General features: G+C 42.4%; 1 protein-coding gene and 1 long non-coding RNA gene across 4 annotated transcripts; one reads left to right on the top strand and one right to left on the bottom strand.

Moving 5' to 3' along the window:
- Positions 1–1,721: 1,721 nt before the first annotated feature.
- On the bottom strand, positions 1,722–7,067 carry LOC129511603 (uncharacterized). The gene is made up of 3 exons (XR_008664867.1): positions 6,823–7,067; positions 6,220–6,342; positions 1,722–4,742 (listed from the first exon to the last, which is right to left on the bottom strand). It is a non-coding gene; the product is annotated as an uncharacterized LOC129511603 (long non-coding RNA).
- Positions 7,068–7,251: 184 nt separating this feature from the next.
- FAM161A (FAM161 centrosomal protein A) lies at positions 7,252–32,803 on the top strand. 3 transcript variants are annotated; one of them, XM_055329273.1, is made up of 7 exons: positions 7,252–7,505; positions 19,281–19,513; positions 21,045–22,211; positions 22,571–22,738; positions 24,580–24,679; positions 31,626–31,780; positions 32,227–32,803. In XM_055329273.1, exons 1-7 carry the CDS (start codon positions 7,320–7,322, stop codon positions 32,363–32,365), a joined length of 2,148 nt encoding a protein of 715 aa, XP_055185248.1. In that variant the 5' UTR covers positions 7,252–7,319; the 3' UTR covers positions 32,366–32,803. The 3 variants fall into 3 exon arrangements, 2 of the variants coding, with proteins under 2 accessions (XP_055185248.1, XP_055185249.1); XR_008664959.1 differs by lacking the exon at positions 24,580–24,679 and having other exon boundaries at positions 32,227–32,362; XM_055329274.1 differs by lacking the exon at positions 22,571–22,738.
- The last annotated feature ends 28,145 nt before the right edge of the window (positions 32,804–60,948 follow it).

Here is a 60,948-nt window from a genome sequence, read left to right as displayed (position 1 = left end):
GGTCACTCCCAGGATTAGATCAAAAAACACCGTAGCTTCTGTCTTGGACACTCTGGTTTTTGCTCTCTCCTGAATTATTTGATCTTGAGAGGAACAAGCTGCTATGAAATGGAGAAGCTTTATGGAGACAGGCCTTCAGCCGACAGCCAGCAAGGAATTAAGGCCTGTCAACAATCACATGAGTGAGCTTGGAAGCAGATTCTCCAATCTCTCAGTTGAGCTTGAAATGACTGTGTTCCTAACCAACAACCTGACTTACCCTTTAAGAAATCCTGAGCCTGAACCATTCAGCTAAGCTATCCCAAATTTCTGACCCTTAGGAACTAGATGAGGTAATAATGTTTTATTGTTTTAGGGAAGTATTTTACATAACATTACATAGATAATTAACAGAGTGGGCATCTTGGTTTCACCCATCTTTTCACCAATAAGTATGATTGTTATTTTTTGTTTGTTTGCTAGATGTCCTTTATCGAGTTAAGGAATTTTCCTTTTGTTCCCAGTTTCTTAAGAGATTTGTTTTAAACATGTATGGATGTCAAATTTTTTGGTTTTTTTTTTTTTTTTAAGATTTTACTTATTCATGAGAGACACAAGAGAGAGAGAGAGGCACAGACACAGGCAGAGGGAGAAGCAGGCTCCATGCAGGGAGTCTGATGTGGGACACGATCCCGGGTCTCCAGGATCACACCCTGGGCTGAAGGCGGTGCTAAACTGCTGAGCCACCTGGGCTGCCCAATTTTTTGGTATTTATTTATTTATTTTATTTATTTATTATTTATTTATTCATGAAAGACACACAGAGAGAGAAGCAGAGACACAGTCAGAGGGAGAAACAGGCTCCATGCCGGGAGCCGGATGTGGGACACGATCCCAGGACTCCAGGATCACACCCCGGGCAGAAGGCAGGCGCCAAACCGCTGAGCCACCCAGGGATCCCCCAATTTTTTGGTATTTATTTGAGATTATTTTATGACTTTTCTGCTTATATTAGTCTTTTCAAAGAATTTTGGCTCTGTTGATTTTCTCTAATGCATATTTGCCTTACACTGCTTTAGTTTTACATGCTTATTATTTCTACTTTCCTTTGAATTTTTTTTTTTAAATTCATGAGAGACAGAGGGGTACAGAGACACAAGCAGAGGGAGAAGCAGGCTCCATGCAGGGAGCCCCATGCGGGATTTGATCCTGGAACTCCCAGATTATGCCCTGACCCAAAGGCAGATGCTCAACCACTGAGCCACCCAGGCGTCTCTTATTTCTGCTTTCTTTGGGTATTTCCATACTTCTACTTTTTTTCTTCTTAAGTTGGATTATTAGTTCACTAATTTTGAGCCTTTTTTTTTTTTGAGCCTTTCTTTTCTAACATAAGCATTTAAGATTAGTTTCCTAGAACACTGCTTTAGCAACATCCTACACAAAACACTTTAATGAAGTTTATTACTTTTATAATTTTAAGTGTACAATTCAGTGTTTTTAGCATATTCACAGCTATCACCATTAATTCCAGAACATTTTTAAAAAAGATTTTATTTATTTATTCATGAGAGACACAGAGAGAAAGAGAGGAAGAGACACAGGCGTAGGGTGAAGCAGGCTCCATGCAGGAAGCCCGATGTGGGACTCTATCCCGGGACTCCAGGATCACACCCTGGGCCGAAGGCACATGCTAAACCGCTGAGCCACCCAGGGATCCCCCAGAACACTTTCATCACCCCAAACAAAAGCCCCGTTCCCTCTAGTAGTCACTCCCTATTTCCCCTCTCCCCAGTCCCGGGAAACCACTAACCTTTCTGTCTCTGTGGACTTGCCTATCCTGGACATTTCATATAAGTGGAATCAGACTGCGTGTGGCCATTTCTTTCACTCAGCATAAGGTTTTCATGGTTCATCAACCTTGTAGCATGTATCAGAAGTTCATCCCCTGTTTTTAGTGTAAATTCATGACCCTCTGCCCCTGTATTAATACCTTGGAATTTCAATTTAGCATTTATTACAACAAATGTTATAGTCTAAAGTTAAAACACATTTTTGCAATTTCAATATCAAATTGCATACAGACCAAATAAACTTTACATAATAACAAGCAAGACATTTCCATCCATGACTGGGACATGTGAGCCTTCATATTGATCTCAGCCCCCCACAGATGCTTTTTAAGTCATGAAGGTTATCCTCAGCTTCATTTTCCATCTCCTTCTTAGTCTTTGGCTCAGCCCTGGTTCTTCTTGTGCTGATATGGCTATAGGAACAGCAACTGTGGCAGGAGTTAAAAACAGCTGTAGCAGCTGCAGCCACAGCCTCTTCCTTCTTATATTTCTTTTTTTGGGGCCCTGTTTTGCTTCTTTTATACTTTTGTCTTTTCTTTTCTCTTTTCTTTTTTCTTTTCTTTTCTTTCTCTTTCTTTCTTTCTTTTCTTTCTTTCTATCTTTCTCTTTCTACGTCCTTCTTTGGGGTTCCTTGCAGTAATGGGTTTGGTGGCAGGCTTTCAGTCTTTTTGATCAGTGACATGGGTAACCTGTTTATAGAGGGTGACTGAGACTGGACAGGGGATGGAGGTGCTTGGGGGGTTTAGCTACTGGCTCAGGAGACTCTGAGGTCTGTGGAGCCGGAGGCCACTGGGAGATCGAATGCTCTTTCTAGGTGGATAGGCTCAGGGAAGACTCTTTCCCATGCTTTGATAGCAATGCAGGTGAAGTCTGTTGCCGACTTCTTTGGAGGGTGAAGAATGAAAGACCCTGTGCTTTGGGTGGAGATGGTGATGCCCTTGTTTAGGAGGTGGAGAAGAAACACACATCTCATCTGTTTTGGAGGAGACCGTCTTGAGAATATTGAGCACTGATGTGGGGTAGGAGAAGGGGGCTCTTCCCTCGGTAGCATCATGGAAGACCTTGGAAGACCAGTGTCTTGAAGAGTGAGGAGGAAAACGGCATCCTCTACTGGAGATGAGGAGGGAATCCACCTACCACAAGGGAATCCTCTTCCTGGCCCTTTGGCTTTCATGGTGAGAAAGAGGCCTGAGAATCCACACCATTTCTCAAATGGGACCCCTTGAGTCGCTCATCATCATCTAAAAGGAGGATCCAGAGTCAGATGAAGACTGCTGTTTTGTCATCTGGTTTGGTGTCTCTGCTGCACAGAATCTGTGGCAACCATTTTGCCACCTTTATGTTCTTTGGATTCAGAGAATTCTTTTCCAGGTTTTGGGGCTGGCGAGAGGGGCTCTTTTCTCATTACCTTTATATTGTGTCCCTTTACCTGAAGGTCTCCTTAGAAATACAGAAACATGAGCTTGTCGGTACAGCTTGGCTGCTGGGAGGTTGGGAAATGAATTTCTGGTGTTGCTGGAGATGTTGGTGCCTTCTCCTCAGAGGGCATGTGAAGGACATAACCTACAAGTTTTTTTGAGGGAGCCAGATGTTTTTTTGTGATTGGCAACCAGACAAAGCAGACAATGAGCTATTTCTAGACAAGGATGCTGATGAGTACTTTTTTCTGTCTCTCTTCTAAGCCTTGATGGAGTTCAAGGAGATAGCCACCTCCCTAGGCATGGCTTGCTGCTAGGTGAGCCAACCAGGTCAAGAATGAGGAGAATAGTGTCTTGGTCAAATCTCTTTTTCTTTTTTTTCCCCCCGAAAAGGTTCATAGGCTCTGGTACAGGTTCAGGTTGGGGAATTTTCAGGATGTCACTGAAGTGGCGACTTGTACTGAAGGTTCTTTTTAGTTTTCTTGAAGATTCTGGGAATGCTGGTTTTTCTTTTTCTGAAGCTGGGGAAGGACTCTGGCTCATGGTTCTGATGGGGAAATTGAACATAACTGTGCTTTCTCTCTCTCCTTACTGGGCAGGATTATCTTCTAGGGAAAAGAGACGAATTGGAGTCTTCTTGGGCTTCAGGAAGACTCTCTCCTTTCTCTCTCTCTCTGCTGCTTTTTCTTTCTTTCTGCTCTTTTTCTTTGTTTTCACCTTGCTTTTTCATAAATGCCAATTTTTCTTTTCATTCTGCCTCTGCTTTATTTCTTCTTCGGGTCTGGGAAAGCAGAAAGTATTCCAGTGATGTCTCATAGGAGGAGCCAAAGTTCTCCCATAAACTAACTTTCCAGCACTTTTTTTTTCCATTCAAAAACCCAGTCAGGTTGATTCTCATAATATTGGAGTCTGGAGTCTCCAAATATACCCAAAAGAGTTGGGTCAGAGGCACAATGGGACGCTTACTCTGCTGTAACCTAATAAGGTGATGGTACTATTTACTTAAATTCAAGGAGTAACTTCTATTTTGGTTCAGTCAAACCAAAATATGTAAACTCAGTCACAACATCCTCTTCAAACCCAAGAATTTCTCTTGTTTTGTTATCCAAGGCTTTGTAACCTCCAGATTTGTTTTGCTCATATCTGCATTCTGTACATTTCAGCTATTTCAGTAGCTTCTGTTGGTTGCTGAAGCAATGATCTTATTTTGCAGTTGTTCTATAGAAGAATCCCAGGGTCATGTTGTTCTAACATCACTTCTTTACTCCAAGTGCCAGAGCTCTTTTTTTTTACCTGGCTGAGGCTGTCTCAGAGTTACATTGCAGTTTCAACCTCCTCCAACACAATTATTCTACTTTCCCTCTCTTTTCTAAGATGTTAGACTATATCTTGGCCTGGAGACTTCCTACTCCTCCCTTTATCTTTCACAGGAATTTCTCCCAGTAAATCTCTTGCACTTCCAACTCCTTGGTGTCTGCTTCTTGAAAAACTCAAACTGACAGAAAAAATAAAAAAGAAGAAGAGAAAAAAGGAAACAACCCAAGTAACCATCAACAGGTATATGGATAAACTTTAAAAAGTAAAAAAGTGGGGTGCCTGGCTGGCTCAGTTGGTAGAGTGTGTAACTCTTTATCTTGGGCTGTGGGTTCAAGCCTCACAGTGGGGGGTAGAGATTAAAAATAAAAATCTTTAAGAAAAAAGTGAAAAAAGACAATGTTAATAGTGCAGATTAAATTTAAGAGTATCCCTTGTCCGTAACTCTTACATTATAAAGAACACATACACATACAAAAAATTAAAAATGAAGAAAATTCTTCCAGTATTGGAAAGCTATTATCTTTCAGCAAAGAATACTATTCAGCACTTTAAAATGAACAGACTGCTCATATACACAACATGGATGAATTAAAAATAAAAACCAAAAGAAACTAATATTCTGAGCAAAAAACCTGAAAGCAAAAGGAGTACATACTACATGATTCCATTTATGTGAAGTTCTAGAACAGTCAAAGGGATGGAATGGGGGATAGGCTCGGAAGGGCAAAAGAGATCTTTCTGGAATAATGGAAATGTCCTGTATCTTTCTTTGCTATTTCAAATTTTTATTTAAATTCTAGTTAACACATAGTGTAATATTGGTTTCAGGAATAGAATTTAGTGATTCATCAGTTACATATAACACCCAGTGCTCATCATAACAAGGGCCTTCCTTAATCCCCATCACCTATTTAGTCCATCCTCCACCCATCTCCTTCCATCAACCCTCAGTTTGTTCTCTATAGTTAAGAGTCTCTTATGGTTTGCTTCCCTCTGTCTCTCTTTTTTTCTTTCCCATATATTCATCTCTTTTGTTTCTTAAATTCCACAAATGAGGGAAATCATATGGTATTTGTCTTTCTCTGTAAATGTTCTATATCTTAGTAGTGGTATGATCTCATGAGTGTATGTATTTGTCAAAATTCAACTATGCATTCAAGATGTTTAATTCACTGTGTATGTTACCTCTCAATACAAAAGTACAGAAACCATTCTTCTTATGATGATGTAAGATTTGTCATTTTGCTCTTATAGATCTGTCCATTTCTGCCCTATATACTTTGCAGCTATATCATTAGGTATCTGCAAATTTAGAATATTGTTGGCAAATAAAAACTTTTCTGCTCTTCTACATACACACATGACTGGTCCTCCGTACTTATTCCCTCTATTCTGTTCTAATCTTCCACTTGCAGTGCTTCAGCATGTAGGTCTGTCTTGCTGTTTTGGGGTCAGGCCCCAAGAGGGGCACGTGTGGCCACAGAACCATCTGCATGTGAATGACTAGAAGTCCCTATATTTATGGCATCCATATACCTCATAAGCTTCTGCTCAGAATCCAGCCAGTATCCGTTCCAGTATGCAAAGCAAGTCTCAGCCAAAACAAAGAACAGCCTGAAGGAGGTGGGGAAATGGAGGATTTTGCAGATACTCACACTCCAGCTCCATATGCAAGAAACACTTGGTAAGAAGAGTTCAGAGGTGCCTGGCTGGCTCAGTCAGTAGAGTTTGACTCTTGATCTCAGAGTCCTGGTTCAAGCTCCATGATGGATGTAAAGCTTGATTAGAAAAGAAAAAATGATTAAAAAAAAGAAAATGAGCTCAGACCTCAGAGATAAGTTCTAGGCAGCACATGCACATGCAGCACATGCTGCAGCTTAGGGCTCCTGGGCACGACGAGGCTGAAGGATAGGGAGGAGAGGGTGATGGCAGCCTCAGCCTGAGGCAGCAGGGACTTAGGTAGCAGGTGGCTGAGGCTGCACCGCAGTCCCATGGGACAGGGGGAAGCCGCCTCTTGAAACGCCCAAATCTTGAGTGGGGAGCTGCTGAGGGGTGAGGTGGAGGTGGGATGTGTCTGCGGCTACTGTGCCAAGTTGGTGGGCCCTTGCAGCAAACGCCCGCTTCGTGCACCTGCAATTTCAATCACTGGTGGGTGGGCCAGGCTCCACCTAACTCTGGGCTTTGATTGGTCAAACCAAGAAAAAAAAAAAAAAGAAGAAGAAAGACAGGTAGCTCTCAGGTCAATCAGCAGAACGTACCTCTGCTCCCCCTTCTCGGGCTCCGGGGGAGCCGTGTCAGGTAACAGGTGCGAACCACGCGGCCGCTCTGAGGTCGCCGCGCGACAGCATCGCCTGCTTTCCGCCGCCGCCTTCACTACCGTGTTATTTCAGTGAATGAAAACGCGCTATTGTCTTTTTTCTACAAAGCGAGTCGTTTCGCCGGTACGAGGCGAGCAGTGCGCACTTGGGCGGCGAGGCGCGAGGCTGGCGCACAGGCGCCCCTTCCCGCCCGCCAACCCTCTAAGCCAGCGAAGGCTCAGCCTCGCGCCGCGCCTCCCGGAAGCGCCCGCCCCGGGTTTCCCGCCGCCGGAAGGGCGGAAAGGGCGTCCGGAGGCCTTTTGGCCCCTCGCGGGCCCTGTAGCGTCCCTGGTTACGGCGCCCTTGGTAACCGCCCGCCCCCAGCCGGGAGCCGCGGGTGGCGGGAGTCCGCGCCCGCTCCCCGGCCCCGGGCGAGCGCGGGCCTCGGCGGCGCGGCCATGGCAGCCTCGCAGCGAGCGGCGACCCCGGCGGCCGCCCGCCTCCAGTCCCCGGGAGATTCCAGCCCCGGAGCGCAGGCCGCCCAGTCCCAACGCGAACACCCCTCGGAGGCTGCGACGGCGGCGGCCGCGGCCTTGAAGGACGAGGAAGACGGAAAGGAGGCGGCGCCGCGGGCGCTGGCGCGGGTAATGCAGGGCGGACGCGGGCCGCGGCGGGGTGTGCGCCGGGTGCTGGCTGGCGGGCGGTTCGGGTCCCGCTGGGTGCGCCGCGGCCTCGCGGCCGGGAGGCGCCCTGCCCAGCCCCCCACCCCCAGTGGGCCTGGTCCCGCACCTTCTCTGCACCCCCACGGTAGGTACTCAGAACCCGGGCCCTGGATTGGAAGATCTTTTAATTTTCCACAAAGAGATCGTTGCAAAAAAAAAAAAAATAAATTTCTTGGAGAGCCTCCATTTCTAGAGAGCATCAAGTACAGAGCTTTACTTCTTTTGCTCCAGCATCTGTCGCACTTGCAAAAGCAGTTACTGCTTTTTCTTTTCAACTTGCGGAGAACTGATGTACCCCGTAGTGCATGACCCATAAAACTCAGGCGAATCAGCTGTGCTGTCAGCTGTGTTTTGTTGTCCCTCTAAAGTCTTGGTTATTGGTGCATTTTTTTAAAAAATTTTATTATTATTTTTTTTTATTGGTGCATCTTCACAGAGTACAGGAGAGGCGGTGTTTAAACCCATTCAAGAGTTCAGGGGGGCACATCATACACAGATGAACGTTAAGCATCCAGAGAAACAAATGAGTGAGGTTCCAGTTTCCTAAACGACTCTTCAGGGTGAGAAAGCCCTTGATGGATCAATGTTCAGTGTCAAATGTGTGGTGAGCACCTGCCCATCAGGTAGAGGGCTGAGTTTGCCATCTACTCTGTTCCCTTAAAAGATGGGACCATTGAATTTTAACTAGTCATGTGCAGATATAAACCTTACCCCCAGTTAAAGATTCTTAATACCGTTTGTCCAGAGCATCTCAGATACAAACCATCATGGTCTATGGCTAATAAAATCACTGGTATTTTGGAATTCTAACCTAAACACTAAACACTAAAATTCTATCCTAAACACTAAAAGTGTTTAAGGAGAAAATCTGTAGCAACACCTTCTATGGTCAGTACTTCACCAGCGGACAAACTACCCGAGGTCATCCAGAGTAAGGTACATTGAGACCCTGAACATGAACCAAGGTCAGAGTCCTGGGAACAGTTTCATTCATGATAAAGCTTCCCCACAAAGCAAATCTCAGAACCAACAAAGGAGGCAAAGTGATAGAGGAAAAAGATTTGAGTGGAGGAAGCGGATTGGGAATCCTGGACAGGATCCGTTCTCTGCCATTTGCGAGGTGATACTAAGATGTAACTTTCTTCAATCTCAGTTTCCTTGTATGTAAAAGAACTCTAATAAATGTGTCTCTTACTGGGATATTAGGAGAACCAAAGGAGAAAACGTGTGCATTATCTAAAGAACACTTTATATAAATTCATAATAATAATAATAACTGCCAATGAGACTGTCATTTGAACAACTGCCCCAAAGATTAAATTCTCAAAAAAAAAAAAAAAAAAGATTAAATTCTCCTTTGGCTTACTGTGCTGGAGGAGTCAGTCATTTCTGTAGTAGCAGGTATACTTCCAGACTGCCCTGCTAAACTGAATCTGTATCAGAAATTTAGTGCCTTAGGAGAGATCAATTCATCCAACAAGCTAGTTTCAAAGGGACAGATTACTACCAAACAAACAGAAAAGGGAGCTAAGTCTTATGAGTTTGATACACTTGGAGGATCCAAAAGCAAATCTGGATAAGCTGCCACAGTAGACCTGATAGCCAGAGGGCACCGGTTGGAGAAAGGAACCCTGAAAAGGCAGGAAAGGGTGCAGGAGCCAAGCTTGTCTTCACAGTTCATCTTGAGTCTCTACCTTGATTTTTTTTAAAGATTAATTTGTCTCAACTTTATCATCTACAAAATGTAGTAAACTCATGGATACTATAAGTACCACACAAGACTGATTAGAGCGGCGTTTGGGTGGCAAGGTTGGTTAAGTGTCTGATTCTTCATCTCAGGATTGTGCGTTCAAGCCATGCATTGGGCTCCATACCTAGCCTTTAAAAAAAAAAAAAAAAAAAAAAAAGGCTGGTTAGAGAACCACTAGGCTCCTTTCACTCCTTTGGTTTGCCAAAGTGAACCCCCTCCAACTCCCACACACACACCTTGAAGAACCCTGAGCCCATATTGAGCTCTGAGGTATGTTCCTTGAATCTAGCCTCCATTGGAGATAGCACTTCATAGGCCTTGCTTTGTGGTTGATGATGGCATGGGTAAAGCAATATTCTTGAATTCACAGTTAAAGTCTCCCTGAATTTCCTAATGGGGTAACAAATATCAAAGAGTTATTAAGCACTAGTCACTGAATAGTCATTTGTGAGTGAAGCAGACAGATCCCATCGTCACAAAGCTTCCAGTCTGGTGGGGAAGTTAGACATACAAAATGAATAGTCAAATGATTATAAGATGAGAAGTGCTGGGAAAGAAATGAATAGGCTTCTGTGATTAAAAAAAGTAGTCAGGAACCTACTTAAATGAGTAAACAATTAAGTCGATGCCTGGTAGATAAGAAAAAGCAGCCATTTGAAGACTAGGGGTAGAAAAAACATTCCAGGCCGAGGGAACAGCAGAGGCAGAGGCCCTAAGATAGGAAGAGAAAGAGTTTTGTGTGATTAAGGATCTGATGAGAGAGAAGGGCAGGGAAGGAGACAAGGTTGGAGAGATGAACTGGGCCGGATTATTCAGGGCCTTTTAGACCAAGATAAGGAGTTTAGTGTTTATGGTCAGTACAGGTACTGCAGAAGGTCCTTGAAGACTTTAGAAGATCTGACATGTTTCTATTTACATTTTTAAAAGACGACTGATGGCTCTGTGGGGAATGATTAGAGGCTTTGACAAAGCAAAAATAAGGAAATTGGTTAGGAGCTGTTGTGGTCAAGGGCAGGCAGTGGTTTGGTTTTAGTCTAGGAGAAGTGGCAAGAAGTGGACAGATTTCTTTAGAATGGATAGGACTTACTGTTAGATTGGATGTGAAGGCCAAGGAAGAGGAAGAAATCAAGAATGTTCATTTCCATTTTCTGGCTTAACCAGTTGCATGAAAAGTAATGCCATTTACTGAATTGGGGATAACTTAGGGAAGAATGGGTTTACAGACTGGGTGGGAATTAGGGTTTCCGTTTTTTTGTTGTTTGTTTGAAGATTGATTGATTGATTGATTTTAGAGAAAGAGCATGAATGGGAGGGGCAGAGGGAGAGGGAGAAAGAATCTCCAGCAGACTCCTCCCTGAGCATGGAGCCAAAGCAGAGCTTGATCTCACGACCTTGAAGTCACAACCTTGAGGTCAGGACCTGAACTGAAACGAGTTAGATGCTTAGCTGACTATACCACCCAGGTGCCCCAGGGTTTCAGTTTTGAATATGGTAAATTTGAGATGCCTATAAAACTACCAATTGGAAATATGTAGGAAGCAGTAGGGTCTATGAAACCATAGTCCTGTGCGATCTAGACTATAGACTTCTTTCTAGGAATTTTCAGCAACTTTTTAAAAAAGATTTTATTTATTTATTCATGACAGAGTGAGAGAGAGGCAGAGACACAAGCAGAGGAAGAAACCGGAGCAGGGAGCCTGACGTGGGATTGGATCCCGGGTCTCCAGGATCACACTCCAGGCTGAAGGTGGCGCTAAACTGCTGGGCCACCGTGGCTGCCCAATTTTCAGCATTTTCAAGACAATGGGAATGAATGAAGTCACTTAGGGAGAGGATGTGGAGAAAGAAGCGAAGGGGCCTAGTATAGAATTCTGAAGAACCTAGCATTTAAGGGGTGTCTGGCTGGCTCCATAGGTGGAGCACAGGACTCTTGATCTCAGGATCCTGAGTTCAGGCACTACATTGGGCATGAAGCCCACATATATATATATATGTATTTTTTAGGTGGGCTTCATGCCATGTATATATATACATATATACACATGTATACATATGCCTGGTGCCTGGGTGACTCAGTTGGTAGAGATAGAGATAAAGAGATAGAGAGTTTGACTCTTGGTTTCCTCTCAGGTCATGATCTCAGAGTCAACCTCTCCCCTGCTGCTCCAGCTCTACACTCAGCCGGGAGTCTGGTTGAGATTCTCTCCCTCTCCCTCTGCCCCTCCCATGTTCCCCTGACTAAAATAAATCTTTAAAAAATTTAAAACCTAGTGTTTAATAGTCAAGTAGAGAAAAAAGGAGCAAAAGAAATTAAGGACCAGCTACAGTGGTTACCAGAAAGTGGGCAAGTTTCCCATTCATTGGCTTTAGTGATGAGGAAAGGGTTAAATGGTGCTAAGAGAGGGATATTTCATCTTTTTTTTTTAATTTTTTTTTTTAATTTTTGTTTTTTTATTTATTTATGATAGTCACACACACAGAGAGAGAGGCAGAGACACAGGCAGAGGGAGAAGCAGGCTCCATGCACCGGGAGCCCGATGTGGGATTCGATCCCGGGTCTCCAGGATCGCGCCCTGGGTCAAAGGCAGGCGCCAAACCGCTGCGCCACCCAGGGATCCCGGATATTTCATCTTTGAAACAGGAGGGAAGGAGAAAAGGAGCACAAAAGTGGGCAGTTTTGTAGATGGGAAGATAGCGAACTTCCCTCTGAAGATTTCTGTTTTCTTAAAGAAATAGAAGAGTTAGGGATGCCTGGGTGGCTCTGAAGATTTCTGTTTTCTTAAAGAAATAGAAGAGTTAGGGATGCCTGGGTGGCTCAGTGGTTGAGCATCTGCCTTTTTGGCTCAGGGCGTGATCGCAGAGTCCTGGGATCGAGTCCCACATCGGGCTCCCTGCATGCATGAGGTCTCTGCCTCTCTCTCTCTGTGTCTCTCATGAATAAATAAATAAAATATTAAAAAAAAAGAAATAGAAGAGTTATAGGCAGTTGGGGGATGAGTGTGGGAGCAGGTAAATGAGCAAAGGAAAGGTAAGAAGTATTGCTGGGGGAATGTGAGAGCCACCTTCCAGAAGGAATAAGGGAGGTGCTAGGCAGACCAAGTATCCATTGGAAATTGTTCAGTTTTTTGGGGGGTGTGGCAAGTTCCTTTTTTTTTTTTTCCCAAGACTTATTGATTTATTTGAGAGAGAGAGTGAAGGGAGAGGCAGAGGGAGGGAGAGAATCTGAATCTGAAGCCAGCTCTGCACTGAGTTAGGAGTCTGGCACAGGACTCGAATCCATGACCTGAGGTCATGACCAGACCCGAAATCAAGAGACAGATGCTCAATCAACTGAGCCACCCAGGCACCCCAGAAATTGTTCAATTTTAAATTTAGTATTAATATTCACAAATATTATTTTTATTTATTTTTAAGTTAAATTAAATTAATTTATTTTTAAGTAGGCTCCACACCCAGTGTGGAGCCCAACACAGGTCTTGAACTTAACCTTGAAATCAAGACCAGAGCTGAGACCAAGGGCCGGATGCTTAACCAACTGAGCCCCCAGGCACCCCTCTTTTTTATGTTTTTAAGTTACATTTTAATTGTGAAAATAATATATGAATATATTCTCTTTTTAAATTTTCAAGTGTTACAAGGGCACCTGGCTGGCTCAGTCATTGGGGCATGTGACTCTTGATCTCGGGGTTGTGAGTTCGAGCCTCATGTTGGGTGTAGAGATTACTTAAAAATAAAATCTTAAAAACCTTCAAATGCTACAAATAAGGCATAGGACCTTTTAGAACTCTCCCTGCAAAAAAAAATCTGACACCCCGCCTCTACCCCCCCACACCATTGGTAGCCACTGTTTTGAAAATGATATATAGTCTTCTGGACTTTTTCCTGTTTCCTGTGTATATAATATGTTAATATATGGTCACATTAAAAATGTGTGTGTGTGTGTGTATATATATATATATATATACACACAAATACACATATTGTTCTGCAGCTTGCATCTTCTCTTTTATTGGGGGTTTACCCATGTTAGTATATGTAAATTTGCCTTTTTCGTTAGAAATCCTTTCAATGCAAAAAAATTTTTAAATAAAAATTCCAGAACTTCAGATGATACTAGATAGACTATAACACAAATAATTATGAGTCCTGGTTACTAATGAATCAGCATGTGCCAGAGGGAGTCATTATCTAAATGGGTCAAGCCAGTCTAGGGGAAGATTATCCTCTAATCTGGTGGCTACATATACAACATTCCATAGAGAGCTGAACGATTAAAGGGAGAGAGTACTGTGTTAAGTTCTTAGGATATAATGTCTTTGACCTAGGTTATTTGATTTACTAAATATTTTCCTTTGTGAGGAGACAAAAATGGCATTAGAATTGGAGGCTGCTTATTAACCATTCACCTGTTTCAGATAAAACACTGTGAGATCAGTTTATCTGAAAAATTTAAAGTATTAAGCTGAAATGGAATGGATACTTTGCAAAAGTCAGTGCCTAAGTTAGAAGCTACTCATCCTTCTATAACTTTTTCAAACACTTTTCCCAGGTCCAAATAAATTTTAGCCTTTTTGTGAAAATGACTGTTATAAGGCCTCCTTTTAAGGGATGTTCTAAAAGAATGAATGAAGAATGCATGTGTGCTTTTACCAAAAACAGTTCTTGGAATGTCCTCCTGGTTTTAATTGTAGTTTTTGGAAAATAAGCCCTTAATACCTAAACATAGCTCTTTAGGGCAGCCGGTTTTTCTTCAAATGATTCAGTCCTCTTTGAGGGAATACCTGTCTTCTTCCCTCTATGGAAACTTAGTATTTTTTTAAGCTTATACTCATTCATCCAACAAATATTTCTTGAGTATCTGCCATTGGTAGGGGCAGGCACATAATACACAAATAAATAAAGTCATGTAGGATGTCAGTTGGGGTGAGTACTTATGAAAAAAATAAAACAGAGGGGCACCTGGGTGGCTCAGTAGGGAGTGTCTGCCTTCGGCTCAGGTTATGATCCCAGGGTTCCGGGATCAAACCCCACATCAGGCTCCCTGCTCAGCGAGGAGTCCGCTTCTCCCTCTCCCTCTGCCCCCCCCCATGTGTGTGCACATTCTCTCTCTCTTAAATAAATAAAATCTTTTAGGGATCCCTGGGTGGCGCAGCGGTTTGGCGCCTGCCTTTGGCCCAGGGCGCGATCCTGGAGACCCGGGATTGAATCCCACGTCGGGCTTCCGGTGCATGGAGCCTGCTTCTCCCTCTGCCTGTGTCTCTGCCTCTCTCTCTCTCTGTGACTATCATAAATAAATAAATAAATAAATAAATAAATAAATAAATAAATATAAAAAAAATAAAAAAAAATAAAATCTTTTAAAAGATAAAGAACTGACTTTAAAAGGAAAAAAGACCAGAAAAAGGAGACTGACAATGAGTGGGGAGGGACGTTGTAATTTCAAATACAGTAGACAGTGAAGTCTTTGTTGAGAAGATGGCATTTCATTAAGACCTGAAGGAGTGAGCAAATTGGCCATGCCGATATCTAGAGGAACAGCATCCCAGGGAGAGGGAACAGCAAGTGAGGTCCTGAGGTGATTTTGCTGATGCTGTGAGCATTGGAAAAACTGCAAACTGGAATCAACTACTGCTACTAGGATGAACTACTGTTGCTGCCCAGGGGAAGAACCGGTGTCGGGGAGGCTCAAGCAGATGGAGAACTAACAGAAAGGAATACAGTCCCTTCCTCCTCCAGCCTTGCAGTTTCCCTCTAATCTTACTTTTGGCAAATATAGTGGGGAGCAGCTGGCAAAGCAGAAACCCTCTTTGGAGTCCCATCCCCAGCATCACAGAGCAGGGTATAGAAGGGAGGTGTGGGAGCCACAAGACAATAGCATACACCTGGCACCTACCTTATGTGTCATAAAATTAATGTTCAGAAGGTAAATGCCCATGTCACATGGCTAAGGAGTGCAGAACCTAGGCTCAAATGAGAATTCGGACCCCACGCCTGTAATCCTTCTCCCAAGGCATGACAGCGCTCCAAACTGAAAAGGTATTTAACTTCCATACGAGTGCTTCTTATTGAAGGGTTATGAGGGAACTGAAACCAGGTGACCAGCCAGTGGTTGGGAGCCAGTAGTTAGATGAGAAATGGACAACCGCTCCTCAAAATTGCTCTATGTCTTTTACTCTGCTCTTAGCCTTCAACTTTGTGCACCTTGCTCCCCACTCTACTGTCCGCCCTTGCTGCTTTTACTCATGTCATTTAAACACATCTGGAAGTTTGTCCGGAGTACCCTTTGCCTTTTTCCCCTACACTCTCTTTGACCCTCCAGATTCTTCCATTCTTTGACTCATCTCGGACATTACCTCCTCCAGGCAGCCTTCCTTTATCTTCCAAACTCAAACCAAGCTAAAGCTCCTTTGGTTTGAATACTCTTATCACTTGGTCTTTGTATCTGTCGTGACCACTTTCTCTTTCATATCAGTCCTCCTCTCCCTGCTTATTAAATGTTGGTGTTTGCCAGCATTTCCATCCTCAGGTTCTCGTCTCTCATTGTTCCCCTCTCCCTGGGCAACCCTATCCACATCCAAAGCTGCACCTGTCACTTCTGTGTGCCCTGGTACCTGCCATATCTCCCTCTCCAGCCCAGCCTTATTAGCAGCTCTCCAGATATATTTACCTCCCAGAGTTCTGACCACCTGGCTGCCTGACTAATCCCTGAAATTTAGTGTGTCTAAGACAGAGATTAGTTTCCTTTCCCTAAAACACTCTTTTCTGCTGTATCCCCTGTATCGATGAATGGCAGCACCACCATCTACCTAGACAGCACTCCAGACAGAAATCTTTTTACTTTCTTGCCCACAGCCAGACCATTGTCGAGTTGATACTTCAGCTTCCTAAATCTCTGAAGACAGCCTCCTTTCTTTTGTCCCTGGTGCTGCCCCCTTCATTTTGCCCTTCATATCTCTAACTCGGGCCTTTGCTGTAGCCCATTAACTACTGTCAGCCTTGCCTTCCTTCACTCCCTCCTACTCGCTACAAGAAGACTCCTTCTGAGCATTAATATGTCACTCCTCTGGTCACATTCTCCAAGGCTCCTGTTGGCTATGGCCTGGCCACCTGGGCTCTTGGTGGCTCCTGACTTACCTTTTTCACCTTGTTTCCCACCCTCATCTGGGCTCCTTATACCCTGCTCCCCACTGCCACTCAGACTACCTCCCTCTGAGCACATAATGCCTGTTCATTCCACTTGTGGCTAAAAAACCCCCCTGCCCTTGGGAGGAGTGTGGTGTGCCTTTGGAGCACAAGGGATTTGAAATTGAGTACCAGCTCTGCTACTTACTAGCTGTGCAACTGCAGGTGGGTCACCTGCCTCCTTTGAGCCTCAGTTTCCTTGAGATCATACTACCTGCAAGTTGCATTGTCAGGAGGTAACATCATGATGAATGTTCTAGCACTGTGCCTCAGATGTCTCTGTTTTTCCCTGCTCCCTTGATTTGGCACACTCTGTCCTCACCCATCCTTATGCCTTCAGTCTGGCTCACCTCTACAAATTCTACCTTTTTTTTTTTCCTTCCTAGTCAGTTAGGCATTCTTTCTATGAGTTCTCATGGTGTCTTATATCATGACATATATGGTCACTCGTCTGTCTCCCTCTTCAGAACAGCTGGGAGCAGTTTGTGGACAGGAGTCAGGAGTTCCGTCTCATTTAAAGCCCGCTACTGAGTTATATACCTGTTCTAAACTAGCTGGAAGCTTCTAGAAGGTGGAATTTTTATCTAATCTGTATCAGGAGTCAGCTGAATGCTGGGCGTCTCTAAATATTTAATGAATGAAGAAGTTAACAAAGCTCTTATCTAAGAACTAAGCTCCATGACTAAAAAAGTAATGATGAGGAACACGTACAGAAACCACAGAAGACATCAGAAAATTCTCTGACTTGAGTTGTAGGACATACATAAATTTCCTTTGAGACATAAATTTGTTAAGACATAAATTTCCGCATACCAGTTCTTTTGAGGAAAACTTGTTTTCTCCTTCTTCTTCTTTTTTTGTTTTTAGATTTTATGTATTTATTTTAGAGAGAGAAATTAAGGGCACAAGCAGGGGAGAGGGAGAAGCAGGCTGGGCAGGGATAGAGGCCTTGATGTGGAACTCGATCCCAGGACCCTGGGATCATGACCTAAGCTGAAGGCAGACACTTAACCGACTGAGGCACCCCATTTCACTTTTTTTAAGTTACCTCAAGTGGTACAACACTGGCGTCTTATACACTGGTTTTAGTCCCTTAAAAAAAAAACAGGGGATCCCTGGGTGGCGCAGCGGTTTAGAGCCTGCCTTTGGCCCAGGGCGCGATCCTGGAGACCCGGGATCGAATCCCACGTCGGGCTCCCGGTGCATGGAGCCTGCTTCTCCCTCTGCCTGTGTCTCTGCCTCTCTTTCTCTCTCTCTCTCTCTCTCTCTCTCTGTGTGTGTGACTATCATAAATAAATTAAAAAAAAAAAAACATACCTATAACTATTTGTATACAATTGATGTTCTGAATTTTCCTGTTGGGAGAAAGGTACTCAATTTTATTTCCTAGAGTCTTATCAGATTGTTATATATCTATAATTTTCTATGGCAAATATGCTTTTTTCATTTTAAGTCTTTCAGGCCCTAAGTTAAATTTAAAACCATGGTCAGCAGCCTTTTATGCATACCATCATAAATAACTTCAACTGTTTCTCAACTGAGAAAATATTTATAAATTTTTATTTATGGAGAAAATGCAATTTTACCACGTTAGCTGCTTCAGTTAAAGAACTTTGAGGGACACCTGGGTAGCTCAGTGGTGGGGCGCCTCCCTTCAGCCCAAGGTATTGATCCTGGAGTCCTGGGATCGAGTCCTGCATCAGGCTTCCTGTGGGGAGTCTGCTTCTCCCCCTGCCTGTGTCTCTGCCTCTCTCTCTCTCTCTCTGTGTCTCTCATGAATAAATAAATAAAATTAAAAAAAAAAAAACAACTGTGAAAGGAATGGGGGAGGAGGATAGTCAGACCCTTCTAGGGATGACCTATATATAGCATAGCTGCACTCTGTGGTTATTATACTGTGCTACTCTTGTTCTCTTGTCACTCCCAAAGTCTGTCACCCATGGGAGCTATTGCTCTTATTGCCCCAGAAGTGGCTGTTCTGATGGTCCCTCCTACCCCCCTTCACTCCCTCCTATTCCCTCCTGAGGCATCTCCTTGGTGAACCAATGAGAAATTGTTCCCTCCCTTCTCCTGTCCCCATTCTCCCATTTCCCTGACTTCTTTTTCTCCCTGTCTTCTCTCCAAGGGCACGCCCTTGGGGCCCACGCTGCAGAAGGCCTGCTAGGGCTGGATATTGCGCTGTGTTTGGTTGGTTTGCAGCAGGAAGAATGTTTTTCTTCATCTCAGTTAAAACTTACAACTCAGAAAGAGGCTCTTTATAAAGGGTGGTTTGGTTCTATCCTGTTACGGGTTAGTATATGATCTGGGAATTTAACTATTCTTTATAAAATGAATTAAATCGCATTTATTTCCTGATGTCTCTCTCTCTCATTCTTTTTTTTTTTTTTTTTTTTTTTTAGTATTCGTTTATTTTAGCAAAAGGGGGAGGGGCAAAGGGAGAGAAAATTGCAAGCATGCTCCCTGCTGAGCAGAGAGCCTGGCTTAGGCTGCTCTCATGACCCCAGGATCATAACTGAAATGGAAATCAAGAGTTGGATTCAACTGACTGAGCCACCCAGGTGCCCCATCTCTCATTCCTAATAAAATATCATTAAGGGAAAATGTACATAGTCCACAAGTAACTTATAATCCATTATATGTAGGTACCCACAAGTAACATAATCTAATTAAGCATGCACTTTAAGAAGCAGCATTGGGAATTGGTGTCAGTTTAATTTGTCTTCAGTTCTAAACACCATTTAACAGATTTTTTTTCCTCCTACCAGGCTGATTTTAACACCAATATTTCTGAGGTAGATGAACAAACACAAATAAGTGATGAGGACTTTGTGGACTTTTCTGATATTTGCCACTCTAATGAAGAGTATTTTAGGAAACTAGAAGAGCTGAAAGCTGCCCACTTGGAAACTATGGCAAAGTTAGAGAAAATGTACCAGAATAAATTAAATTTAAAAGTTCAGCCAGTGATCATCAGAGAAGCTTCTAGTGTCTCTTCCAGGTAAGTTTGTACATAACATTATTTGTGGGCTGTAAAATAAAATGTATACTTAAATATGCAGAACAGACGTATTTCAGAATGTTTTCTCTCAACTATCCTTTTGTACTTTTAATGATATACAGAGGTTGGATTTTATTTAAAATGTGTAATGGGGGCAGCCCGGGTGGCTCAGCGGTTTAGCGCTGCCTTTGGCCCAGGGCGTGATCCTGGAGACCTGGGATCGAGTCCCACGTCGGGCTCCCTGCATGGAGCCTGCTTCTCCCTCTGTCTCTGCCTCTCTCTCTCTCTCTCTCTCTCTATCTATCTATCTATCTATCTGTGTCTCTCATGAATAAATAAATAAAATCTTTAAAAAAAAATGTGTAATGGCTTATCCACCAATGGCTTCTTCTTGTTTTTAGGGTCATTTAGTCGTTTTTTCTCTGACCTGCCACTCATAGAACTGTAGATATGTGTCAAAATATTTAGCCTGGGCCATTTTTATTTATTTTTATTTTTTAAAGATTTTAAGTAATCTCTACACCGAATATGGGGCTTGAACTTACAGCCTGGAGTTCAGGAGTTGCATGTTCTAATGACTGAGCCAGCCAGGCTGGGCCATTTTTAAGTGAAAATATTAAAATTTAATTTTAAAAGTCCTTTACATTATGTGGATTAACATGAACTCAGGGGTACCTGGGTGGTACCTGGGTCAGTTAAGCATCTGACTCTTGATTTCAACGCAGCTCTTGATCTCAGAATTGTGAGTTCAAGCCCCATGTTGGGCGCCATGCTAAGTTTAAGAAACAAAAAAACATGAACTCATTAAAAATATAAAGTATAGATACAGCTCTCTCGAGAGCACCCACCATTGTATCTCAAGGTGTACTTTTTGCTTTATTTTAAAAGATTTTATTTAATTATTCATGACAGACATAGAGAGGCAGAGACATAGGCAGAGAAGCAGGCTCCATGCCGGGAGCCCGATGTGGGACTCGATCTCAGGACTCCAAGAGGAGTAGCTGTACAGATGCAGGAAGCAAGGAGTGGGCGTCTAGGCAACAGACCACATGTGCAGAGGCATGGTAGTATGAGAGATCATGGTATATGTGAGGAGCTTCATGTGATTGGATATGACTTAAGATTAGTAACTGGAGGGCGAGAGAGGTGAAACAGGAAAGGTGGCCAGGGGCTAGTCTTAAAGGGGCTTTATGATCTAGACTTGACTCTGTTACAATGGCAAATCATAGAAGAGTTTCAAGAGGGGGAATGACATGACTAGATGTATGTTTTAAGATGATGACTCTGAGAAATATGTGGAGAATTTAATAGACATTAGCCACAAGGAGCCACTGCTGTCTCGGTTCCCCTGTAAAATGAGGGAGTTAAATTAGAGGATCTCTTAGCTCTATTCTAAATAAAAGTGATAATTATAAGCTTTATGTATCCAGCTCCTGCCTTCTAACTGATAATACCTTGATCTTATAATTCTTAATTTTTATATTTGGTCACATGCAACTGAGAGAGTAACTTAATTATTATTCTTATTTAGGTCTGAATCAGAAAAGAACTCTTATCACCCTATATCATTAATGACATCTTCAGAGCCTGATTTAGGGCCGTCTTCCTCCTTGATTATGTCTTCCTCTGAAGACGAGTTGCCCAACTTAGAAAAAGAGTATCCTGAGAAAAAGAGGATGGTGATGAGCTACGCAAAAGAGCTCATCAACAACATGTGGACAAACTTTTCTGTTGAAGATTATATTCGGTGTGAAGATGCTTACTTCCCAGCCGTTGAAAAAACAAAGAAGAAACCAAGAGAATGGGCGCCAAAGATTACAGTTCCTGAGCCTTTTCAGATGATGATTAGGGAACAGAGGAAGAAAGAAGAGAACATGAAATCAAAATCAGATATTGAAATGGTACACCAGCTGCTCAAAAAGCAAGAAGAAGAATCAGAGTGTAAGAAAAAATTCCGAGCCACTCCAGTTCCTGCATTTGTCTTTTTCCCCCTTTATCATGAACTAGTCAAGCAAAATGAAGACCGCAGAAAGCGTTTGAAGGAAAAGAACAAAGAAGCTCTTCTGGCCTCACAAAAGCCATTTAAGTTCATTGCAAGAGAGGAACAGAAGCAAGCAATCCGGGAAAAGAAGCTGAGAGACTTGTTTAAGTCTAAAAAGAAAACAAACCGATTTAAGGCCAGACCTGTGCCTCGATCTACTTATGGCTCAGCTACCAAAGAGAAGTTAAAAGAAGAGGAGCTCTATAGAGACATTATGACGCAGCTGAAAGCCCAAGAGCTCTTGCAGAATCCACCCCCTTTGCCTTCTAGGTCAGGTCACAAAAGTTGTGCTCCAAGGAAGCTCAAGTGTCCTGAGCAGCCTGAAAGGCTGAAGTGTACACACAAGTTTAGATGCCAGATTGCTGATTTTGAAAAGCTTCCTGAGGGATACCAGAAACACCTCTCAGAACAGAAGTGTTCAAAACTCCCAGCCTCCCATAAACCACCCAATCTTCACTCAGCCTCCACTGCATCCACTAAAAGAGAGAAAATTTTGGCAGACATTGCAACAAATGAGGAACATTTAAAAGAAACACGGCCTTTTCTGTCTCCAAGAAACAAGTCACCAGGAAGAAGTGCAAGTGCAAAGCCTGTGCCTTGTAACTGCCCCCCTCCAATGCCCACAGTATCTTCCAGAGGGAGAGAACAAGCCACAAGGTAAACGACTAGAATATAGCACTAGCTGACTCACGGTTGCTAAAACAGTGTTTGTAGCCATATTGATTTTATGTCAGTCAATTTGAAAATATGAAGAAGTTATATTTGGTAACATATTTTTGGTAGATAATATAGAGCATTTTGCCAGAGGATGTTCTTCTAAGAAATGAGTATATTTTCCATTTCCAATCTTTGGGATAGAAAAGGTTAGTCAGCCTGTTGATTTCCAATTTCACAAGTCAAAGCCTTCTCAAAAGGTTGCCTTTAGTTTCAACGCTTGAATTTTCCTGTGTTAAATCTTTGCTGAACAACATTCTTACTGGCTTAAAGTGAATTAAGCCTTAGTTTGTTGCCCTCAGGAGATCACTTGAGGAAAAGAAAATGTTGGAAGAAGAGAGAAATCGGATCCTAACTAAACAGAAGCAAAGAATGAAAGAATTGCAGAAACTCCTGACAATCCGGGCTAAAGCTTATGACTCCCATCAAAGTTTAGCTCAGATGTCTAAATCCAGAGTCAAATCTCTCAGGTATCCTAAAAGAATTTAGTAGTTTAGTTTCTGGATTCAAGTTGCTATCAATTACTTACACTCAATGTGCACACACACACACACTCAAACTCACTCACCTCACCTCATGGTGAGGACCCTGAAGCCATGTTGCTGAGCAGAAATGTTTTATATCGTGGCCATAGTTAATAGTTGTAATCTTATGTCGGTATCTAACCTTTTTTTTACTCTATATTATTTTTAAGTAGACTCCATGCCCACTGTGGGACCGAACATGACATGATCTGAGACCAAGTGTCCTATGCTCTACTGATTGCGCCAGCCAGGCGCCCCTTCTTTATGCTACTTTTGGTTGCACTGTAACGATATTGAGAAAAATCTTTTTAAGTTTTGTATTTTAATTCCAGTATAGTTAACACTGAAAAATCTTGACTCATACAGTAAAGCTCTCGTTTAATAGCTTGCTGTGTAATCTCAGAATATTGTTCAATAAATAGGTCTGTTGAAGAGCTTTGTTCTAAGGTGCATGAAATTTGAGGTCACAAATTAACACATTGATGTTAATTAACATCAGTTATGTGATATGTCAATTAACACGTGTGTAAGTGTTTAGTGGTATGTGTTGCAATTCTTGGAGTTTTGATATAATAAATAAAATATAAATAAATAAAAATATTTGCAGAACCCCTTCACAGAACACTGGAATTCTGCAATACAAAGTTTGAAAACCAGTGTTCCAGAGGAACATTTTTATGTAAAAAATGTTCATGTTTAGGGCAGCCCTGGTGGCGCAGCGGTTTAGCGCCGCCTGCAGCCCAGGGCGTGATCCTGGGGACCCTGGATCAAGTCCCACATCAGGCTCTCTGTATGATGCCTGCTTCTCCCTCTGCCTGTGTCTCTGCCTCTCTCTCTCTGTCTCTATGAATAAATAAATAAATAAAAAAAATCTTTAAAAAAAAAATGTTCATGTTTAAGTAGGAAAATATCTCCCCCAAAGCTGGATAAGTAATATGATTTATTAATTTTTAATCTGATTTATAAGTACCCCCAATCTATATATTGGTTTTTACTTATTATTGGTATTCCTTTTTAAATATATATTATTTATAACAATTATATTTCTTTATAATGTATATTATGTTTATATTCCATATAATGTATATCAGTGTAATTCGATACAGGGAACTTAATTTGATAAACTTGAGCAGAATTTTTTAGAAAAATACTGTCCACCCCAAGAAAGTAAACTGGATTTTTCCTAATACCAATTTTGTGTATAAATTAATCATAAGTATCATTCTGTAGTATAATTCTTTTCTCTAATCCATGTAATCTTATTATCTTGGTAGAGTTAGTATGTTTTACATGTTATTTTATATAGAATATCATATTTTATTCATTATAGGATTTTTCCCAAATAGTAAGTACATTTACTGTGAACTTAGTATTTTGGTTCCTTTTTCTCTATATGTTCTATTCCCTTACTCCTCATTTTCCCCTGACCTGCTCTCATTTAATTAACTTTGCCACCCACCTATAGAAGATCTTGTTTAGGGGAAAAAGAAAAAAGCAAGATCTTGTTTTTCAGAAGAAATTCCTTAAGGAGAAGATATCTAATTTGGACTAAGTTTTCTTGGTTTTCTGCACTTAAAATTGAGTTAAGAGGGCCTTTATTCATCTCTTCAGGCCAGTTTAAAGCATTTTATTCTGCATTTCATAAAAATTTACCAGTCTAGGAAAGGTATTGTGGTAAATTGTAAGCCATGCTCATAATTTAATTTCTGATTTGTCATGTAAGCTAAATGTTGTATGTGCAAATTATTATTTCTTTTTAAAATTCCCTTCCTTTTATTTGATTTTAGAAAGAGTGAAAAGGAAAGGATGAGAGAATACCAACAAGAACTAGAAGAAAGAGAAGAAAAATTAAAAAACAGGCCGCTACTGTTTGAAAGAGTTGCTCAGGTTGTGTTTGTTGGAATTTAAGAGCTACAATCAGCTTTTTTTTTTTTTAATATATCTCTAACGCCTAACTTACAGTCCATTTTTCTTATATGTTCTATAATTTATTGAGACATATTATTGTTTCTGTGACAGCTTCATCAAATCAGTCAAGTAAGTTTTTGCTTAAATCTGAGCATCAAATCTTGTTGAGGAGGCATGTTAGCTTGATAAAGAACACACTGCTACTGCAGGCATATTCAAAATAATAGTTTCACAACCTGTTCTTCATGGCTGATCTTTTTTTTTTTTAGTACCAATTTAGCCATTTATTAAGGCAAATCTTCATGATACTACTTGGAAGTCTGAAGAATTAAAAAATGAAACAAAATGCTAATTGGAATCAGATCTATTTCTGCCAGGTTTTGTTTTGTTTTTCAGTTTCATTGAGATATATGACTTAGAGCACTGTGTAAATTTAAGATGTACAGCATGTGACTTGACATAGATGTTTGGTGAAATAGTAACTACTGTAAATTTAGTTAATAATCCTCATCTCATATAGTTAACCAAACTTTTAGGATTTACTCTCTTAGCAGTTTTCAAATATGCCATACAGTGGTGTTAACTACAGTCATCATGTTGTACGTTACATTCCCAGTACTTATTTTTCTTATACTTAGAGGTTTATAGCTTTGACCGTCTTCATCCAATTCCCCTGGTAACCACAAATGTGATCTATTTTTCTATGACTTTGTTTTGTTTTTGTTTTTAGATTTTACATGTAAGTGAGATCATACAGTATTTGTCTTCCTCTGTCTGACTTATTTCACTAAGCATAAAGGCCTCAAAGCCTTTAAGAGCTACAATCTTGTTGCGTATTGTTGCATATGGCAGGATTTCCTTTTTTATGGCTGAATAGTATTCTGTTGAATATACACCATTCTGAAAATAGTATTCTGAAAATATACACCATTTTCATGGCAGGATTTCCTTTTTTATGGCTGAATAGTATTCTGTTGAATATACACCATTCTGAAAATAGTATTCTGAAAATATACACCATTTTCTTTTGATGGACACTTAAGTTGTTTCCATGCCTTGGCCATTGTAAATAATGCTGCAATGAATGTGGGTGCAGATAGCACTTCAACATAGTGATTATTTTTCCTTTAGATAAATACACAGAAGTTGGATGTTGCTGTATTGTATTGTATTTCTGTTTTAAATTTTTTGAGGAACCTCCATACTGTTTTTCAGGGTGGCTGTACTAATTTACATTCCTACCAACAGTGCACAAGGACTCCCTTTTCTCCATATCCTCACCAGCATTTGTTATCTCTTGTCTTTTTTATATTAGCCATTCTAGCAAGTGTGAGGTGATACCTCATTGTGGTTTTGATTTGCATATCCCTGATGATTAGTGATGTTGAGCACCTTTTCATGTACCTGTTGGCCATTTGAATATTTTCTTTGGAAAAATATCAGTTCAGATCCTTTAAATTGGATTATTTGGCTTTTTGCTAGGACTTTTATGAGTTCTTTATATATTTTGCATACTAACCCCTTATCAGACATATCATTTGCAAATATTTTCTTCATCCAGTAGGTTCCCTTTTCATTTTGTTGATCAGTTGTTTTGTTTTTTTTTTTAAGATGTTATTTATTTATTCATAGAGACACAGAGAGAGAGAGGCAGAGACACAGGCAGAGGGAGAAGCAGGCTCCATACAGAGAGCCTGACGTGGGACTTGATCCAGGGTCTCCAGGATCACGCCCCGGGCTGCAGGCAGCGCTAAACCACTGAGCCACTGGGGCTGCCCTGTTGATCAGTTTTTTTAAGTGAGTCTATAATTTTCATTCTTATCTACAATTACCAAAATGACTTTCTTTTCATTGGAAAAATAATTTGGTCCTATGGACAGTGAGTTCTGATTTTACTATATTTTTTTTGTTTTTTTTTTTTAATTTATTTATTTATCCATGTGCAACACAGAGAGAGACAGAGACACAGGCAGAGGGAGAAGCAGGCTCCATGCAGGGAGCCCAATGTGGGACTCGATCCCATGTCTCCAGGATCACGCCCCAGGCTGCAGGCGGCGCCAGACCGCTGCGCCACCGGGGCTGCCCAGATTTTACTATATTTATACTCAGTTTTACAGTCTCCCCCTAAGAGGTATCTGTCCATTTCACATCATCTTCTCCTTTGTACTCACAAAGGAGGTGTTCTTATGGGTGACATAGCTTAACGATCGACAGACTCACTGGAGGTTACAGGTGCTGTATTGTAACCTTGTAAAAGCTGTTGCATTTGGAGCTTCCTGCCAGCATTATAGGACTGCCCTTCTTAATGAAACACTGAGGACAGGGGCACGTATTATAGGTGAATTTACATTTATAATCTCTCAAAGTTATGGGACCCGACCCGTTTACTTACAGATTTGGAAATTTATATAATGCTTTTCATTTTAAGGAGTGGGTTTCCTTTTTTAATTTCTTAGTTTCAATTTTAAAGGGAAAAATCATCATAAACTGTTCTGAATTACCTAGCAGAAAGTGATTGACTTTTAGCTCAAAGTAGTTATTTCCAGCTCCCGACTGCTTGTCTGGTAGTTATATCTACACAGATTTCCCATAGACATCTTACATCCATCTTGCCTCAAACTAGATCTTCCTCTTTGATTTCCTACTTTTGTTGGGCCACAGTTTTGGAGACTGGTAACCACTTTTCCTTCCTCTTTCACTTGCCACTGAGAGACCTGACAAATTTTCTTCCTAAATAATTTTTGGATCTGCCTTTCTTCATTCTCAATAATGAAATGCTATGTGAAACCTCTGTTGTCTCTTCTCTGAGTTATTGTAGTGATTTGACTAGTTTTCTGGCCTTGTTCTTTGCAGAGCCACCCATCATATCTTCACTTTGCCATTCCTGTTCCCTTGCCAAAATGTTACCCTGGATAGGTAGTAAATAACCTCTGATATTAGTGACAATCATCCATTTTCACTGATTCTACTCATTCTCATTTTCAATGAAAAATATCAAAAGGCCTTATCACTGTCTTCTTCAAATACTACAAAGTGGGTATTCTTATATTACAGAGGAAAAAACTGAAGTTCAAAGAAGGTAAGTAACTAGTAAGGTTTATAGTTAGTAATGGAACTAGGATTGGACCCAAGTCAGTCTGCTTCCAAACAATTAAGACTAAGCTGTCCTGCTCTTTCCCAGAAGATGACTCCATGACTCTTAGCCTGGTGTATAGAATCCTCTACATTCTTATTCCTGTTAACCTCTTTGTTTATCGACCCCAACACACCCCCTGCCCCCTCACCATGACCATCCTTTACTTTCAGACCATACTAGACTACAAGTTCCAAACTTCTTTATTCATGCTTTTTCTGAACACTCTTAGAGCCTCTTCCTTTTTTTCATACTGATCTTTCAAGTATTCATATAAAATTACTTGAATTGCTTCCTGGGTTGAATTGGGTGCCCATTTCTGGTTTTTTTTTTTTTAATTTTTATTTATTTATGATAGAGAGAGAGAGAGAGGCAGAGACATAGGCAGAGGGGGAAGCAGGCTCCATGTACTGGGAGCCTGACGTGGGATTCGATCCTGGGTCTCCAGGATCGCGCCCTGGGCCAAAGGCAGGCGCTAAACCGCTGCGCCACCCAGCGATCCCCCATTTCTGTGTTTTTTATTAACCTCTGCATGCCTTTGTCTTTGCTCCTGCTATATTGTATGGAAATGATATGTTTCAGGATCTCTCTTCCCTTCTAGCTAGTTACTTTTAAAGGTTGTGGTCAAATCTTTGTATTCCTAGAACCCACCACCTAGGATATCCTCTGGCACAGAGATGTTAATAAACATTTGTTGAACCAAAACTGAACTGTTAGGATCAAATTAGCCAGGTAATGACCTCTCATTTTTTTTCTAGGATTAACCTGGGCTGAGAGCACTGTTTTTTGCAGTCTTTGATAGTGATGAGTCTCAGCATGAGTAAGCTGTTGTGCCATGCTGTGAATTCCCACTGCTTCTAAGCACAAGAGAAAGTGAGGCAAAATAAGTAGTGTGTGTGAAATTAAACCCATAAAGAAATTTTGCATGTTGAAAACAGGTTAGTTTCATAGCTGATTCTACTTCTGCCACTTTTGGCTCTTATCTCTGCTGTTCCTTTTGTCCAAAAACACTGTTCTCTTTCCATATACACCCACTACCTCTCATGAGGGCTTTTTACAAAATAAGCACTCAGTAATTAAATAAATGAAAGAATTACTGTAAATGAAACTTATGATTACAAAAAATAAATATTTTTCCCCTTCAAATGAGGGCACTGACTGTAGACAAACTTTAATCATTGTACATTATTTTGGTTTTCAGAAGAAGCAACACTTGTTTTTTGTTTTGTTCTGTTTTGGTTTTTGCAGTCTTTGATAGTAAAATAAAATAATCATAGTTATTTTCATTGTTCCTTTTATCTTGTAGTCTGTACAATTCTTTTGCATGGTGAAATGCTAGGAGGAAATGTTTATTTCAGTTAAGAATAGTTATACACTACTCACCTTGATATAAAATATTAAAAGGTAATTAATTCTATATATAGAGTGACTGGCAGTGACTCACCATTGCTTTGGTTTTGTTAACATAAATTAGTGCATTTTTTTCTTGCAGTCTGTTTTGCTGTGACTATTGCTGCTAATTAACAGCTGTTATTTAATAAACCCACTCACAACTTTATACATTATCCATGTATTAGCACTAATTGTGGTCTTGCTGCTGTTGAGTTATTCTCTAGCAGAGTAAGCTTACCAGCCAGGACAGAACAAACTATGTTGTCCTGTTTCTTGGAAATCACAAGGTTTACTGATTGCGTAGATTCTAAATTCTGAACCAAATTCAAATTAAGAGTTAATGAGTACCGGCTTTGATATTATTTTAATCTCTTTTATATTTAACTTGCTTTTATCAGAGTATAAAATGTTTTTAATAGATTAAGAGTTATTTGGGTTTTCTTTATTCTACTCTACAGTCTTTGGGGCATAGTTCTTATCTTCGCACTTAGCCATGACTTTCGGTTCTCAAGGCCTGTGTGTTGGTGTTCATAGCCTCTGGATGCATTTTATTAACTTTTCTAAAAATTGTTGTATTTTATAGCAGGTGCATTTTAGCAACAGTTTGGGTACGTTTTCAGTTTTCCAGAGCATCACAGAAATCACTGGTGGTAGCTTATCCATTGTAATCAGTCTTTATTTCCCTCATGGAACATTAGATGCCGTGGTCCGTCAGTATGCTGGAGTCCCTAGGTTAGGCAAATAGATATCTGACACTTGCATTGCTAAAGTCAGGTTTAAGCTACCTTCAAACTCCAGGATGAGCACTACTACTTAGAGAAAGCAGCATGGTGAAATGGAAAAGACCCAGGAAATGGTCAAGAGCCTTGGTTCTACCATTCACTGTCCTTGTGACCTTAAGCAAACTGCCCAACCTTACTGGGGGTGGAGGGAGTGTTCTAATTTCCTTTTTTTTTTTTTTAAGATTTTGTTTATTTATTCATGAGAGACACACACACAGAGAGAGAGAGAGAGAGGCAGAGACACAGGCAGAGGGAGAAGCAGGCTTCATGCAGGGAGTCTGATGTGGGACTCGATCCCGGGACTTCAGGATGACAATCTGAGCTGAAGGCAGACGCTTAACAACTGAGCCACCCAGGTGCCCCGTCCTTATTTGTTAAGTATGGGGGTGAGACTGGGTGATCTCCCACACCCTTTCCAATATGGGATGCCATCAGTGCACTGGAGCTGGCCCATCCTAGTTACCTTAGCTGGAGGTCCACATGGCAACTGTTGGCCCTATACTAGTTCATATCCACTCATGGAAGGTAAAGGGTGACCAAAGCTGAGGCCCTAGTGAACCCCAGGCGTTTTGTGACCTTGAAAGGTCACAAGAGTTCCTGTGGTCTCAGGAACTGTGATGACTCCTGACCTGCTTTAGGTCTGAGAGGGTCATCACAGGTCCACAGGTCCTAAGGACAGGAAATAACATTCTGGAGATTGGACTCAGTTCTAAATTCTTGTTCTTTTTGCTGTATCCGTTGATTTCTCCAGAGTAAAGATAACCACATTGATGATATTATCATCTTTGATGGATTAGAGATCTAGCATTTAAAGACTAAAAGTTCCAGTAGGTACATAAAATGGAAGAACCCTCTGACAACTATTGCGAACTTATTTTCTTCCTTGTTTTTCCAGATTCCTTGAACAGTCATAAAAGTATATTTTTAAAAAGTATATAAAACAGATATAATGTAAAGAATATAGGTCACGTGGCTACTACGTAGGTTAACACAGAACATCACCAGTACCCCAGAAACCCTGTGCACCCTTACCAGATCAAAACCCTCTCCCTCTTCCCTAGAGGTAACCACCATTCTAATTTTTGAGATAAGCATTTCCTGGTTTTTGTTATTACTGTTTTTGTGTTTTGCAGTTTTACCATCCTACACAGTATGGTTTAGTTTTGCCCTTTTGGGGACTTTAGGTAAATGAGTCATTCATTCTTTATGTATTCTCTTGTCTTTTACTTCTTTTGCTTAGTACTGTGTTCATGAGATCCATCCATACTGTCGTGTACAATAGAATTCATTTATTGTCATTGCTTTATTTTACTCCGTTGTGTGAATAGACCATTATTTATCAATCCTATTGTTGAGAGATATTTGGGTTGTTTCCAGTTTGGGGTTGTTAAAAGTAGTACTTTCCTGAGCGTTTTTGTACACGTCTTCTGGGGTACATATGTAGGAGTTCCTCTGAGTATATGCTGGGGAGTGGGATTGCTGGTCAGAAGGTTTGCTTACTTTGAGTCAACTGTGATTATTAGATTTAATTTCTAATACTGGAGCTTTTAACCCATACATTTTTAATGAAAATTTAAAGTCTTTTGTTCTCCTCTAAAAAGGTTTGTCTTTCCTATAGAAAAATGCAAGAATGGCAGCAGAAAAACGTTATTCTAACACCCTAAAAGCATTAGGACTATCTGATGAGTTTGTTTCAAAGAAAGGCCAAAGTGGAAAAGTATTTGAGTACTTCAGCAATCAAGAGATGAAGAATTCTACTGAAGATAAAGAAAGGTAACATATATAGGACATCTAAATGGTTTACCTTTGGAAAAATTCTTACTTGCTGGAAAGAATAAATTCTGTCCTATATCTTTAAAAGATCTTTTAACCTAACACAATACATGTGAACTGTTGTAAAACATTGGTATTTTAACACTTGGCACATTGAAAATATTACGTGGTGATGAAGCATCTTGTTTTTTAAAACAGAATAATTTAAATTTCTGACTGACATAAATGATGAAAATAATAAGATGCTTTCAAATGAAGTTTACAGAGCCAAACAAGGTTTGAAATAGATTAGTTCCCAATTAGCACGTTTATAGAGCTGTCTTGGTAAATCAGAGCTCATGCCCTTGAGGAAGACTGACTCCATGATGATATACGTTGCAAAGCGTTGGTTGACTTTTAGACCAAATCATTTTTCCTTTGAAAGTTTGATAAATTTCTTCCTCCAGCTTTGATGAAGAAGAAGAAGTTGAAGAAAGAGAGAGTGGGGAAGAAAATCATTTCATTGATACGAACAGCCAGGATTCTTACAAGGAAAAAGAGGAAACTGATGAAGAGAGTGGAGAAGAGAAATCTGTTAAGGAGTAAGAGAGATTGAGCAGGATGTCTCCTGTCTGTGCCCGCGCTGTCGATGGCAGCCCCTGGCATTAGCATCCGTGCTTATGGTGAGAACAACATCAATGAGAGCCCTCCAACCTGTACAAGGCTCTTGAGCAAAGTCATCTGTAGCCTGGAAAGGCCAAATCCAACCGAATGGTTGTTGGGTCAGTTGGAGTAAGGCTTTGCCTGTTCAGGTTTTTTAATCACTATGTATGGTTTACAACTTTGACCTTACTTGTATTTTTAAAAAAGCATTTGAGAATCATAGCTGTCATCATAAACTGATTAATTCTGAACATATTTGCTACTTCCTTATTTGAATGGGAAAAAATGGCTTGGCATTGAGAGCAGAAAGAAGTACTGGCTTTTGGTGATTTGAAAAAATGTTTTTGGGAAGTCTGAATCAATAAATATTTTTAAATTATACTATTTGCCCATTCTTTTCCTCTGCAATACGTCTCACAAAATTAATTCTCATACTTGTTTTACTGGGTATTTTAAGTTTCTTATCTGAGCCATTTTTTTTAAAGTAATAAAATATAGAAAAAAATAGGTACTTAGAAATTCGTGTTCATTTCTGCACTGTTGGTTGTTAAATTTTCCATACTATCACGACTTTTTCTTCTTATCCCTAGTTTTACTCCACATTATTTTTGATATGTAAATTAGGGAAAAAATTTTTAAGATTTTATTTATTTATTCATCAGAGACAGAGAGATAGAGATACAGGCATAGGGAGAAGCAGGCTCCATGCAGGGAGCCCGATGTGAGACTCGATCCTGGGACTCCAGGATCACGCCCTGGGCTGAAGGCAGAGGCTCAACCGCTGAGCCACCCAGGCATCCCTAGAAAAGTTTTTATACCAGATTTTTTTAACTTGTGTATTATGACAGAAATAATTATAAGCATCTGAATTATCTTAATTGGGGGTAAATATCAACTCTGTTGTATATATGATGGAATTGTGCATAATAACTTGTCCAAAGCAAATCTCCAAAGTAATTCAGATTTAACTCGTTAATACTAGGCCCAGTTGTGCTTAAGTTTTTATACATTATTGTGGATATATTTTGTCTTTCTGTGCATGATGGTAATTTGTATGAATCTATCATTTTTCTTCTTTAAGCAAATGTTTGTTTTAAAAATTAAAACCAGACATAAACATATGATAGGGTAAGACATTTTCTTTTCTTTTCTTTTTGACATTTTATTTTCTAAAAACAATCTCCTTTAATGAGAATGAACTAATTAAAGTATATATATATAATAACAATGTTTCTCAACTGAAAATTTATGCTTTAAATGAAGAAGTAAGGTGATTTTTCTCAAGGCCACGTGTTTACTTGTAATTCCTTCCCACAGTTTATGTTAACACTATTTGTCACTATAATTAAATTGTAAACTCTTTGAGAGTTGGCACTATTTTATTTTATTTTATTTTATTTTTTAAAAGATTTTATTTATTTATTCATGAGAGACATACAGAGAGAGAGAGGCACAGAAACAGGCAGAGGGAGAAGCAGGCTCCATGCAGGGAGCCCGACGTGGGACTCAATTCTGGGACTCCAGGATCATGCTCTGGGCTGAAGGCAGTGCTAAACCGCTGAGCCACCTGGGCTGCCCAGTTGGCATCATTTTAAAATTCATCTTTGTATTATTCCCTTAATATTTTGCACAGGACTGTGCATATGGTAGGTACTTAATAAAGGCTTGGATGAGTAAATAGATGAATATGGTTTTTATTATAATTATTTCAAAATAAGTACACATGGGATTAAAAACATTTCCTTTTTTTTTTTTTTTTTTTTTAGAGATTTTATTTATTTTGAGAGAGCACGAGTGAGGGGAGGGGCAAAGGGAGAAGCAGACTCCCTGCTGAGTAGGGAGCCCCATGCAGGGCTCGATCCCAGGACCCTGGGATAACGATCCGGGCTAAAGGCAGACGCTGAACCAACTGAGCCACCCAGGTGCCCCTAAAATCATCTCTCTTCTTTTATTGAAAACCTGTGAAACACAATTCACAAATTGTAATATTTAAAACATGACTTGAAAAAAAAAAAAAAAAACATGGTTCCAAGGATTTGCTCTTCATTCTGTCCCTTCTTGGTTTCATGGAGACAGTGTAAGACTTGGTTTCAGGACCATTGTTCAGTTTTCTCTTTCAAAATGGCAGTCGTACCTATTCGGGTGGCTGTAGGAAGGATTGGATGATATAATGTATGGGGAAAACTCTGGAAACTAGGCTATTCAAATGATAGCATCAGAGGACAGAATATTCCTGAAGAAACTTTAAACATCCTTGTATTTCAGTGAGATACAAAGTGATTTAAATATTGTATTATAAATAATGTTTGGTGGCACTTGGGTGGCTCACTTGGCTCAGGTCATGATCTCAGAGTCATGGGATCAAGCCCAACGTAGGACTCCACGCTCACCAGGGACTTTGCTTGAGATTCTCTTCTCCCACTGCCCCTCCCTCCTGACTCGTGCTCGCTCTCTCTCTCTCTCTCTCTCAAATAAATAAATACGTATCGCTGAAAAAAAATGTTTGATCCACTTTTTTAAAAAATATTTATTTATTAGAAAGAGAGCATGAGGGATCCCTGGGTGGCGCAGCGGTTTGGCGCCTGCCTTTGGCCCAGGGCGCGATCCTGGAGATCCGGGATCGAGTCCCACGTCGGGCTCCCGGTGCATGGAGCCTGCTTCTCCCTCTGCCTATGTCTCTGCGCCTCTCTCTCTCTCTCTCTGTGACTATCATAAATGAATAAAAATTTAAAAAAAATTTAAAAAAAAAAAAAAAAAAGAAAGAGAGCATGAGTTGGGGGAAGTGGGGAGGAGGAGGGAGAAGCAGCTCCCGCCTGAGCACAGAGCCCCATGTGGGCCTCGATCCTAGGACCCCAAGATCATGACCTAAGCCAAAGTCAGACGCTTAACCAGCTGAGCCACCCAGGCACCCCCCAAGCCACTTTTTTAAAGACAGTGATCTGGTAACCTCAGAGCCGAACTTAAAAGACACTAGCAGTTTCAAATCTCTCTATGCAAAAATCACAATTTTTCATTTAGAAGATCTCAAATTGATAGCCGAAAGATTTCTTTAGCATGTGGTATTACACAGTGATGGGCAGAAGTCAGTCTTAAAGATTAAATCAAATACAATTTTCAGGTGGTAAGTAACTGAAATGGGCATTTGTATCATCAGAATTTGCTCCACAATTATTTTCATTTATGGGATTGTTATTCATAATTAGACTAGTATCAAGAATAAGGTTATACTCTTCCCCTTAAATAAGAAAAATATTACTGGATCACCCAGTAGCCTCAAACACTTCTTTCTTTCTTTTTTCTTAAAGATTTTACTTATTTATTCATGAGAGACACAGAGAGAAAGAAAGAGGCAGAGGCAGAGAGAGAAGCAGGCTCCATGCAGGGAGCCCGATGGGGGACTCGATCCAGGGACTCAATCCAGGGACTCTGGGATCACACCCTGAGCTGAAGGCAGGAGCTAAACCGCTGAGCCACCCTCAGGTGGTTTGAGGGATCCCTCAAACATATACTTAAGAAGAAATCATCTGGGTAATGGAGGATTAAGTGATTCTCTATCTCTCTCTCTCTATATATATATATACAGACTTAATAACTTTAACATACTTAAATATATATACTAAATTTTTATATTCATGTAATATATAGTATACATACAATATATACTACATATACGCATATGCACCCACGGGTATATGTCTGTATATGATAGAAAATTTTAGAAATACTTTTATTCCATTTATTTAGTCTACATAATAAAACAATTCCTATGCCTCAAAGGCATTTTCATGGGCAATATTTTTAAGTTATTTCTAATAATTTGAGGGTAACAAAGACTTCAATATTTAGAACGAGTCAATAAAAATCGTAAGCCTTAAAATATTGCCTTACTGTTAAAAAAAAATTTTTTTTATCCTTCTCAACCATCATATGCCTGTGTGTAGATGTGTGCTCTTAGTGATTGTTTTAGAAGGAAACAAGGACATGAAATGAAGTTTTGGTCAATAAAGGTTTATCAATATATTATAGTCTAAAGAAAATGATTACTTTGTCTTAAATGCTCTAGGCATTCTCAGTTCTTATAGCTTATAAGTTGTGCTGATGTGGCCTGTGGTTGGCTTATTTATCTGTATTGGCCTTTAGAAAAGGAATAACTTTTTTTTTTTTTGTAGAAAAGGAATAACTTATAAATTTTTAAAATTTGTTTTTACAGAGGAAAAAAAACAATATACATTATGTTTTAAAAATTCTACTTTTAAAGGAATCCGGGTGGCTCAGTCAGTTAAAGCAGCTGCCTTTGGCTCAGGTCATGATCTCAGGGTCCTGAGATAGAGTCCTGTGTTAGGCTCCCTGCTTAGCAGGGTCTGCTGCTCCGTCTGCCTCTCCCTCTATGCTCTACCCCTACATAGATAGATGATAGATAGATAGATAGATAGATAGATAGATAGATAGATAGATAGATGATAGATAAAATTCTTTTAACAAAAATTCTACTTCAAAAAAATCTCAATATTCAGTTTGTTTACCAACTACTATAGATCAAATAAATGAAAAAATAAAACCATGGTTTATAAGATGTCCTTTTTTTTTAAGATATTATTTACTTATTCATGAGAGAGACACACAGAGAGAGAGAGGCAGAGACACAGGCAGAGGGAGAAGCAGGCTCCATGCACTGGGAGCCCGACGTGGGACTCCATCCTGGGTCTCCAGGATTATGCCCTGGGCCAAAGTTAGGCGCTAAACTGCTGAGCCACCAAGGGATCCCCTATAAGATGTCCTAATTATGAAAGCAGATATATTAACATTTAGAATATCTACTTACTCTAGTTATTTTTACCTTATTTATTTAAGGAGTTTTTTGTTGTTGTTTTTCAGTTTTATTGCAATAAAGTTGACATTGAGCACTGTGTAAGTTTAAGGTATACAGCGTAAGTATCTCTATATATTGTGAAATAACTACCACAATAGATTTAGTTAACTCTCATCATCATTTGGATAAGAAAAAAAAAGGTGTTTTCTTCTTTGTGTTGAGAACTTTTAAGACTTACTCTTTCAGCAACTTTCAAATATACCATATAATAGTGTTAACTGTAGTCACCATATACATCACATCCCTAGTACTTATAAAAGTTTGTGCCTTTTCACCAGCTTTCCCAAATCCCCCATCCTCTACTTCTGTGCTTTCTGTAACGACGAAGACTTTGTTCTCTTTAGCAAGTTCTGAACCTCAATAAAAGGAGATAAAAATAGTAAACTCTATTATATAACTGTCAAAAGTTAAGGAATAATACGCTTGTTTATATTTAACTCTGAAAAGGTGGTCATACCAAAAAATGGTAACAGAATTCACCTCTGGGAACAGTCTGGGTGTGGGCAGTGGAAGACTTAGGTTTTGGTTTTGTCTTTTCCTTTTCAACATATATTAAAGAAAAATACAAATGAGTCTTGTTGGTAGCTATTTTCTAGTCATGGATTTATAGTATCCTGGCATCAAGAAAAGAGAAAAACAGTTTTTTCTTGGTACTTAAAAAAAAACTGTATAATGACATATTTTGAAGAAAAAACATTTTGAACATATACAAAAGTAGAGCGAATGGTCATGAGACCCATATACCCATCACCCAGTATCAATAATTACCTACTCACAGTTAACGTCCTCTATACCCCCATCCACTACTCCCTGTTTTGAAGTAAATCAGTCCTATTTCATGTGTACATATTTCAGTACGTATCTTGAAAAGATAAAAACACATGCAGGTGGGGGGAAGGGCAGAGGGCGAGACTCTTCCAGCAGACTCCCCATTGACCGCGGAGCATGACACAGGGCTTGATCTCATGACTTAGGTCATGATCTCAGGTCAGATCGTGACCTGAGTCAAAACCAAGAGTCCAAGGCTCAACTGACTGAGCCACCCAGGCACCTCTCCGAAGTCTCTTCTTAATACATCTCTCTTTTTTTTTTTTCTTGCAATTTTGTTGTTGAAGAGACCAGGTCTTTTGTCCTATAGAGTATCCAACCATAAATTTTGTCATTTAATGTGTTCCTCTGTTCTTTGTATTTCCTGTAAACCAGTAGTTAGATCTAGGCCTGATCAGATTCATATTTGATGTTTTTGACAAAATTACTTCATAGGTGGTGATGCCCGTTTCTGTCAGGAAGCGATGTCTAACGATTTTTCCTTTGGTGATGTGGACATTCCTCCAATCCTCACGCCAGTATCTCTCCGCTCACTTTGGTTATGTGAAGCTCTCTTCTCTAGTAGATTCCTTAGGAAGGGCTCCTGGAGAGAATAGTCCTTGATTCCTTAACATCTTCATAACTCTTTGTCTATGATCTTTGTATTTGAAAACCAATTTGGCTGGATATAAAAGCTTTACCTCATATTAAGTGTCTTAAATATGTCTTTACTGCCTTCTGGCATATAGTATCATATGGTCTGATAGAAATCTTGTTTTCTTGCCTTTGTAAGTGACTTGGTGTAGCCAAAGTTTTTGTTTTTCTCTTTGCTGAAGTCCAGTACTTGTTGGCCTCCTGACCCAGTTTCTCCAGGTATATGGTGTGCCTTTTTATTTATTTAATTTTTTTTAAAAAAAGATTTGTTTTGTAATCTCTATACGAACATGGGACTCGCACCCACCACCTCAAGATCAAGAGTCCCACGCTCCTCTGACTGAGCCAGCCAGGCACCCCTTAACAGATTATTTTTTGTATTTTATTCTCTCTAGTCATCATTTTTTGAAATGATTGTTTTCATGTACTTCTGATCTTTCCTGGATTTTTTACTTCTCTTTTTAAATCTTTTCCAAATCACTTCAAAATTTTTCTCACTGTAATTGATATTTTCTCTCACAGTTTTTAACATTTCCTTTTAGCTCATTCTGAAATATGATAGCTATAGTTTTCATTTCTTTTGCGGGTGTTTTTTTCTCATGTGCCTTCATTGTCCAAAGACAAATAATTCTTCTCTTGTTTTCTTATTTAAAAACAAAAACCTTTGAATAGGATTCAGTTGTGATCCTTTTTCTTTGCTAATATTTTAAGTGAAATGAGTCACACCATGCTCCTGGAAGAGAGAAGCAGCCCAGGTCGGCTCTTCCAGCTTCTGTTAAGAACTGTGCAGGGTCGGGGCACCCGGGTGGCTCGGTGGTTTAGTGCCGCCTTCGGCCCAGGGCGTGATCCTGGAGACCCGGGATCGAATCCCACATCAGGTTCCCTGCATGGAGCCTGCTTCTCCCTCTGCCTGTGTCTCTGCCTCTCTGTCTCTCTCTCATGAATAAATAAATAAAATCTTAAATAAGTAGATAAATAAATAAATAAAACATGGGCTTGAACTTTCTGAGATTTTCTACCCTGCTCAGCCATGAGATTTTATCTGAATCTCCTACTTTCTTTGTCCCTATTGTTCCTACTCCTAAGTCCCTCGTCCAGGGCTGCTGGCTGGCTCAGTCGGTAGAGCGTACGACTCAGGATTGTGAGTTCAAGCCCCAGGTCAGGGGTAGATTTCACTTAAAATTTTTTCTCTCCTCAACGTGAGACGTTTTTCTGGGGGGATGCTCTGGTGGTTCCGGGCCCCCAGGCCACGTCAGCAAGCCCAGACCTTGCCGAGTCTCTCCATACCCACCTGCCAGTGGGGCCTGCGACATCCATCCTCATTCCTGCCGCTGCTCTCAGAACAGCCTGCCCGACCCGCAGGCGAGGGCCTGATGGCCATTCAGGGCTCTTAGATTCTCGGTGCTTCCAAAGGCACTTTGGACTCTCTATTCCTTTCACATTCTCTGACCCCACCAGGGTCTTATTTTTCCATTTTTGGAATCTGTGGCTCTATCTCACCCCTGTAATTTTATGTAGATGGTAGCTGAGGGGTTTTGGCTTTGTCCCTGTCCCCTTAGGCGGGTGGCTATGGGAAGACTGGGACATGAGCGGCCACTGCCTCTTCTCCACACTCCGTTTTCTATGTACTTTTTGAACTGTTTGAATTTTTTTTTTTTTACTGTATTACTTAGAGAAAATAATTTAATTAAAAGAAGATACCGGGCTAGGAGTAAAAGTTTTAGTCCTCTTCTACTACTTAAAGGAAGTGAAATGAATGATGGTGGTGAGAAATTCAAGTGCTATGGGAAACAAACGAAGCCGAGAAGGGACATGAGGGGGACTCATGCTGCAGATTTACTTTTTAAAAAGATTTTATTTATTGATTTTAGCAGGGGGGACAGTGAGCGAGGGGGAGGAGCAGAGACTCCCAAGCAGACTCTGAGCGCAGAGCCCGGCTCGGCTCGGCTCGGGGCTGGATCTCACCACCCTGAGGTCATGATCCAAGCTGAAACCAAGAGTCGCCTGCTTAACTGACTGCACCACCCAGGCGCCCCTCATGCTGCAAGTTTAAATAAAGTGGTTAAGGGAGAGGGGTCTTCAAACAAAGCCCTGAAAGGGTGAGGGTCCAGCCGGTGGCTCTCAGTGGGGAAAGTGCTGCAGGCAAAGAAGAGGCGGCAGAGCTCTGAGGGGAGTGTGCTTGGGGTGCCCGAGGAACAGCAAGGAGGCCGGGGAGGCTGGAGCAGAAGGAGGAGGACGAAAGACAGGAGATGAGATCAGAAGGACATGGGGGAGGGGGTGGGTTGGGCAGTGGCGGGGAGAAGGAGGGATCCTGGAGCCCATCACAAGGATTTTGACAATGGGGTGACTGAGATGGGGGAGCCACCGGCTGAACGACCTGTTGGCATTTAGGGTCATTCTGAGCTGGGTGAGAAGGGTCTGTAAGTGCAGGGGCAAGAGCAGGAAGGCCACGTAAGAGGCCTTTGAAATAGTCCACAGTGCAAACCCAAAGCCAGTTCTCCCTCCATTATACCTTATGTACCAAAGTGGTCAGAAGGGAGATTATACTCCTGAGTCCTTGTTTCCTCAAAACTACTCTATTACAAATAAGCCATGAAAATATCCTTTGAAAAAAAAAAAAACAACGAAAATCCTCTCCAGACCCACTGACTGCAGCTTCGGGTGTATCATATTTCTATTGGAAACTACTCCCCCAGATGGGATAACTGACTTGCTGTAGGGACAGCAGTGAGCAGTTCAAGCCTTCCGGACAACTCAGTCCACTGGGCATCAATAGCAGCGTGGGAGCCATCTGGGGGGAGGTTCTTCCAATGTTGGTGTCATACCCAGAAAATGACCACTAGGTTGTAGACGTAATCTTGAGATAGTGATATTTTTCCCAGGAAAGGATGTGGCATAAACTGCCAATTGTTTGGCCAAAGCGTTTTCCCTTTCTCCCTTATTATTAGTCCCCTACTTTCACTGGAGGTGGCAACAGGCCCAGGTGAAAACAAGACAACACAAGATTATACTTCTGGGCTTCCTTGCGGCTCGGCGGCCACGTGGCACCATCCTGGCCACACACTAGTACGTGTGCTTTCAGGCAAGGCCCTCAGAAGGGAGAGATTTGGCTGGCTTGGCCTTCCAGTCTTTGCCTTTTCTCTTTTCCTCCTTCTCCCTTCCTGGAACTTGAATGTGATGGTTGGAGCCGGAGCCGTCATCTCAGCAGCATGAGGGAAAGGCCAAAGGAAACCTGGGAAACTCTGGCCTCGTACCTTTGAGCCACAGGAGCAACTGCCAACCTCCAGACGCTGGGTTCATCCTGTTTGAGCCTCAGGAATTCGCAGGTAGCAGAACACAGCTCCTAGTCCAAGAGCTGCCCAACCCACCAACCCATCACTAAACATACTTGGGAAAGAAAGAACATTCCTGAATTTCCACAGGGCAAGCGCCTGCGATGTTAAACATGCACCCTGAGGTCTGTATTTTGCTTCTCCTTGAAGAACACTCACTTTTTCCAAGAGGGAGAATTTTCCCTGCATCCATCTGTGGGGAAGAAGTGAAAAAAGGGAAATTAACATTCTAAGGAAAAACAACCATGGAGCCCTTCTCAAATATTTCTGTTCATCCTGGCGGTTTTTTGGTTTTTTTTTTTTTTTTAAGATTTTATTTATTCATGAGGGACACAGAGAGAGAGAGGCAGGGACAGAGGCAGAGGGAGAAGCAGTCTCCGTGCAGGGAGCCCGATGTGGACTCGATCCTGGGTCTCCAGGATCAGGCCCTGGACCAGGGGCAGGTGCTCAACCGCTGAGCTACCAAGGTGCCCCTTTTTTAAGTAATCTCTATGCTCGGTGAGGGGCTTGAACTCAAGACTTGTGGATCAAGAGTCACACACCTCACCAGCAGAGCCAGTCAGGCGCCTCTGTTCATCCTGAATTATTAACAAAAAAGCAGCACAGTAGATCTGGTTATGAAAATACGCTACCGTGTGGCCCTGGGGTGCTGCTCGGGTAGACCGAGTAAGCTACAGTGTCCTTTTGCCAGCCCTAAACGTTATGTTCCTGAAAACCATGCCAAGAGAAAGTGTGGCGGAGGGCCCGAAATACTTCCTGAGAAACACGGAGGCACAAGAACCAAAATAGGCCCGGAGGAAGCCAAACAAAGCACATTCCTAAAAAATGTTCGCCACTATCCAACAGGCCACTAAATAAAGGGAGCATCGATGACGTCATGGACATGCCTACGTAACTCATAACGAGTACCACACAGCTCATTCTCTTCGTTGCTCATCAGGAAATTTTCAGGACTTCTCTCTCTGCCGTGATCTTGATGGGATCCTGTGAACTGGCGTCCCTCGCGGGGCAGTGGAGAGAAGTTGTGTTTTGCGTCAGCGTTTCTTTCTTTCACAAGGAGACTCTGAACCAAGTATTTCCTGTCACTGTGCTGTTCCTTCCATCTCTGCGACCTCCCCAGGTTCTGATCCCAGACCAGGGGGGCCGGTGCACTGGCTGAGAGGGCTCTCCAGGGCCTCCTGCCACTTCTGGAACCACTGGAGGACACGTGGTAAGGAGAGAGGAAAGGAGGAACGTTCAAAAGCAGCAAACAATCACCAAGAATCTTCTGTTTGTATGACTCTGTAGTTTGTTTGGTTTTTTTTAGACATGAAGGGATCCACAATGTTTTGGGTTTTTTAATTTTTTATTTTATTTTTATTATTTTTAAGATTTTTATTTATTTATTCATGAGAGAGAGAGAGAGAGAGAGAGGCAGAGACGCAGGCAGAGGAAAAAACAGGCTCCATGCAGGGAGCCCGACGCAGGACTCGATCCCGGGTCTCCAGGATCAGGCCCTGGGCCAAAATCGGTGCTAAACTGCTGAGCCACCCGGGGATCCCCTAGTCTGTAGTTTTTCAAAGTATTTCACATATCACTGGAGATTCACATCCAACCTGTGAGGCAGGGAGAGTATCCTTTCCATCCTGCAGGGGAAGAAACTAAATAACCCCGGGCTCTATTATGCAACCAGTTAGGGACAAAACCTGGACCAGGGTCCTCTGCTGATTCAACGGCCGCCCCCGACGCTTTACGGAGCGTTACCTTCAAAACAGAAGACACCGTCAGTTCATGTTCTAAGTTGACTCAGAAACAAAACAATAGTTTCGTTCAAGGAAAGTACAGGGTTTTTTGGTCCTTAAAATGGACCCCACTGGGGGCAGCTGGCTGGCTCAGTCGGTAGAGCATGTGACTCTTGATCTCAGGGTTGTGAGGGGTTGTGGGTTTGAGGCCCACGTTGGGTGTAGAGATTACTTAAAAATCTTAAAAAAAAAAAAAAAGAATAGAATACAAAAACATTTGTGTTCAAAAGCTTCAGAATCTAGAAACATTACCCCAAATGGAATGTTAGGTAGGTATAACTAAGAGCATTCTTACAGTCACGATGATGAAACCCACTAGGAGGAATTACTGAAAAACTTTCTTTTTAATGTATCTATTTTAGAGAGAGAGAACTTGTGTGAGCAGGGGGAGGAACAGAGGGAAAGGGAGAGAGAATCCTCAAGCAGATTTTATTTATTTAAGAGGAGGAGAGAGAGCTGGAGCAGGCGGAGGAGAGGGGCAGACAAAGGGGAGGCCGCAGACTCACCGCTGACCATACTTCAGATTTCGTACACACCTGCTACCGTCTGCATCACTCTCAGAGGTGTCACCTCTTTGCAGACAACCTGTCCTTCCCCAGGCCTCTTAGACTTCAGACCTGGACTGCCTCATCCCTGAGACCTCTTCTCTTCCACCTCATGTGGACACACCAAAATCATCCCTTTGAACCCCACACTAAAAAGGTTACAACTTCGACTGACTTCTGCCTTAGTTGCTACTTCTCTTTTCTGTTTACATCTTCCCAAATGTTAAGCTCTAGATTCATCCACTCGTCTCTTCTCTTGCTTTCTTTGTTCTTGTCGTTTTATACTTGATTCCATCCCTTCGTGCTATTTCAGTAGTGTTTCAGGAAACCAGATGGTCATACCATTCCTCCTTTTGTAATATTTTTCTCTTCTCTTGGGTATTTTCCTGGTTTTCTGCCTTTTTGGCCAGTGGCTTCCATTCCATATGCCCTCTTTTGTCTCCATAGAGATTTTTATTTTTAGGTCATCTCTACACCCAAAGTAATTTTTTTAATGTAATAATCCTATAAAAACTTTTGCTCCATGAGAGGAAGGTGATTGAATACAGTTATTTTTGGAAATGTTGATTGAACACTTTGTGATAAAGCAATTTGAAAGATTGGTTCCACGTTGAGTGTACCTCAGTGCTGGGCCTGAATGCCTGTCATGTTAAGATGCCCTCCAAGGCTCAAAGCGCAGCGTCCAGTATTCACACAGGCTAAGGTTTGTTATTAATTACGGTGGATAGGACTCCTGACCTCTATAGTCTTCTTGATAATTTTGAACTCTTTGGCTTCTCTAAGTAAGACTCATTAGATCACCATTGGTTTTGCTCCCTCATGTAGCTGATTAAGAGCTCACATCAGGTACAGGAGAAGCACTCTGGTATTTTCTTGCTCCCTGTGCTTGGGCTAAGAGTATTATCCTTAGTTGGAGGTTTCTTTGCAGGACTTTCTTTTAAAGCCACTTGGCTATTTCATGATCTTGGTTTTGGAAAGCTACTAACATAACCTGGGAAGCTGCCTCGCAGGGCACGCACAACCTAAGTAAGACACAGAGCCACAGGTTCCACGTGAACAAACCTGAGCGGCCCTTGTCTCACTGTGGCACCCGGGGGCCTGAGGACCAGACCACGTGAGCAGCCGGTGACAATCGAGATACTATTTTGGTAAAGCTTTATTTCTTTTTTAGACAAAATAAATAGAAATTTTCTAGTAAGTGGTTCCTTTCTGCACCTGTGGGGCATCTTGCTCCCTTCCCACTGCGCTGTGTGCATTCCACGTTGGAGGCGACCGGTCTGGGGCCCTGCTTTCTCTCACACGAGCTGTCAGCGTGGCTGGAAGGACGCGTGTGCCTGCTCCTAAGACTGTGGTTGCCAAGGCAAGTGGGACAGAGCGCGAAGAGCCTCTTGTTCTAAGTCAGGGAGGGCGCACATATTATCCGACCTGCTGGTAAGAGGTGGGGAAAACCGGAGCTCCTCGGCCCACCCTTGTCCCTGGTGACACCCAGGTTGGGGCAAAGGATGAATTGATGCCTTTGCTGTCATTCAAGGTCAGAGTGTGGGCACCTGGGTGCCTCAGTGGGTGAGCGTCTGCCTTTAGCCCAAGTTGTGATTCCAGGGTCCTGGGATCGAGTCCCGCATTGGGCTCCCTGCATGGGGCCTGCTTCTCCCTTGGCCTATGTCTCTGCCTCTGTCTCATTAAGAAATAAATAGAATTAAAAAAAAATCAAGGTCAGAGTGCTTTAATGTAACCCAGGCAGGGGGTGGGGGGAATATAAGGTAATGAGGTGAGAAAATGTGCTAATAGGAGTACGATTCTTTGTGTAGAGGAGTCTTGTGGGGCTTCAGAACAACATGCGTCCTTAGGTGTGGAGGCCCGTCTGATTCTATGCTCTGGAGGGAAGCCGGCATGGAATAGGGGGTCACACTGGGGCACCCCAGGCTCGGAGCTTACCCCTCTTCAAGAGGTGGGGGTAGGAGAAGCAAGCAAAGCCTGGGCTTCCCCTCCCTCTTTGCAGAGCCAGCAGGCACGGGCTCAAGGGCTCAGGAGAAGATGCTGATCTTCAGGAGAGGCCCAAGGATGCAAAGTCTGCAAGACAGAGGAAAGAAGGGCACAGGATTCCATTATTTTTGTTGGAGTCTTGGTTGGCCCTGGGTAACGGAGGGTGCAGCGGGGAAGAAGGGAGAGAAAATAGGGAGCAGTTAATGGAGGGACTTCGGGAAATAGGGGCAGAAGAACTGAAGGAGAACCCGGGTTACGGACCCAAGAGAGCAGGGCCTAGGGCCTGGCTCCCCCCGCGGCTCCCCTCTACCCAGAAAAGAACCTTTTCTTTTTTTTTTTCCAAAGCCTCGTCAGGGGCTCCGTGTGTGTTTTCCCAGCAAGGAGGTCATGTACAGGCACTTGCTGAGATGCCTCAGTTAAGCCTTATCTAGTTCTTTCTACCCCCGCCCCCTCCCCCTCCGCCAGCCCCTTTGGAAAAAATAATGCTACGGTGGAATTTTCAGGACGGCCGGAGCCCTGGAGACCAATCAAAGGATTATTCAGTTGCTCTGCTTCGTCTACACAACATCGAGTCCTTGCTGTTTAGATTTTTCCACCTGGTTTCCAGTCTGCGCAGTAAGATCTGCTCTGAATAGATGTAGCAACACCCCGACCCCCACCTACCCCCTCTCAGAGGGTGGGGGTTGGCTTCGGAGAGGGCAGGCTTCTGACCCCCGCTGGGAACCCTCCTGGAGCCAGCACTGGGCCACCCACTGTCCCCTCCCTGAGGCTCATTCAAGGGGGGCCGGAGGGTCCCTTCTGCCCCCCACCCCCCCCCCCCCCCCCCCCCGCACAGGGCGAAGCAGCTGCCCGCAGGCTTTTGAGAAAAAGGGTTTTTTCTCCACAGAACTTTGTAACTAGGCAGAATCTGAGAAAGGTCCTCCCAGAGCCCGGGGCGATTTACTAGGGGACAATAACTTGCAGCTGGAGTTTGCTAATCCCACGTGCCTCCCAAGAGGGAGGAAAAATGTCGATTGGAGGGGCCCAGGGGTCTAGGTAGAGTCAACCCAGGGCTGTCCCTCCCTGCCCTGGGGTCATCTTTACATTGTTCTTTATGGGGTTGTAGTGGGAGACCCCTGAGAGGGCAGCTGCCATCATCCAAGGGAGAGATGATGGTGACTTTGACTAGAGCTGCCGTGAGGGAGATAATGAGAAATACTCGGATTCTGGATTTATTTTATTTTTTAAAGATTTTATTGATTTATTCGCGAGAGACACACAGAGAGAGGCAGAGACACAGGCAGAGGGAGAAGCAGGCTCCTCATGAGGAGCCCGATGTGGGACTCGATCCCCTGACCCAATCCTCTGACCCGGGATCACGCCCTGAGCCAAAGGCAGACGCTCAACCGCTGAGCCCCCCAGCCACCCCTGGTAGATTTTAAAGGCAAGAGGATTCTAGTGTGGAGTGTGAGATAAATCAATGAGCCCAAGGATGGAGTTTCTACCTCGAACAACAGGAGAATGGAGCTGCCACTTACTGGGTTAGAGAAGAATTGGGAAGAAATGGGTTTGGGGATTTAGCAAATGCTATGGATGCCTTGTCCCCCCTCCCCTCAAGCTACTTCTGAGTTTACTTGCTGCTTGGCCGACTCATCCCTCTACCTGGCTGTCTTGGGGACTCCTTTGCTGGGGAACTTTGCTTCCACTTCCTGGTCTAACCTCCTAAATTAGCATTTGCCGCATAACAAACTACCTTAAAATATAGTGGATTAAAATAACTCTTATTTTTGCTCACGATTTTTCGGTTCAGCAATCTGATCTGGTCTCAACTGGGTGACTCTTCTGCTAGCCTTGCCCATGTCACTTAGTGCTCTAATCGTCTGGCAGCTTGATTGGTGCTGAGTGGTCTAAGGTGAGCTCTGCTGGTAGATGGCAGGTGCTAGTTGTCAGCTGGTTAATTTAAGAGGCTTCAGACGGACCAGCTCATCTACCTCCCAGGCCCTCTCTTCCTTCTCTAGCGGAGATGGGGACTCTTCACGTGGCAGTCTTGGGGCAGCATCGTAAGGGGGGCAAAAGTGGAAGCTACAAAACACCCTGGGGCCAGAAGCCCCCCAGTGTCACTTCTGCATTCTTTGGATCAGGGTAAGTCACGATGTGGGGCCAGATTCAGGGGGTGAAGTCATAAGTCCCACTTCTTAATGGAAGTGACATCAGAGTCACCTTGCTAAGGAGTAGGCACAGAGGAGGGAAGGAAGCTTAGGGATCTTTGGGAGCAATCTACCCATCTGCCTCACTCTTCAGGTAACGACTGCTCTAGGGCTTGTCTCAGAGTCTGCTCTCTGGGGAATTGAAACTAATCTGGGAGTCGGTAGGAATCAAAGCTCCAGCTTGGATGTGCCAAGTGCGAGATGCTTATTGGAGAAATCCAAAGGGAAATTCTGAATTAGCTTTTGGAGATGTAGGAGTCTGGAATTCAGAACGAGGTCTGGGAGTCCCTTAAATATACATAACTATTGAAAGTCCTGGATCCGGAGAAGAGCATATAGGGAACACGTGTAGAGAGAATAGGTCAGAAGACAGTCCTGGGCCACCTCAGTGATGAGAAGTTGAGGAGAGGGTGAGGAGCCGCCAGTGTGGTCCTGGAGGCCAAGGAAAGAGTGTTTCCAAGAAGAGAGGTAAACAGTGATGGGGTGCGGGGTAGGGGTGGGGAAGGTGGAGTTCCATATACTCTGTGGTAAGTGACCTGGGCTCATTGTTTCATATGTATCAGCATTTTATGTTTAAAAAAAAAAAACGCACGGACCCTAAATGATGTTCCTTAGACTGAGTTCCCAAACTGATGCTTAATATATAATCTCTCTCAAGAATCTCAGCCTCCCCCAGAAATCTAGTTCTAACCCATCAGCTAGAAGTATTTCAGTCCCTGAGGATGAGTCTGCCACCTGGGCCCCTCCATCCCCCTGAAAAGATGAATTAATCTGCATGATACAATACCCCTTGCTTTTGCCGCTAAAAAACAGCCTCCCCTGGAACAATTCTTTTCTTTCCTGAATAACTTTCTTGTTCCCTGCCTCTTTCTATAAAAACCTTCCATTTTGTGTAACTCCTTGGAGTGCCTCTCTATTTGCTAGATGAGATGCTGCCCAAATCATGAGTCCTTAATAAAGACACTTAGATCTTCAGATTTACTTGGTTGAATTTTGTTACTTAACAATATCCATCTTCATTTTTTAAATTAATTCACTTTTAAGAATTATTTTTCAGGGCACCTGGGCGGCTCAGTAGGTTAAGCCTGCCTTCAGCTCAGGTCATGATCTTGGGGTCCCGGGATGGAGCCCCATGTTGGGCTCCCACTCAGCAGCGAGTCTGCTTCTTCCTCTTTTTCTGCCCCTTCCCCTGCTCCAGCTCGCGCTCTCTCTCTCTCTCTCTCTCTCTCTCTCTCTCTCTCTCTCTCTCTCTCTCTCTCTCCCAAACCTTAAAATTATTTTGCAACTCGAAGACAGAGGTAAGCAGAACATTTACCTTTGGTGCAGGTGTGCAAATAAAGCTGGAGTTGAGAAGGAAGCCAAGGAGGGGCAACAGTCCGCAGAAACAGCAGGATACCACGTCCTAGGTAACAGGAGTTGGGGGGGTGGGGGGCTTCAAAGGAGCTGGAGGATCAAACCATTTTAATCTTCACACTTAAGAAGAAATTAGCACTGTATTTCTTGTTTATAATTAGTTGATTAGGTATTTACCAACAGCCCTCCTCCCAAATCAATTCTATGCTGTTTGCACCTTATTTTATTTTTTTAAGATTAATTTTTATTAAACACCAGAACTAATGCCTTTCTTGGCCTGATTGGGGACAGGCTCAAACCCACAATGTTGGTGTTGCCAGCGTCACATTCTACCCAACTGAGCTAACCTGCCAGCCTTGCGTACCTCATTTTTAAGTGGTTTTGTTCGCTTCCTTCCCCAGGAGTAACAATTTACCTTCCCCCTCCACGTCTTCCTGAACTTATAACTTACTCTTGTCTTGCGTTCCAGATACAATAATGGTATAATTTTCTGAATACTGCATTCTATGCCTAAAAGAAAAAGAGCCTATCTTAAATCCATTTAGAAAAATTTTTCCATTGTCTGTAAACAATTACTAATAAGCTTTGAATACCTTTACCGTTAATAAGTGAAACTTCAAAATAGTTCTTTGGAAAAGACAAGGCAAAAAAAAAAAAAGACAAGTGGCTGCCAGTGGGCAGAGGCTGCGTGGCTTCCCCACTTCTTTGCCAGTTCCTGGAAGCACCTCCCAAATATCCCTTGCTCCCAAATCCCTGTCTCAGGGCTGGCTTTGGGGGGAGCTCAAACCAAAACTGTCCTTCTGAACACCCGAAAAGTCTAGCAGCACTGGGCCTGCACTTCCCCGGACAGCAAACCGGGGAGACCACTGACCCTCCCATGGCCACGAGAGCCTCTATTTTTAACAGCCTCTCTGGGGGAGGAGGGGTGGTGAGTACACGGGAGTTTACCACCCAGCTTATGTAGGATACAGGTACGGGGAGTTCGCCTCTCTTTTTCTACATTTTTTAAAAAAAAGATCGTATTTTTAAGTAATCTCTACACCCAGTGTGGGGCTTGAGTTTACAAGCCCAAGATCGAGAGTTGCGTGCTCTACTGACTGAGCCAGCCAGGTGCCCCTGCTTTTAACATTTTAAAGCAATGAGAGAACACATTTTGCAACTTTAAAGTTAAGAATATATATATGATATAAATATAAAATATATTAAATATATAGAATATATAAATAAGGAATAAAAAAAATTTTTTGAGAGAGTGTGTGTGGAAGTGGGATGGTACTTGCAGAGGGAGAGAGAGAATCTTAAGCAGTCTCCACGCCCAGCAGGGAACCTGCCTCGGGCTCCATCTCATGGCCCAGGGATCATGACCTGAGCTGAAATCAAGGTGCTTCACCTAGACACCTCCCACATTTTGCAACTTCAAAACCATAGTACATCCTATGCAATGCATGTAATCAAAAAATCCAAATAGATCATTACACAAAAAAAATATTTCGTCTCCTAAGCACCTCCTATTTTTTTTCTTTTTTTTCTTTTTATTTATTTATGATAGAGAGAGGCAGAGACATAGGCAGAGGGAGAAGCAGGCTCCATGCACCGGGAGCCCGACGTGGGACTCGATCCCGGGTCTCCAGGATCGCGCCCTGGACCAAAGGCAGGCTCTAAACCACTGAGCCACCCAGGGATCCCCTCTTTTTCTAATTTTTTCTTTTCCTGCTTCTTTATTTTTTCAAGTTAGGGTTTCAAGAACTAACTTGCTTTGCTTAATATTTGTCCTCCGGGTTCTTGTTACCTCATTAGCTTGAGTGCTTTCAGGAGGACATTTAATGCTTCAACTTCAATTAGCAAGCTCTCCTGAAAGAAAATACATACCACTGTCATTTCTAAATTAATTCTACGGCCTTAAAAAATTCGATTTCCACAAAAGAATGCGAAAATCATCTTAGATAATCTAGGCAGCAATTTCATCTGACAAATGTGAGATTTGATTCTTTCAAACAAGAAGACCTGAAAGGCAAAACTGCTTTCGTGTGAAAAATAAACACCCGTGATGTCAACTGTTTAATATCAATTACTCCTAAAATCCTTTTTTCCTAGATTTACTTCTAAATAAAATCTGAGACTGAGTATTGAATTTCCAAGATTGCTGGTCTTTTACCTGATTTTAAGGCATGCTTAATTTCCCGTTTCCCAGGTGTTTAAAATGAACATTTCAAAATGACAGTGATAGAATAATAGGAGCCAACTGCAGTCACCGCCACATCCAAAGCCTGCTCGTTGTAAAGTATTCGTAAACTGGGACTAAAAAATAATACAAGTTTTTCTTTATTTTTTTAATGATTTTATTTATTCACAAAGGCAGAAGCAGAGACACAGAGGGAGATGCAGGCTCCATGCAGGGACCCCAATGTGGGACTCAATCCTAGGATCCCAGGATCACACCCTGAGCCAAAGGCAGTCCATCCAGGCATCCCTAATACGAGTTTTTTTTTTTTAAAGATTTATTTATTCATGAGAGACACACCAAGAGAGAGGCAGAGACATAGGCAGAGGGAGAAGCAGGCTCCATGCAGGGAGCCCCACGTGAGACTCGATCCCAGGTCTCCAGGATCACACCCCAGGCTGCAGGTGGCGCCAAACTGCTGTGCCACCCGGGCTGCCCCCTAATACCAGTTTTTAAATAGAACTTCAAAAAAATAAATAAAAAATAAATAGAACTTCAACATGCACTTATTTAAGTAGTGATGGCTCCTTCAAAAGAATGGTTCTTACCATATTCTGAGCCACAGTGGATCAAAACATACTTAGAACCACCTTTATGGATTGCAGTTAATTTCTGAGCCCAGGATATATTATTTTTATTAGAAGATTTTATTTATGAGAGAGTGCACACACACGCAAGCACACAAGCAGGGAGAGCAGCAAATAAAGGCAGAGGGAGAAGCAGACTCCCCACTGAATAGGGAGCCCCATGTGGGGCTTGATCCCAGGACTCTGGGATCATGACCTGAGCTGAAGGCAGACACATAATTGACTGAGCCACCCAGGCCAGGTGCCCCCTTCTTTTATTTTTTAACATTTATTTATTTGAGGGGGAGAATGCTCTAGTGCACATAGAGAATCTCAAGCAGACTCCCCGCTAAGCACAGAGCCTGGCGCGGGGCTCCATCCCATGACCCATGAGATCATGACCTGAGCTGAAACTAAGAGTTGGTAGTTCAACCGCCTGAGCCACCCAGGCACCCTCCAGGGTACATTCTCTTGAGTATCTCAATGGTGCCAAATAGTTCTTGAGGATTGGTTAATTAAAAAATAACTGACCCAAGTAATATAAGTCTAGTGAATATGATGGGTCCATACCAGTGGCATGGACTTAGCAAAAAGCCTCATAGTAAGAATAATGAGACTGGTGTTCCTGCCTTGCTCAGACACTGCCAAGGTGTTCTGGGCTCTGCAGCAGCATCGCTGGCAGCTGCAGCCCCCTGAAAGGGGTGTCTGTGACCAGTTTGCCTATTACTGGACCTACTATAGTGACTGGTATACAGCAGATGCTCAATAAACATTGGTTGAATAAATGCAAACATTCACAGGAGTACTCATTCATTCATTCGTTTAATACATATATTTGAAATAGTTATGTGTGTGGGGTTTGTTTTGTTTTAGAGGGGGCGGGGGGAGGAGAGCCAGAACCTGAAGCAGGCTCCATGCCCAGCACAGAGCCCCTACTCAGGGTTCGATTTCACAATCCTGAGTTCATGACCAGAGCCGACCGAGCCACCTGGGGCCTCTGAAATAGCTGTTTTTGAAAACAGTTTCCAAATTTGTAAATACATCAACAACCTGATAGTTTCTAGAAAATAGCCTCAAGCTACTCAATGTAATTTGATTTGTTTTGGTATAATACCCCCTTCTAGGGGTGCCTGGGTGGTTCAGTGCTTGAGTGTCTGCCTTCAGCTCAGGGTGTGATCCTAGAGTCCCGGGATGGAGCCTGCTTCTCCCTCTGCCTGTGTCTCTGCCTCTCTCTCTCTCTGTCTCTCATGAATAAATAAAACCTTTTTAAAATACCCCCTTCTAGATAGAGTCTGTTTTATAAAATAGCACTTAGACAGCGATTATGTTAGATGGACAGGGATGGACCCCATATTATGGATTAAACATTGGGATCCTGGGCAGTTAAGTAATTTGTTCAACATTCGTGTTACCAAAATATTTTTGGCCGCTAATAATAGAAATCCTATGTTATACTGACTAATGCCCATTTCTGCCCAAACTCCTAGGCAAGGGAAGGGGGATTAGTCGTGGTGCTACGTGGAGCAAGATGGATGTCTGAGTAAGACTGGGGTCCTACTGGGGTAGAGGAAGGCGGGAGTGCATCCTGGCCCAGTACTGTCCCCCTGTAGTTGCCGACTGGCACTTAAACCTAGCTGTCCTAAAATCAAACGTAGTTTAAGAGAACATGCTGTGATAAAGTTATATTTTATGGGTTCATTTTACAGCAAGTTTTCAGGGATTAATAAATTTTACCCTGAGAACATATCAGCACTTTTATTCTGGCTGAAAGTTAAATTTGATTTATGTGTCTTACATATTTTGACTCAGTTTAATACAGTTCGTAAGTGAAGAGTTGTGGGGAGAATGCAAGTTATACAAGCTTTTGTGAGAGTTTGTCATTTTGATTCTTAACTTAAAGTCGTATTACGTTCCTAGAGTCCTTCTGGTGGCACTATTCGAAATCCCTTATTGACATTATTTAAGAGAGTCTGTGGAATGTTCTTTAATGTTTCCCCACAGAGAAGAATTAATGCTGCCTGTGAGCTTCTACCCCAAGGCCTAAGAAATTCCAGAGTCCAATAAATATCAGATTTGTGATTAGCATCCTCAGGCACGTGACATGCCAACGTGGCAGGCATTGCAACTGGCTTGCCCAGTAGCCATCGTTGGGATTCATGGAATACTATCCTAGCCACAGGGTGCCCAGTTAGAGTACCGAACTCTTTGCCTCTCTGGTGGTTGTGGGTACCACGTAACATGCTTCTGGCCAATTCTCAATTTCTATAAACCGTGGATCGGGGGGCTTCTGGGAACATGCCACGGCTTTTCCCTTCTTCTTCCTGCCTGACTCATGGACATGGTGCTGGGCCGCGGGGGAGCCGTGTTGCCACCATCCAGATGGAAGAAACACCCTAACGATGGAGGAGCAGGGAGCTAGGAGGAACCTGGGCCCTTGGTGACGTCCTCGAGCAGCTGCAGCCGACTGGACTGTCCACCTTTCAACTCCTACCGTGTGAAAGATCAGTCCCTAGTCGGTAGGGCCGTTGTACTGGGGTCTCTACGTGCGTCCAGATGCAATGGCTCACAGCCAACTTCCAGCATTTCCACTTTTCGCAGTCCTTAACGCTCCAGTGAGAAGACCCAACAGCAAGACCGTAACTACACGAAGTCTTCCCCTGCCTAGCCTACTAAATACAATTCATTCTTCTCTGACATGTGTTTTGGTGACAAATCGTTATCCCATATGCAGTTGGCAGGGAAATGGGGACCTCATGACAAGGAAGTCGCACTGATTTATATGCTATTTTTCGCAGCACATGAATATTTTGAAGCAACACATGGAGATCTTAAGGGGAGACCTCAAAACCTTACAGAAATGCCTTTCTTTAATATAAGAACTGACAATTTAGTGGCCTCAAGATCCACCAATCTTTCCCCACTGTTAAACTATTCTAGAAAAGGCAACCCAAGGGCAACTGAAGAAGCTGGGCATATGTATAATTCATTTAACCAGAAGAGTTGTTTCCTCCAGTGAAGATCTCTAATTTCATCATGGGCATCTCACGGGAAGGGCATGTGAGGCCTGGGGGGCTGGTGCTGCAAAACCTGGCAGGGTATGAAGGTGGGCACGGACGCATGTGCAGATTGGATGTGCTAATATTTTTACCAGAATTCTTATTGTTTTCATTAGTGCTCTGGTTACAACATTGCAGAGAAATTTAAGAGTTTGCGCCAGGCCCACTTTTCCCCTAAGTCCAATTGATTTTAGAGCATGATCTTGTAAAATTCAATTTTTAGAAAAGGAATGCATATATCCACTAAAGCAGAAAGGTGTGATTCTTAGAAACAGATGACAAACCCTTACAGGACTGTCATTAGTCTGGGTAGATTAAAAAAAAAATCGTACCATTAGGACATCTTTAAAAATGTGCTGAATAATGGAAATAATATTATGACATGAGTGGCCTGGCCACAGAGAAAATTCTTGTGCGTAGTAGTGTTTTTTATATAAGGGAAGTCATTTCACACCTTTGCAAGTAACCATATGTTCTATTCACAATGAATTCTGGAAACAAATTACCCCACAGAGCAAGTCTTTTCTGGTTCCTGTCTCCCTGAATAATCTCTAAACAAAGTGAGCAAGCATGGGCTGAGCAGAACCTTTCAGGCATCTTTAATGTGTCATGATGAACAACAGTACTTATTCATTTAAAGACAACCCCACTACCCAGCCTCTGTAAGTCCAGGCTCTACTCCTACCAGAAGAAACAACCTAAACTCTCCACCATCTGTAAAACTGAACAGCATACTAAAAACCTAGAGCCCAGGGATCCCTGGGTGGCGCAGCGGTTTAGCGCCTGCCTTTGGCCCAGGGCGCGATCCTGGAGACCCGGGATCGAATCCCACATCGGGCTCCCGGTGCATGGAGCCTGCTTCTCCCTCTGCCTGTGTCTGCCTCTCTCTCTCTCTCTCTCTGTGTGACTATCATAAATAAATAAAGAAAAAAAAATATTAAAAAAAAAAAAAAACCTAGAGCCCAGAAGAAGAAGATTGAGGAAAAAGGTAGACGTGTAAAACCTTCTTGTTTGTTTTAACTAGATGAAGTTCAGAAAATCTGGGATCACTTAAAAATTCTTTGTAGAGCGGTGCCTGAGTGGCTCTGTCGGTTGAGGGTCTGCCTTCGGCTCAGGTCATGATTCTGATGAGGTCCTGGGATTGAGCCCCGCATGGGGCTCCTTGCTCAGCTGGGAAGCCTGCTTCCCCCACCACTCACACACCCTATCTCTGTCTCTCTGTCAAATAAAGAAATAAAATGTTTAAAAATAAATAAGTTCTTTGTAGAAAGTTGATACATTTTTCCCCTATTTCAGCCAAGTCCTAACCATAAATGTCCCTTATGACCTGACTCCTACCCTGCTCATCTCTCTGATCTAATTTCCACTGCTACACATTCTGCTCCAAAGCCACACTGGCCTCTTTGCTGTTCTTCCAATTCCTCTCATAGACCAAGCCCTTTCCCACCACAGGATCTTTACGCATGACTTTCCCTCTGCCTAGAACACTTTTTTCCTCAGACAGTCACCAGACTTGCTCTCTCACCTCATTCAGACCATTGTTGAAATGGCACCTCCTCTGAGAAGCCTTCCTAACTCCCATATCTAAAATGGCACCACCTTACAATTCCAGTCTCTCTCTACCCGCTTATTCTGCTCTTCCCACATAGCATTTATCATTACTAGGCATTATGTCATATATTTATTTGTTCATTATCTTTCCTCCACTGGAATGGAAGTTCCGTAAGTGCAGAGACCTCATTGGTTTTGCCCACCGCTATATACTAGGGCCTAGAGGGGTGGCTAACAAATATCACTCAAAAACATATACTGAGCATCTTCTATTTTTTTTTTTAAGATTTTATTTATTCATGAGAGATAGAGCCAGAGACACAGGCAGATGGAGAAGCAAGCTCCCCGAAGGGAGCCTGATGCGGGCCTCAAGCCCGGGACCCCAGGATCACACCCTGAGCCGAAGGCAAACGCTCAACTGCTGAGCCACCCAGGTGCCCCTACTGAGCATCTTCTAGAGGCTGAGTCTATAGCAGTGAACAAAACTGGAAACTCTCTACCACATGGAGCTCATACTCTAGTGATACATAGGAAGTGTTTGAGAAAATTGTGTTGGACAAATCCTCAGGACTGTATTCAAAATCCATTAAAATAAACATCTTGCCCCAGAAGCTCATTAGAACACACATTAATGAGACTGTAGTTGTATTAGTGCCCTGTGGCTGTGTAACGGATTACCACAAACTGGGGGGCTTAAAACAACAAAAAGGTATTTTCTCACAGCTCTGGAGGCCAGGAGTAGGAAATCAGGATCACTGGCCCAAATCGAGGTGTCCGCTGGGCCTTCCTCTTCTATGGGCTCTAAAGTAGATAGACTCCATTCCTTGCCTCCTCCAACTTCCGGTGGCCACTGGCCTTCCTTGCTTGTGGTGGTATCATTCTGGTCGCTGCTTCTGTCTTCACATCACCTCTTCCTCTGTGTCTACGTCAAATATGCCTGCCTTCCTCTTGTAAGGAGGTACATGACAGTGTCTGGGGGCCACCAGATAATCCGAGAAAATGTCCCCATCTGAAAAAAAAATCACATTTGCTAAGTCTCTTTCCCCCCCAATCAGGTAACATTTGCAGGTTGCAGGGAAAAGGCCCAAGGTCTTTGGGGGCCGTCCTTCAGCCTACTGCACTAATTAATGTTCTAGTAGCTGGAGGGAAGTCCCTTTTAGGAGAATATTAGGACCTACCTTTTCCTTTCTTGCTTTTATCTTTTCCTCTCCTTAGGAAACATGTTTATATCCAGAAAACTAAGAAAGGTGATGACTCTTTATTTTCATATTAACAAGAGAATTATGTTTTCCAAAGAATCAGTGTAATAGTATTTGTGACTCACTCATAAATGTGTTTGATTGTCTTCCATCAAGAAACTCCCACAAAATTAAGTTAATGAAAGTGGAGGTGGCAAAGCAATATTTGAGAACAAATTGTTTTATACCGTGTACCGTGAGATCTCATCATGATTTGCAGACAGAATGTGAAATCCTTACTGTTTACCACTTAGAGTCGCAAAAGCAGGCTGTGGCCTTAGGGCACTTGCCAAATGCCAATGAGCAAAGCAGTGTGCAGCTTCACAGGCAGAACTAGAGGCCCCAGCCTTCAGTGTGTTTGGGAACCCCCAGGAGGAAGGACAAGGAGGCATCATTAACAAAGGCCATTTTGATGCAGTTAAGTCTCTCTGGAATTTGATTTGGAAGCCCAGAAGTCATACTTGCCCTGCTTTTTGGCTTCTTAAAAGAAAAAAAAAAAGTATTCTACAACTTTTTTCCCCTACAACTTCATTCAAAGTATTTTCACTGCTTCTTTGGTGGGAAAGAATAGTCTTAGTTAGTGGGATTTATTTAAATATGGTCAAATTCAATCAATGTGTAAAGTCACACTTGTTTTTCATAATAGTATTTTGCTCTTATAAAAAAGTCTCATTATTCAGTAATATAGTCTATCGAGAAAGGTTTAACAACAACAAAAATGATTTGAATGACTCTTGTGAGTCTTATTTCATTTATAATGATTCAGAGGAACATTTTAATTTTATTTTTTGCATTAGTATTTTTCAAAATAAAATTGTGAGGGTAAATTGTATTTCCCTATCTAAAAACCTGATTTTAAAGACTTTGATCTGTTTAGGTCCATAAAATTGAGAGTATACGTATTTTGCTTGGGCATTAAAATTTTTTCAAATATGCTATTTCATTTGTTCATGGAACATTTATTTTTTTGAACACCTATTATGTGCCAGAGACGGTACTAGGCACCGGGGATACCAAAGTAAACAAGATCCAGTTCTGCCCTCGGGGAGCCTGCAGTGTAAAGGGGACGGTGACAAGGACACGGTTTCTCACAGAGCGTGATGGCACTCTGCTGGGGCTGGCAAGGGGTGGCAGGATGGAGCAGAGGCCCAGGAGCCCAAGCACCTCTTATGAAAGGAAGCTGAGGCCTAAAGAGTGGGTAAAAGCCAGTTGCTCATGGAGACTGGTGTGTGTAGGCCCAGAAGTAAGAGAAAGGACAGGGCTTGGGAAATGAGGTGGTTTTAACGTGGCTAGATGTGCGAGTGACAGGGCAGTTAAGAGAGGAGGCCAACTCCTCAGTGGCCCCTAAGCTTATTAAAGAGCCTGGACTTCAAAAACCATTGAAGGATTTAATTTATTCAATTTAATTTGTTTAAATATTTATTGTTTTTAAAGATAGACTTATTTATTTATTTACTTATTTATTTATTTTTTATTTATTCAGGAGAGACACACAGAGGGGCAGAGGGAGAAGCAGGCTCCATGCAGTGAGCCCGATGCAGGACTTGATCTCAGGACCCCGGGATCACGCACTGAGCCCAAGGCAGATGCTCAACCACTGAGCTACTCAGGTGCCCCTAAATATTTTTAATCACTCTACCCACTCTGTTGGGGCTCGAACTCATAACCCCAACATCAAGAGTCCCATGTGCTACCACCTGAGCCAGCCGGGCACCCCTACCACTGGTGGATTTTAAAGAAGGCAGTGGTATGCTGAGATCTGTGTGTCACAGTGGTCATCCTAACGCAGGGGGAGAGAGGGGAGAGGAGGTTGGCGAGACTGGAAGCAGAGGTCTGTCAGGATGGGGTGAGAAAGGTCCAGGGGACAGTGCAGTTACCTGAATTGGAGCTTAGCAAGGAAGTTGGCAGATTTGAAAAAATAATTTCCCCTAGTAACATTCTTCAAACAAACAAGTTACATACTTCCGTGGAACCATGAAAAACTTTAGTGGCCTGTGGTGAAGGAGCTTCCAAATCTCTTGCTCATCAGCCTAATTTTATATCAATAAAGTACGGGATTGACAAGCCAATGATCTTACCACTGGCACTTCTCTGGGCTCTCGGATCCAGTAGGTGAGTTTACCTGCTGTTTCCTCCGCTCATCTTGGGGCCCACCCCAACACCTCCCATTCCCTTGAGGCAAAGGGATGGATGCAGGTTGCAGGACATTCTCAGGAATGGAGAGGTCGGAGAACCTACTTCTCCCTGAGTCCGACCTCACACATTCCCTGCCTTCCCCTGGGGCAGTGAGGGGCTGCGCCTTTGAGGGCCAAGTAGGATTTCCACTAGTTCAATTGCACTTGTCTTGTCCAGCAGGTGGCGACATGTAAGTGACAAAACTCCA

This window comes from Nyctereutes procyonoides, unplaced genomic scaffold, assembly GCF_905146905.1.
Source record: "Nyctereutes procyonoides isolate TBG_1078 unplaced genomic scaffold, NYPRO_anot_genome, whole genome shotgun sequence".
Taxonomy (NCBI): Eukaryota; Metazoa; Chordata; class Mammalia; order Carnivora; family Canidae; genus Nyctereutes; species Nyctereutes procyonoides.
This window is presented reverse-complemented; position numbering and strand designations above follow the sequence as displayed.

Bases quoted from the DNA above. Each gene is read 5' to 3' on its own strand.
- FAM161A (XM_055329273.1), top strand. From the start codon at position 7,320: ATGGCAGCCTCGCAGCGAGCGGCGACCCCGGCGGCCGCCCGCCTCCAG. The intron at 19,514-21,044 runs GTAAGTTTGTAC...ATTCTTATTTAG, and splicing joins GCTTCTAGTGTCTCTTCCAG to GTCTGAATCAGAAAAGAACT. The intron at 31,781-32,226 runs GTAACATATATA...TTCTTCCTCCAG, and splicing joins TCTACTGAAGATAAAGAAAG to CTTTGATGAAGAAGAAGAAG.